Source organism: Capra hircus, chromosome 2 (assembly GCF_001704415.2).
Source record: "Capra hircus breed San Clemente chromosome 2, ASM170441v1, whole genome shotgun sequence".
Taxonomy (NCBI): Eukaryota; Metazoa; Chordata; class Mammalia; order Artiodactyla; family Bovidae; genus Capra; species Capra hircus.
The window spans coordinates 129037528-129101638 of NC_030809.1; the positions used below are offsets into that span (position 1 = coordinate 129037528).

General features: G+C 38.1%; 1 pseudogene; it reads left to right on the top strand.

The window, feature by feature from the left end:
* LOC102184561 lies at window positions 1268–59048 on the top strand (annotated as a pseudogene).

Below are 64111 nucleotides of genomic sequence, written 5' to 3' on the forward strand. Positions count from 1 at the left end.
AGATATCCGTATTTATTGTTATTGTTTCATATAAACTTATAGCTAAAACAAGTTGTCTAAATATACCCATTAATGAGGAAATAGGTGCTTTGATTTTTTTAGTCCAAGATATCTAGTATTCCAAAACTCTCATCAAATACTATTCTCTAAACATTTAGGTTTGTTAGGATACTACTGGATACAAATAACGGAATACCTGACCGACAGTGGCTTAAACTATAAAAGTATTTATTGTTTTTATTGCATTTATTGAATTCCTAGTAACTCAGATGGTAAAGAATATATCTGCAGTGCAGGTTTAATCCCTGGGTTGGGAGAAGGGAATAACAACCCACTTCAGTATTCTTGCCTGGAGAATTCCATGGACAGAGGAGCCTGGTGAGTTACAGTCCATGGGGTTGAAAAGAGTCTGATACAACGGAATGACTAACACTAACAAAAACTCTCTCAGTGTTGGTCCAGCAGCTTAGGGATTTTATCAAAGATCCTGGCTTTTTCTCCCCTTCTGTTCTGCCATATTTTCATATTGTCTTCCCATTTGTCTTCTGATGATAGATGTCTGCCATAGCTCAAGACATCATAATGTTCATCTTCAGAGTAGGAAGAAGAGGCTAATTGGACATTTGTCTCAAATTTGTTTCTTTTACTCAGAAATTAATATTTTTTCCTGAATCACTTCCTTCTAGGAGAATTTCTCTCTAATCACTCAGTCATTTCCATCTGGAGGCAGTCTGAAAAACTGTGCTTCTATCAAATTAGAATAAAATTATGAAGAGTAAAACAAATGAATTACAATTCATTTATTAGGTTTGACAGATTTCCTTATTTTCTGGAGGTCAGGATCTCTCAATCCACCGCTCAAACAAACTGGACTAAAGTTAGCAAAAATGTAAAGTTTGAGAGTGGCTGTTGGTAGGCAGCCATCCTTTCTGAGCTTTTAATGTACTTAAACAAGCACCACTTATAACCAAACATGTCTTGGCAAAGATATATTTCAGGAAATAACATCAGACAGTTTTATCTAAAAGTATGATCTACAAAAAGGCTGGAATATAGAAATTAAAGGGCTCAGTGTGTCTTCAGGCCCCACATCAATGTTTCTCCTGAGGTGAGGGTTACTAGGGTCTCTGGAGTGCTGGGCGGATGCTGAGAAAGCCCCTGACATTCCCAGTGTCCCTTTCCCTACAGTGATCATGTTCTCCCCAGAGTCAGGTCTGGCCTCCCTTCCAACTTTCTTCTAACACTTTCTTCTCAACAAGTTTCAAGCATGAGCAAGACTCATCCCAAGCCAGTCTGTGGGAGACTCAACCAACTGGCGGAGGTATTAAGTACATAGCATACTGCTTTAGAATTCTAGCAAGACACAGATCCTTCTAAGCCTCACTTACTCATCTGTAAAATGGAGATAATATTAGCTGCTTCACTGGGTTGTTCTGAGGATTATATAAGATAGTCACATATGATAAAGCCAAATCAACATTGCAGTACAACTATAAAAAGGTTAGATTTGTGTATGAAATTAATGATAAAAGACCACTGCTTAGATATCCCTGGTGAAATATTTGTGGTTCAACAGTAAAGAAAATCAGAGACTTCTCTAAAAGGACAAAATAATGTGACCTACACACATAGAATGGAGAAGGAAATGGCCACCCAATGCAGGATTCTTATCTGGAAAATCCCATGGGCAGAGGAGCCTGGCAGGCGACAGTCAGTCCATAGTGTCACAAAGAGTCAGACGTGACTGAAACAACTGAGCACACAACATGCACACAGAAAAATAAGAATCATCTCATCTCTAGATATTAAATGTTGGAAGATCCCAGCATGACATGTGCTGAGTTTTCAACTGAAAAGTTTCGGACCCAGGACACTTTTACTCATGCAATACAAACAATAGAAAGAACTCAAATACTCAAGTACCCAGAGTGCAGCCCACACAGTCTTCACCGGAAAAAAAAAAAAGAAAAAGTTATTCAAAACATACTCTATCCAAAGAAAGCAGCCAGTGGCATCCTCTTAAAATATAGGTCAGATCATCTCATTGTTTTGTTCAAAACTGTGTCCCTGTCCATTCACCTTTGGGTGTGATGACATTGGTCAAAAAGAAACTCTGTGAGAAATTTTGGCCCTAGTTACTTTTCTTATCACATGGCTGACTATCCTCAGCACTGGTCACTCAGCTCTACTTGCAGTAACTTTCTTGCTGGTCCTCAAATAAGCAGGCAGATCCCTTCCTCTGGGCCTTCACAGAGCCAGTCCTCTCTGCCTGGAATGCAAAACTCATTCTCTCATTTTCTTGCACAAATGTCCCTTCTCCCTGTGGCCTCCTCTGACTAAATATTTACTTGATTATCCTTCTCCTTATTCCATTTTCCCCATTCTTGCCAGCTACATCATGTTCTAGAATGTGGTTCTCTGTGTCTCCTGTATCTATTAATTTGGTTCCACCTTTTTTCTCTTTTTACTGAGGTCTGAGCCTTTTGCTCAACTTTTTCTAAAATTAGTCTATGTTATTTAAATGTTTCTGCATTAAAAAAAAAATGTTGACTTCCTCTTGGTCTATGATTACTTCTATTCCTTAATAACTTCTTTTTGCTTTATGGATGATACAATCTCTCAAACGTCTCTAAGAATATGTATTAGAATTTTTTAATTCTCTACTATTTCTTGCACTATTTCTATACCTGGGATCTGTTGTTTGTCCATCTTTGTCTTCCTTTCCCAAGGTTTTTAAGTATCCTCCAAAGATCTAATAACCTTTCATTAACAATTCATATTTATGAATAAAATTTGATTCAACTCAGTATAAATAAATTGCTATCCTTTTCAGTAGTCTCTATCAGACTATCTATGCAGGAAGTACTGACTAAGTGTCCCCTTGTAAGTTGCTAGTTCCCATTGAAACTAAACTTTCCTTTATGCTACATACCTGGGAGTCAGAAGGCTAGTTCAAAAACTCCACAAATGCCAAGTAAGGCGTATGCTACTTTGGAAGTAGACAACTTCCGTCAATACACTTCTGACGGGCGCTATCCTTCCTATGTGTGGGCATGTTCAGTCATGCCTGACTCTTTGCAGCTCCCAAGACTGTAGCCCACCAGGCTCCTCTATTCACGGGATTCTCCAGGCAAGAATACTGGAGTGGGTTGCCATTTCCTACTCTGGAGATCTTCCCAACCCAGGGATCAAACCCACATCTCTTGCATCTCTGCCACTGGCAAGCAGATTCTTTACCACTAGTGCCGCCTGGGAAGCCCTTTTCCTATAATATTGTGGAAAATGGTGTCCTTTCAGGTTCTTTGCCCTCATTATACAAGCACCACATGGGAAGCCCAGACTGTGATCAAACCCTTCCCCAAATCTATTACTCTATATAGAAGGTAAGTCTGGGATTTCCATCTGTGAACAAGTGTTCTAGAATTCTGTTCCCAAAACGCATAGGAGGATGAGGAGCCAAATTAGACCATGTACATTTGGCTCTTCCCAGTCCTGCTTTTTCATCGTCCCCCAGCTCCAAACTGAATTTCTCTGCAGCTCAGCTAGGAAGAGCTCCACAATATCTTCCCTCTGTTCTAATCTGTGAGTTTTTTCACCCATCTGCTTTATCTATTATATAATCCCTTCCACTTTCAGAATTCTAAAAGCTTGTTAAATCTCTGGTTTCCTGGAGGAATCCACTCTGGTTCACAGTATTAAAAGGAACTCATTATGTTAATATTCTTACCATTTAGTGGGATCTGTGGAGAAGGCAGTGGCACCCCACTCCAATACTCTTGCCTGGAAAATCCCATGGACAGAGGAGCCTGGAAGGCTGCCGTCCATGGGGTCGCTGAGGATCGGACACAACTGAGCGACTTCACTTTCACATTTCACTTTCATGCGTTGGAGAAGGAAATGGCAGCCCACTCCAGTGTTCTTGCCTGGAGAATCCAGGGACGAGGGAGCCTGGTGGGCTGCCATCTATGGGGTCGCACAGAGTCAGGCACGACTGAAGCGACTTAGCAGCAGCAGTGGATGGAATAGAGGTTCATATGTGTGCCCAGTTTACCCCCATAGACTGAAAAACGGGGTGAAAGGGTTAACTATACAGTGGCAAGAAGCAAATTTTTTAATAAATTAGAATAGTAGGAGTAGGAATGTGAATCAAGGATGTTGCTAAGAGGAATCTCCATGCCATTCCCTATTATCTAGTTTTTAACCCCCAATAAAAGGAATTTTACTATGTCTTTGTATCCTTACTTCTCATGAAATGTAACAAAATGATCGGCTGGAGTGGACACCTAACGTTTTAGTCTATATCTAGGAATTTCAGAGCGGGTACCTGTGGGAGTCAGCCAGAAGTCTGGACTCTGGTCTTAAGTCTTACAGCAAAGATGGCAATAAACTTCACTAGAGAATAGGATGGCTCAGGCTCCAAACAATTTTTTTGAATGACATTAATTCTATAGAAAACAACCTATAAAATGTCATGGATGAAATATCTTTTAAACTTATTTTCATATATGCTCACTCTTACATCTTTTTGCTTTTTTTTAATTTGGCCATTTGATTTATTCTTTATTCTTTTCATCTCTACCTTCTCTGTAAAATTCTGTAGGAAAATAATTCAAGATGATAGACAAAGCAACATCTTAACTTCATTACAGTTTTCCATCCCTTAACAATTATCATGACTAGAGAATGACAGATGCAATTGGCCCAGGAGCCTAATACTAAAACTGAGTTTTTGAGAACAAAAACTGATGATATCAAAGCCAGCAGGACAAAGGAGGGAGGCACAAATCCCCTACATTCTCTAATTTAAAACAATGGAAGGAAAATCCTTGTTTTTATTTTAAATTGATGACTCAAATTTGGGCAAGAGACAGTGGGATATAATAGGATTGTCCCATTTAATGCAAATATTAATCTACCATTGTTCTCTTATTTGCCTTAATGACTGCTGAGATGTACATATGTCTATGATGGCTGTCACTTATCATCTGAAGTTTCTTTAGATGGTGGAAAATCTCCCTTGGGAGGGTTTTATAATTAGCATAGCCAACCATCATCTGTTTTGTATGATTTTGGAGACAGAATTTTTAGGTCCCTTCCAGCTCTGAGCCTGTTTCTGGGTCTAAACAAAACGAAACATTTCCAAACAATTTTCCCAAATGCACACATCAGCACTTCCTGGTGCTGCCTTCTCTCAACTATTAGGGTGAATTTGCAAACAACTACTCACCATCCTTTATCTCAATACCACTCACCCCGAAACTTCTGACTGTTCAAGTATGCTCCAGTCCCACCTTGTCACTTCTGCTTCCTCTTAGCTCCGCTACTGCACTCACTATACACAAGTACACACACCTGCTTATTCTCTTTAGCTCATCAACTAATCCCTCGTTTCCCCTCCAAGTCAAGCTGCCCAGCTGCAGAATGCATCATTAAATCAGAGTTTGTATGTTCTTCTTCCTGATGCAATGTGAAGTAAATCACAGTTTCAAAAGGTGTTTTTTCTGGAAAATTCCTTTCTGCTTTTGAACAGCCAAGTTTTTACATAAATAAGATAATGGAAAGTTTTGGCCTTCGTAGGTAAACAGGTGTCACACCTGCATGCAATGATCCATCACTCAGAAATATTATTTATCAAGGTCAAAATTACCTAATTTTGGTTTGTTATAGTATTAATCCATCCCTGATATATATATTACAAAAATTCTAAATAAAATCAGTGTATTTAACAAAAATACTTTAGAGTCAAGTAGGTTTATGAGTTCTATCTTTCCACTGCCTTCTATTATAAAATCAGGAAAAAATGGAAATAATAATAGGTAATGTTTCTTGAGTTCTTATCATGTGCCATGATCTATTCTCAGCATTCCCAATGGAAAAAATTTCTTTACTCCTCACAACATCCTTATAGAGTTCATGTTATTCCTAGGCAGATTTTATGCATAATAAAATGAGATAAAGAGACTTTCCCATATCCCACACAAAATCACTGCTATCATAATGCAGTCAAGATTTAGTCCTATAGCCTAGTTCCATAATTCATGGTCTTAACCAATATCTTGTAATGCCTCAATATAATGAAATAGTCCTATATACTAAGAAGGCCTTGAAAAATTATTTATGAAAAATAAAACTGATGGAGCACCAATGATGACATCAAAACTTTTAATAATAATATAGCTACATGCTGGGAGATTTTAACAAAATGCGTTAAAAGAAATAGTTGCTTACAGCCAAGAAAAGAAACCCAAAGCCCTTTCTTTAGAAGAGTTGTACCATGCACATGCTACATTCAAATACTCTACTCCACAACAGAGGAAAGGAAGAGTGTGCCTGGAATAAACGGGAACTCTTCAAGTGTCTATTGGGTCACTTGCTGAAAGCAAAGGGGATATAGATGAGTATCAAAAGGAGGTGATTATAAACATTGGCTATGACATTGTGACAAGTTACAGAAATGAGAACTATAATAGTCATCAGCATCTCCTCTTCATTTTGCTATGAATGTGTGTGTGTGTACAGGATATATATACACACACACACACGTATATATGTATATCTTTTTATTTCCCTATTTTCTTATCATATAACATAAGATACACTTACTGATTTTGTAACATGGTATTTAAGCATGGTTAATTCTACATCATATTATTTAATTTATAGGACATCAAGAAGAAGAGTAAGCATCACTCAAGGACTTAACCTTCTATTCCAGGGTCAGTTCAGTTCAGTTCAGTCACTCACAGTTCAGTAAGAATACACTTACTTAGTCATCTAATATTATCCCTATATAATAATTCAGTTCAGTTCAGTCTCAACTCTTTGTGACCCCATGGACTGCAGCACACCAGGTTTCCCTGTCCATCACAAACTCCCAGAGCTTGCTCAAACTCATGTCCATTGAGTCAGTGATGCCATTCAACCATCTCATCCTCTGTTGTCCCATTCTCCTCTTGCCTTCAATCTTTTCCAGCATCAGGGTCTTTTCCAATGAGTCATTTCTTCACATCAGGTGGCCAAGTATTGGTGTTTCAGCTTCAGCATCAGTCCTTCCAATGAATATTCAGGACTAATTTCCTTTGGGGTTGATTGGTTTGATCTCCTTGCAGTCCACGGGACTCTCAGGAGTCTTCTCCAACACCACAGTTCAAAAGCATCAATTCTTTGGCGCTTAGCTTTCTTTATGGTCCAACTTACACATCCATACATGACTACTGGAAAAACCAAAGGTTTGACTAGATGGATCTTTGCTGGCAAATAATGTCTCTGCTTTTTAATATGCTGTCTAGGTTGGTCATAGCTTTTCCTCCAAGGAGAAAACACCTTTTAAATTCATAGCTGCAGTCACCATCTGCAATAATTTTGGAACCCAAGAAAATAAAATCTGTCACTGTTTCCATTTTTTCCCTATCTATTTGCCATGAAGTGATGAAACCAAATGCCATGATCTTTGTTTTCTGAATGTTGAGTTTTAAGCCAACTTTTTCATTCTCCTCTTTCACTTTCATCAAGAGGCTCTTTAGTTCCTCTTTGCTTTCTGCCATAAGGGTGGTGTCATCAGCCTATCTGAGGTTATTAATATTTCTCCTGGCAATCTTGATTCCAGCTTGTGCTTCATCCAGTCCAGCGTTTCTCATGATGTACTCTGCATATAAGTTAAATAAGCAGGGTGACAATATACAGCCTTGATGTACTCCTTTTCCTATTTGGAACCAGTCTGTTGTTCCATGTCCAGTTCTAACTGTTGCTTCTTGACCTGCTCATATATTTCTCGGGAGGCAGGTCAGGTTGTCTGGTATTCCCATCTCTTTCAGAATTTTCCACATTTTTTTTGTGATCCACACAATCAAAGGCTTTGGCATAGTCAATAAAGAAGAAATAGATGTTTTTCTGGAACTCTCTTGCTTTTTCGATGATCCAATGGATGTTGGCAATTTGATCTCTGGTTCCTCTGCCTTTTCTAAATCCAGCTTGACTGTCTGGAAGTTCATGGTTCATGTACTGTTGAAGCCTGGCTTGGAGAATTTTGAGCATTAGTTTACTAGTGTGTGAGATGAGTGCAATTGTGCGGTATTGTTTGGCATTGCCATTTTTTGGGGATTGGAATGAAAACTGAGCTTTTCCAGTCCTGTGGCCACTGCTGAGTTTTCCAAATTAGCTAGCATATCGAGTTCAGCACTCTCACAGCATCATCTTTAAAAATTTGAAATAGCTCAACTAGAATCCCATCACCTCCCCTAGCTTTGTTCGTAGTGATGCTTCCTACATTACTTAGAAAAATGTTACTTAAAAAGAGAAAATCTACCTGAGGAACTAAAGCACTCCTCCTAACTTACTGCCTTTCACAGTTTGGAAAACTGCAAAGGGAAAGGCAAAGGCAAAGCACTCGCTCAATCATGTCCGACTCTTTGCGACCCCATGGACTGCAGCCCACTAGGCTCCTCCATCCGTGGGATTCTCCAGGCAAGAACACTGGAGTGGGTTGCCATTTCCTTCTCCAGGAGATCTTCCCAACCCAGGGATCGAACCCAGGTCTCCCGCATTGCAGACAGACGCTTTACCATCTGAGCCAGCAGGGAAGCTCGTATAGGCCTTAAGCATATAGGTTTAATTATAGTCAAAATGAGATTCAAGAAACAAACAAAAAACCTCCTTTCATAACTTATTGGTTCTGATTTTCTGGAGAACTCTAATACAGGTATTATTTTTAATCACGTAAACAAACTAAGCCAGCTGCTACTCAAGATTTTAAAAGAAGGAAAAAGAACAGTGGCCTGATTTCTCATACTTTTTGTGAGTTGGTTCTGTTGTTGGTGTTTTGGTTGCCAGGAAACTGCTGATTGCATGCTTTCTGCAGTACTATTGGTAGGCAACACTTTGTCACACATCTGGAGCATGATCTCGGCAGACATCTGGAGCTTGTCCTTCTGTAGCATTTTTATTTCTCATCTTAACCTTCTTTACCACAAAGTGATATCTATCTATTCAAGCCTAGGAGAATGCCAGTGCTAAGTACAGTGTGAGAAGTGAAGTGAAGTGAAGTCACTCAGTCATGTCCGACTCTTTGTGACCCCATAGACTGGGGCCTACCAGGCTCCTCTGTCCATGGGATTTTCTAGGCAATAGTACTGGAGTGGATTGCCATTTCCTTCCCCAGGGGATCTTCCCAACCCAGGGCTCGAACCTGGGTCTCCCGCATTGTATACAGACGCTTTACCATCTGAGCCACCAGGGAAGTCCGAGAAGCATAATCTAACTGCCATCTCTTGGCTGTCTTGCCCACCTAGCAGCTGTTAGATATTAAGAGAAAATCCAAATATCTATCACTCCATCTGAACAGAATCATCTATTAACTCCTTACAACCATATTTATCCATATATTTACTAGTATAATTAGTTGCAAATGTAATTCAAATAACAATTGTGGTTGTCACCCCAAATCTAGTTTACCAAACATCAACGAGTAGCATGAATACAATCTTGTGACCAAGGTTTGACTCACTTTTAAAGGTACTCCTAATAATGTCAGCCCCTTTGCCTGTGATTCTATTAAAGGATGAGTCCATTAATCATCTTTATCTGATAAGCATAAAAGAAGGTATTCAAAGGGCTTCTAGGAAGTCTCAAAAACAAATTACAGAAAAGTAAGTTCATCCCCTTTCCTTTCTTACCACTGGATATAAATAAACATGTGGCCTTATTGCTACTGAAACAATTATTCAATGAATTATCTGGGCTACTTGGGCCAGAATTGGGTAGGGAATTGCAGAATGTTTAGCAGCATCCCTGTTCTCTACAACTAGATGATAGTGGACGCCTTCCAGCTGTGACAAAAGTTTTAGATATTTTCAAATGTCCCTTTGGGGGTAAAATCTCTCCCACATGAGAAATGCTGACTTAGAAGCTGGAGAAATGGATGGCCATGGGGGCTGGGAGAAGAGACCAAAATAAACTAGATTCACAATTACATCATTGAGTTTCAAGGTCAGCTAATTCTGAAACCCTCTTCACAACTGGACTGCTAGGCAAAATAACAAATTCTTTTATCTCTTAACCGTGTAAGTTGATCTATTGCCTGTATTGTGCAGCTTAATGTAGTGAATGCGAGACCTGGAGTGAATGGGATAGTGGTAGGAAGAGATAGAATGATGCAATCTTTTCATTTTAAACATTTTTTTTTAAATAAATCCAATGCAACTTTTAAATCTTTTTTATTTATCTTTGATTCTGCCAGGTCTTCATTGCTGCGTGGGCTTTCTCTAGTTGGGAAGAGCAAGGGCTGCTCTGCAGTTGTGGTGCGCGGGCCTCTCATTGCTGTGGCCTCTCTTGTTGCTGAGCACTCTCGGGAAATGCCCAGGCTTCAGGAGTTGCAACCCCTGGGCTCTAGCATACAGGCTCAATGGCTGTGGTGCACAGACTCAGTCGCTCTCTGGCATGTGGGATCTTTCCAGATCAGGGATGGAACCCATGTCTCCTGTATATTGGCAGGTGGCTTCTTTACCACTGAACCACCTGGGAAGCCCTAGAATGATACCATCTTAAAGCAAAGATTTGTGAAAGAAAGTAAGAACTATGGGATATGAGGCACACAATAGTTTTTAATTCAGAGAAGGAAGTGCCACCATAGTTTGTCGTAAAGATAAAAGGAAAGGGCCAAGACACAAGACAGAATTACTCTGTTAGAAGATATTTTATATGATGCTAGCTCTCATTTTTTATTCTCCTGCATACTTGTCTCAGCAGTAAGCCTAATATGCTTGCAGAGTGCCTTGGCTCTCCCACTCCCATAAATGATTACTTCATATATCCAATCTCCTCAAACCAACGTCTCCCCATCTTCAGTGTTAGCCAGTGACATTGCTCCCTACTTCCACTAAGAAAAATTTAAAAAGCAGAGAGTATACATCTTCTGTATAAGTAAAAATTACAGTAAGGTTATGTGTAAACATAAATTTATCTATACATACAATTAACATATGTATCAGTATATATGTACTCATTTATTTTTCCACAAAGCTGATGGTTAAACCTTTAGCATCACATCACTGATCTCTGGGAAAATCCCTTAACTATGAAAATTTATAGACACAATTTTGCATCTCAAAATTAGATGTGACCAAGAATTACCCCACAGTTTCACTGTAAGAATTAATGATATAACCTAAAAATGACTAATATTTTTTTATTATGTTTAAGAAGGTTTCTTCTATTATTTCTTTATTTACCAAGACGAGATGCTGCTGATGTTTAGCAAATGCTTTTTTTGGAGGGCAGCATTTTCTGATATGATAGACTTTTCTCCTTTATTTATTTTCTTTCCCTGGGTCTTTGTTGCCGCGTATGGGCTTTCATTAGCTGTGGTGAGCAGGGGCCACTCTCCACTGCCGTGCGCAGGCTTGTAGTAGCTACTTGCTGCAGAGCAAAGGTCCTAGGTGTACGGGCTTCAGCAGTTGTGGCTCACGGGCTAAGTTGCCCCACAGCATGTGGGCTCTTCCTGGACCAGGGGCCGAACCCCTGTTTCTTGCATTGGCAGGCAAATTCTTAATCACTGAACCACCGGGGAAGTCCGATTTTTCTCCTTAAATGTTTTAATGACAGAAGTTATTATGGTAAATTTCCCAGTATTGAATTACCTTTTCATTCCTGAGATAAGCCTGTTTAGGCAGTAGATAAAATGCCCTGATTTATTCACTGTGTTTTATACTTGGGTCTTCTTTAAGGACTAGAACATGTATAGCAAGTGAATGTTTGGCCAATCTGCATAATGGTGTGGTCATAAGATGTCAACTGTCAGGGAGCTGGAATCAAATTCTGACCTCATGGCTTACTATGACTTAGGCAAATTAAAATCACTGAGTCTTAATTTTTTCATCTTTCCTCAGAACTACTATTAAGTTGCTGCACTGAAACTCTTCAAGGATAAAATGTGAAAAGATATGTAAAAACCCTAGCCAGGACCTTTGCTCTCAGTAAACATTACCTGTTCTGCGAGCTAACAAGGCAACAGCTTAGCACATGTATATACTTTCACGCGGATCAGGGTGGCCTTTCTCCTGAATTACAGTGGAAAAGTCCAACTGTGTATCCATAAATAGCAAGGGCAATATAAATACCACACTAAGTAAAATATTTTTGGCTATTACTGCTTTAATAAGAACAGTCACTAGTGAGTGAATCTCCTGGCTGGGGTTACCTTTCCAGCAATCTGTCTTTTGTATAACAGGACTGTTTGATCCAAACATGTGTTCATGTTGAACCTTTCCCAGTACTCCTTATTTATAACTACACCATAGCCAGTGTAGTTCTTCTTACATATAATCTCTAAAACATATTTGCCATTGACTAGTTACTGCCATTTCCTTCTCTGAATTTCTTTCTAGGACACATGGAAAGGAGGAAAGCCACTGTTTGCACAGCCAAACATCTTCTCTGTCCAGAAATTTCCTTTGGCAGTCAAAGCAGTAGGTTTCTAAGTATGATGAGAATACACACTGCATTGTGAATTGTGAAAGCAGCTACCAGTGCTGTGCCTGGCTTAAACCAGGTTTTAAATAAATGTTAAATGAATGAATAATCAAAAGGATAAGAATCCAATTTTTTAAGTCTTTTTTTGGGAAATATCATAGTACCTTAGAGAACTGGGAAAATGTTTCAGTAGAAAATATAACTTATCCATCCACCCACTCATTCATTCAATAAATATTGACTGAGAGCTTGTTATTTTCCAGGCAATCACTGTGAATATTGTGCTCAGTACTCATGCTGGTCCACTTTGAAAGACTGCAGTCTGCTGAGGAGATGAATGTTGAATATAATTCTAAAATAACTGACTGATGGAAATGTGCTATTATACCAATATATAATAGAGAATAAAAATAGAAATAGTTCATGTTTTATCTAAAAGTTATAGGATTCAGTGCATTAAACCTCCTTTAATCTACATTTGTACTGTTATTATTCAAGAATAACAACTGAATATATCATGATCAAGTTCTGAATACTGAATAACTCAAGCTGTAGTTCAAGGTCTAATGTTAAATAAGCTAATTATAAACTCATATTCACTATTGGAGGCTGGGCCAGTCTTCTTGCTGTGCTAAACATTTCTGTCCTGCCTGTTAGCAAAACAACAGCAAAAAGTACTTCTACCTAAAAACAAATAGCTAAATCTTTGAGTGCACATCTAGTATAAAACATAAAATCCTGACTAGACAGAAGTAACACAAACGAGAGAACAAAATATGTTCAATAATCAAACTAAAAATTTACTGTGATAAAAGCAGACGAAAAATAACAGATGAACTCCACTAAAGATGAAGAAAGGTCCTGTTAGATAATTAAGAATGCTTTCAGACAAATCTGAATCTACAAGCTGAACATGGGTAACTTTTGCTTCTGGTGAGATAAAACAACAAGCAAACAATTAGCATGCAGTATGCTTATCCTCGACAATAACTGCCAAATCATTTGTTGGCTCATTCCCATAATTTTCTGGCAACAGTCATAGGACTCTCAAGATGTCAGCTCCTACCCACACAAGCTCCACTATGAATGCTTGAGGAGCTCTTGATAAGACCCCTACAAGCCTTGAGAGCCTGTCTCACCCTCCTTCCACTTGATGTAGTAGGCAGAGCCCCTCCCATCAACTTTCTACCCCTATAAAATGATCCTCTCAAGGAGCTTTAGGGAAAACAATATTCTAAAAGGCAGAATAAACTTTCCCTCGGGGAAGGGGATTGCCAAGGCCTGGCTGTCTCCTTATAAACAGAAATGGAAAAGTGCAGTGAACACCAAATGGAACTCCTGAGTTCCCTGTGCTATACAGCAACCAACTTAGAGGGATGGGATGGAAGGGGTAAGAAGGAGGCTCAAGAGGAAGAGGATATATGTACACATATGGCATGGCAACCCACTCCAATACACTTGCTTGGAGAATCCCATGGACAGGGGAGCCTGGAGGGCCCCAGTCCATAGAGTAGCAAAGTGTCAGACAAGACTGAAGTGAATTAGCACACACATGGCTGATTCCCATTGTTGTACAGCAGAAACTAACACAACATTGTAAAGCAGTTATATTCCAATAAAAAATGCAGCGTGAACACAAAACAGATACAAAGAAATATTCTAATATAGTTGACACACTTTCTCACTTGGATCCCTCTCACTAGAATGTAAAATCCTTGAGTATACTCCACCAACCTAAAAAACAAAAATAAAATTATCCTCACCCCCCAAGGACATCTACATTGTTAAACTGATCAGTCAGACTTTCTTTTCCAGACTTCTGAGTTATTGGCCAGATTTTATATTGAAATCATCTTTAAAAAAAATTCATTATCACTGTAACCTCTCAAATGTGTCAACATCTTTTAGTCAGCTCCTCCTTCAAGCATTCTCTTTCCTTTGCCTACAAGAGTACCCTTTTGGTTATACTCCCAACTCAGATCAACTCTCAGCCTCCTCAACCCATTATTAGAGTTCTTCATGCCTAGACTGTAAGACTTCTTGTTCTACACTCTCATCTAAATCTACAGATTCAATTATTGATCGAGTCAACTGGTGATTAGATACACAGGTCTTCCAAACTTATGTTAGTACCTACTTTTGCTAACCAAAAGAAATCAAAGAGGATTTTTACCTTTATTTTAAAAAAAGGTGAAAAGTGAAAACAGTGTTCAGCATGGATACTATAGCAAGCCGGTTACAAAGGCAGCCTACACTCTGAGCAATGAGACTGGTGCTGCCAACCTCCTTCCCAGGATTTATACTCAGCATCTCAACATTTAGACACCACAACTTTGAACGGAGCAAGGAAGCATCTGTGATTTATCTCAATTTGTTGTGTGCATCCATTAGCAAGACGTGCTCTAAGGTAATTGTGTCTTTGTTTTATGCCATTTCAGCTTATAAAAGCTTTCATAGGAATGTTCTGCTTTCAGACAGCAGGGGAAAAATGTATAATATAGAACCATAATGAAAAACCATACAGCTCCTCATATCCTAGATGCACCTCAAGCTCAACATGCTGCTGCTGCTAAGTCACTTCACTCATGTCCAATGCTGTGCGACCCCATAGACAGCAGCCCACTAGGCTCCCCTGTCCCTGGGACTCTCAAGGCAAGAACATTGGAGTGGGTTGCCATTTGCTTTTCCAACGCATGAAAGTGAAAAGTGAAAGTGAAGTCGCTCAGTCGTGTCCAACTCTTAGCGACCCCATGGACTTCAGCCTACCAGGCTCCTCCGTCCATGGGATTTTCCAGCCAAGAGTACTGGAGTGGGGTGCCATTGCCTTCTCCCAAACTCATCATCAGTTCAGTTCAGTTCAGTCGCTCAGTCATGCCCAATTCTTTGCGACCCCATGAATCGCAGCACGCCAGGCCTCCCTGTCCATCACCAACTCCCGGAGTTCACTCAGACTCACGTCCATTGAGTCAGTGATGCCATCCAGCCATCTCATCCTGGGTTGTCCCCTTCTTCTCCTGCCCCCAATCCCTCCTTGCGTCAGGGTCTTTTCCAATGAGTCAACTCTTCACATGAGGTGGCCAAAGTACTGGAGTTTCAGCTTTAGCATCATTCCTTCCAAAGAAATCCCAGGGCTGATCTTCAGAATGGACCGGTTGGATCTTCTTGCAGTCCAAGGGACTCTCAAGAGTCTTCTCCAACACCACAGCTCAGAAGCATCAATTCTTCGGTGCTCAGCTTTCTTCACAGTCCAACTCTCACATCCATACATGACTACTGGAAAAACCATGGCCTTGACTAGAGGGACCTTAGTCAGCAAAGTAATGTCTCTGCTTTTGAATATGCTATCTAAGTTGGTCATAACTTTTCTTCCAAGGAGTAAGCGTCTTTTAATTTCATGGCTGCAGTCACCATCTGCAGTGATTTTGGAGCCCCCAAAAATAAAGTCTGACACTGTTTCCACTGTTTCCCCATCTATTTCCCATGAAGTGATGACTTAACATAGCCAAAGCCAAATTCCCGATTTCTCTCTACCAAAACAAAACAATACAAATGAATGAATAACAAAATAAATTCCCCTCTACCAAAACAACTACCTGATTGTCTTCTGGTGTTTTCTATCTCAATTCAATTGATAATCCATATCCTAGTCATATAAATTTGAAACTTAATGTAGTTCTTTTCCTTACTTCCATATTCAATGAATTATTTAGATTCAGTCTTTAAATATATCTTAAGTGGATTCATACTTCTTTAACCTGCCTTTCACCACCTTGGTATAGGCCTCCATTTGCCCAAGACTTAATTTCTGAATTGCCTAATAATTGCTATCTTCACATTCATTCTTATTCCAATCCAATTCTTTCTTCAAACTACCATCAGAGTATGTTTTCAGTTAAAATTTCATCACTGTTCTCTTTTTTGCTTAGAAACTCCTCAATGGCTTTTCAGCCCATGGAGAACAGACTTACAGCCTTCATGTAGCACACAATACCTTACATGGTTTTGCCATCACCTACATCTGCAGCTTCATCTTACACCATCCGCTCTTGATTTTTGTTCCACCTTCACTAGCATTTTCTCACTTTCTAAAAATGTCATGCTCTCTCCCACTGCAGGGCCTTTGCTAGAACTCTTCTTTCTGCATAGGGTATTGTCTCAGCTTTGAAGAATAGGTATTCAGGTCAAATTTTACTTTCTGGAGTAAGAATTCTCATCCACCACAGAGCAGGTCAAGACCCTCATATTATGTGCTCTGGTAGCTGAATATGCAATTTCTACATACCACTTATCAGTGCTACATATTAAATAAAAATTGGTGCCATAGTCCAGAGAACATCTCTCTTTCCCCAATACGTCATGGCAACATCAGGCACCATGGGCACCTTTCTCACTACTGCACACCTAGAGCCAATCACTGGGCCTGTCATGTAATTAATGTTTAGTGAATTTTCATGGGACAAAAAACCAAATGAACTGATTCTGTAAAGAAAAAGATGGATTAATTTGATACAGTGAAATAATTAAATGCCTTTTTTTTTTCCAGTTTTATACCTTTGGTCTACATAAATACATCTTGATCAAGTAAAATTTGGCTCCAAAAATGCCAATTTTCTCACCCATGTACATATTAAGGTTTTTGAATGACTAGTTGGCAGCCAAAAAAGAATGATGTAGAACTTCTTGCTCTTTTTATTTATTATTAATTGAGACATATTGTTGATATACATATTTATAAATATATATATATTTTTACCATAAACATAAAAATGAAATATTTAAGGGAGCTGAACTCTCCCCATCTCTAACAGTGAAGCTGAGATAAAGGGTGATCTTTTTTAAATTCAGGAAAAGATATTTTTGACATCTTCTTGATACTAGTAAACCCCACAGTGATAGAACATTATACTTAGTGTGAATGGAGAGAAGTAGTGGGAATTCTCTGGGCAATGCTTTACTATGCTCTTAAGAAAGCATCTGATTTTAATTTTGAATGGTAAAACTTGAGTATAGTTGGCTAAGTTACCAGTCAGACAAAAAAAGAAAAGGCATCATTTTAAGTGGTTTATACAGTCTGCAATGATTACTGCCAACTTTGAGCTAAGAAAATTAGAGGCCACTGACCAAGAATATATATTCACAAACTGTATAGTTAATATCCAACCATAATCAAGTTTTTGGAAATCAACATATAAATCCAATGCATATATAACATTAAAGAGAAAATATGAATTAAACTATCACAAAGTATATCAAATTTTATTTTATATTTTTATTTTATTAGGTATTCATTTAATTTAAGATTATCTATTAGTGTTAAAATGTTCAGTTCAATGTGTCCTATAATTCAATAAAGACATATTACTAATTTTAATTACTAATTTTACTGCTAATATCATTGAATCAGACTTTTATAAGTCTCTAACTTTTTTCTAAAAAGCTCTAAATATGATGACCTAAGAATAAACACTAAAACCAGATTCTGAGCACTTTCAAATGGGAAAAATGGCAAATGCACATTGAGCTTACAAACTGAAGATATCTCCTCATTCATTCAACAAATAAATCTGTCAGATGCTATACTAACAGTTATGAATGTTTCTAACTTCAGAGAACTTAATCTAGTACCTTTTCCAGGAATTTTAATCTTAATTTTGGTCAATCCCCATCATATACAGCTTTATTCTTTAAACTCCAGCTTGTATGTGAAGTTGATGTGTAATAGTTCATATTGTGCCTGCATGCTTGGTCCTGTCTGATGCTGGGTCCCCATAGACTGCAACCCAACAGGCTCCTCAGTCCATGGAATTTTTCTGGTAAGAATACTGGAGTGGGTTGCCACGGCCTCTTCCAAGGGATCTTCCCAACCCAAGGATCGAACTGGTATTTCCTGCCTCTCCTTCATTGCAGGTGGATTCTTTACAGCTGAGCCACCAGGGAAGCCCCAATAGCTCCTATTATATACACCAAAAAGAGAAAATAAATTTTTGATTTATTGCTAGTTGATTGTGCTGTTTTTTCAAGTATTTTTTAAACTTTACTTCTTATATACATACACTATAATAAAAGTAAAAAGTGGATTCTGTGCTTCAAAGTGAAATTGTTTCTTTGATTCCTTTCAGTAGCATAGACTTCATATTTTAACTTACTTTAAGTCATTTATGAAAACAAGGTTTTTCATCTGTTCCTCATTACTATTTATACACCTTCTAGATCCACCCCAAAGGCTGGCAGGAATCTGCCTGGTTATGTTGTTGGAGAGAAGTATTCAAGTTGCTGGAGGGAAGCATGAATGAATGGGGTGTGTTCAGGAATCACCAGAAGTGTTTTTCTTGAACTGCATTGACTGTTCCTTAATGCCAGTTGACTCATTGACTCATACAAATTCACACACGCTTCCAGCATGATGAGGGAGAAAGGTGTCTATTCTCCATCCGTGTTATTTGAGTGAATTTGGAAAACCAGCCATCCTATCCAAGAACTGTTTTAATTGTTCATCACAAAATGATATCCTGCATTCAGATGAACTATGCCCTGATAGAATGTTCCAGGCACAACTATTACTATAGATAAATAATGTCAGTGGGCAAAATCAGCCATGCAGGCCTTGTCTTGACACTTTTCCCTGTGTCTTATAATCTTTAGTAACATGATTCCCTCCTAATCTGACCCTACTGGGACAGGAAACTCCTTAAGGACAGGGAATATGTGTTATTTGTATTTATATTACCAGTATTTAGCAAATAATTAGACTTTCAGTAGACAAAAGTGTTTGTAAAAGTAGGAGCAAAACAAGCAAAAAAAAAAATTAAAAGCAAAATGTGCCAATTCTCCATTTAACATTCTAATCAATTAATAAAGGAACTCACAACAGACAGAACAAAGACATCAGAATTGTATCACCTGAGAGCCTAAATTCTTGCTATCAACCCTGTCTACTTTGTTGATCTTAGAGTGGTTCAGTTTTAGCTAGAATCACTTAGGGAACCTTTTAAAAGATCCCTCCCAGATCGCAACTCAGATTAAATAAATCAAAATCTCTGAAAGTGAGAAGGAAGCATCTGTATTTCTTGAAGCTCCCATGATGACTTCAATGTGCAATTAAGCCTGAAAAACACTTTTGTGGAGAAACCTGAAGAATACAGTTATTTTATAGATATATATGTTTTAAAACAGCTAAGCTAGTTTCTAGATTGATAATAATGAAAATAATTTAAACAGAATTTCTTGGGGTAGAATGATTTTAATATTTCAGTTCCTCAATCCTAAAATACAGGTTATTTTCAGATCCACAAATGAAAGTAAATGTACTTGAAATTATGCATGATGTGATAGAAAATACATTCAACCTGGGGGAGGTTTCCTGGATTTTCAAGACCTTCATCCATAAATTAAACTGTGGCTCTCAGTTTCCTTACCTGTAAAAGGATCAGTTTACCATAAGTGATCTCCATGATTCTCCCCCACCCAAGATTCTAGAGCTGGTTTGAGGAGCATTCTGAATGATTATTTTAATGTTTCTAAAAGTAAAACTTTTCTTTTAAGGGAGTATCCTTTATAACTATGATGAAACAAGCCTTTTGTGGCAATGAATATTCTTTGTTTTATACTTGAGAGCTCTATTAAATAAAAAATAATAATAATAAATCTAGAGTCCTTTGATTTTGATGAAGGGTTTTCCTTGGCTCAGATTTTTTAAGCTTGAGTTCAGATACCAAAATCCCTGCCCATAGTCCACATGAATAATTCCAACACTGCTGGCTATCATCTTCTGCAAATCAGAGTCAATGCAGTAAGGTTGATTCTGAGCAAGAAAGTATTTTGCCAACTAAAGAGAACTCTGAGGATGAATTCTAACTGTCACCAATGTGCAGAGAAACGGGAAGTATATTATGATAAATACCTCAGAGTTAGGCATAAAATTAAGCCCATTGTTAAAAGTTTTATTCTGAAGCTTAATATCATATTTAATCTTTCCTTCATACTTTTATAACTGTTCATGGGGTTAACTGCCAGTATCTGTGTCCAAAGATAGTCCATGGCAGAGCCAAAGGCTTGTATTCTGCGCTCTTGACTCAAGTCCTGGATGTTTCTTGTTATGCCTCGCCATCATAACCAGGCACATTGTTAGTCATGCTCTTCTTTTTATTTTTATTTTAAATAGACTCAGCTTTTAATTTGGTTTACAGTGGCTACTTCTTCAATTTTTTTCAAGGCAAAAGGAGGGACTAAACAGATTCTCACTCTTGTACTTGGAGTCCAGTTGGGGGAATGGCATAAGACACAATGAGGGTGTCAGTCATTGTAAGGGTAGCAGCAGAAATGAAGTTCTGAGATCAGAGATAGAAACTGTAGTCTCAATTCTGCCATCAAATGACTGTATTGTCTTGGGAAAATCACAGTCTTTCTGGATCACAATTTCCTTAACAGTTAAATAAGAATGTATAGGTTGAGAATTTCTTGTACTTTCTTCTTCAATCCGTAAGTAAAAAGCGTTAGTCAATCAGCCGTGTCTGTCTCTTTGTGACCATATGGACTATAGCCCACCCGGCTCCTCAGTCCATGGGATTTTCCAGGCAAGAGTACTGGAGTGGGTTGCCATTTCCCTCTATAGGGGATACTCCCAACCAACAATCAAACTCATCTTTTGCCACGTCTCCTGCATTTGGGCTGATTCTTTACGACTGAGCCACCTAGACTCTAACAGAGATTACTGAGGTAAGCTTGATCTAAGCACAAGGATCTTTTACAAGCCTAGAATTTTCCAGGGATTTTGTGCCACTCCAATGGTTAGAACGCTATGCTTTCTCTGCTGAGGGAGAGGGTCCAGTCCATCATTGGGAAACCAAGATCCCACAAGCTGTGTGGTGTGGCCAAGTTAAAAAAAAATAATAACAATTTTCTGAGGCTAATTGCAGAAGAGGAAGTCAGATATCCAAAACCCAAGAATGATCTGCACACCATTGCTGGTCTGAAGATGGAGGAGACCGCTTGGCAAAGAGTGTGAGTGACCTCTAGGACTGAGACTATTTCTCTGTTGATGGCAAGGGAATGAAGACCTCAACACCTCCAATTGCAAGGGCCAAGAATGAGCTTGGAAGTAATATTTCCACTGAGCCTCCAGGCAAGAACTCAACCAGCCAACATCTGATGTCAGCAGTGTGACAATCTGAGCAAAGAACCCAGACACACCAAACCAGACTGTATCTGAAAAACCTGAACTAATAAATGCACATTGCTTTAAGCCATTAAGTTAGTGGCAATTTATTACATGAAACAGCCAACTAATACATTGCAGCTTGGCCCCAATTTTCTTCAGGTAAAGTTAATAATTACAGATGCATGCTATGTATAAAGCTATCATTCAAAAATAAACAAAACATATTTTTCGTGGGTGAGTTTTGTTATGGCATTTAGTCATACTTTCCTTAGCAGACATAAATCTCCCACATGATAAACCATTTTATTTCTAAGCCATTCCAAAAAGTCTAATACATTCTGGACTAAATAATTCATTATTATGAAATTTGTTCTTGGTCTTCATTTCCTCCAGATAGCGAAAATTAGTGTAATTTGTTCACATTATCTGCTATCCATACCAAAGCAGAGTATCCCTTACACAATGATTTATACATACTCAGTTCAGTTCAGTTCAGTTCAGTTCAGTCGCTCAATCGTGTCTGACTCTTTGTGACCCCATGAATCGCAGCACGCCAGGCCTCCCTGTCCATCACCATCTCCCGGAGTTCACTCAGACTCACGTCCATCGAGTCCGTAATGCCATCCAGCCATCTCATCCTCCGTCATTCCCTTCTCCTCCTGCCCCCAATCCCTCCCAGCATCAGAGTCTTTTCCAATGAGTCAACTCTTCGCATGAGGTGGCCAAAGTACTGGAGTTTCAGCTTTAGCATCATTCCTTCCGAAGAAATCCCAGGGGCTGATCTCCTTCAGAATGGACTGGTTGGATCTCCTTGCAGTCCAAGGGACTCTCAAGAGTCTTCTCCAACACCACAGTTCAAAAGCATCAATTCTTCGGCGCTCAGCCCTCTTCACAGTCCAACTCTTGTCAAAAAATAAATTCCTTGAAGTTGTTAGAGACGCAAAGTGAAGGACTCTACTAGGATTCAGAATGGTGTTAAGGACACAGGGAATCTTGGCAACAACTTGTTTCTCTCATGAGCTACAGATTTTTCTCTGAATGCATTTCTCACAACCCATTTTCTCTGATTTCTCATCATTTTAGTTTCATCTATGTATGTGCTCTGCCCACGTGCATAACATTTTTTCAAGTTTAGCCCCTTTTCTTAGTTGGTAAATCATTTCTATAGTCTGATTTAGAGTTTTAAGAGGGAACCTGATTGGATTAGTACACTTACACTCTGTCAGTAGTCCACGGCTAAGGCTAGTAGCCAGCCTAAGGATGGCTGCTTCTGGATCCCTGAGGCAAGAGAGGGTTGGGATCACAAATTGTAACATGGTTGCTTAAATAGACAGCAGAGGTATCAATGTGTAAGAACAGATTTTGCCCAAATATTGCCAACTCTAGTAGAAGCCTCACTTTCCTTCTTCTGACTTCCAGGCGGTGACAGTGATAAAGAACCCACCTGCCAATGCAAGAGGCATAAAAGATACAGTTTTGATCCCTGGGACAGGAAGATGCCCTGGAAGAGGAAATGGCAACCCACTCCAGTATTCTTGCCTGGGAAATCCCATGGACACAGAAGCCTGGCGGGCTATAGTCCATAGGGTTGCAAAGGATTGGACATGACTGAAGCAACTTACCGTGTGTGTATAAAATAAAATGGATGAAAATTTACCTTATCTCCTCTTACTGGGATAAAAGGAAACCATACTTATCTGGTAGGTGGAAGGTGTAGGTACAAAAGAACAATCTTTTGAGAAATTACTTTACGACTAGTTTTCCCATAGAATATGTTACTTAAAAAAAAAAAATCTTGAATGTTACTGTAGCTATACTATGATTATATATCTATGGAAGAAGATGAGAAAGAATACTAAGACAAAGTCAGTTTTGAAACCAGCAAATAATCAGAACTGAGCAGGGAATAAAGTTACTAAATTGTGCCCACAATCCTTCAAAAGATATTTGCCAACAGACAAGAATTTTTATTTTTACACAGTTGATATTAAAGTCACCAATTTGGCCTGACAGATCCTCTAATCAGACCATTCTAAGTTTCAAGAATATAGTAAATACCCTATAAACTCAAAGGAAGATATCACCGCTTTCTAAAGCAGCTTATAACAACCTGTGAAACTGATCTTACCTTTGGATAATGTATAATACTTGGATGCATGCAAATAGATGCGAAATGCATTGCTGAACGGATCATAGTTTGAATAAAAGGATGACAATTAAGAGAATAACAGTGCCAATTGACATAATATCAAGACCTGAATGGGCTTCTCTGGCTCATGGTAAAGAATCTACTTGCCAAGGCAGGAGACATGGGTTCAATCCCTGATCCAGAAAGATCCCGCATGCCATGGAGCCACTAAGCCTAGGCGCCAGAAATATTGGATCCATGTTCTAGAGCCCAGGATCTGCCACTACTGAGCCCACGTGCCGCAACTACTGATGCCTGCGTGTCCCCGAGCCCCTGTTCCCCAACAAGAGAAGACACCACAATGAGAAGCCCAGGTACTACACTAGAGAGCAGCCTCCTTGCTGCAGCTAGAGAGAAGGCCCAGCACAGCCACAGATTAATTAACAGTATTAAAAAAAAAAAGGCCTGGAGAGAAAGCATTCCTAAAGTGTTTTAGAAGTTGATTCGTACTAGATTGAACCATCAATATAAGGGAAGTATGGATAGAAAGATGGAAAATAAATGGTTACAATTTCTTGAATATCAGACAATGCGTTTAATAACAATGACTGACAATTATGCAGGCTTTATTGTAACTATTTATTAAGGGCTTACTTTCTCTATGTGTGTGTGTATATATATATATAACCTTATTGCAAAATTCAAGCTTAAACTAAAGAAAGTAATGTAAAGCACTAGGCCATTTAAAAGTATGATCTAAATCAAATCCCTTATGATTATACAGTAGATATGATGAATAGAATCAGAGGTTTATAACATTGCCCAAGGGGCGATGACCAAAACCATCCTAAAGCAAATGCAAGACAAAATGGTTGCCTGAGGAGGCCTAACAAACACCTGAGAAGAGAAGAGAAGTGGAAGACAATGGAGAAAGAGTTGAATGCAGAATAGCAAAGAGAGGTAAGAAAGCCTTCTTAAGTGAGCAGTACACAGAAATAGAGGAGAAAAAAAAACCAGAATGCGAAAGAATATTTCTCTTCAAGACAATTGTAGATACCAAGGGAAAATTTCATGCAAAGATGGGCTCAATAAAGGACAGAAATAGCAAGGACCTAACAGAAGCAGAAAAGATTATGAAGAAGTGGCAAGAATACATGGAACTGTATAAAAAAATGTCTTAATGACCTGGACAACCATGATCACTCCAAGATGCTGTGATCCCTCATCTAGAGCCTAGACTTTCTGAACTGTGAAATCAGGGAAGTCTTAGGAAATATCACTACAAACAAAGCTAGTGGAGGTGATGGAATTCCAGCTGACCTATTTCAAATCCTGAAAGATGATGCTATGAAAATGCTGCACTCAATATGCCAGATTTGGAAAACTGAGAAGTGGCCACAGGACTGGAGAAGGTCAATTTTCATTCCCATCCCAAAGAAGGGCAATAGCAAAGAGTACTCAAACTACTGCACAATTGTATTCATTTCACACACTAGCAAATTAATGCTCAAAATCCTTCAAGACAGGCTTCAGCAGTACATGAATGGGGAACTTCTAGATGCACAAGCTGGATTTAGAAAAGTCAGAGGAACCAGAGATCAAATTACCAACTTTCATTGGATCATATCAAAAGCAAGGGCATTCCAGGGGAATATCTACTTCTGCTTCATTGACTATGCTAAAGCCTTTGACTGTGTGGATCACAACAAACCATAGAAAATTCTTAAGCATATGGGAATGCCAGACCACCTTACCTGTCTTCTGAGAAACCTGCACGCAAGTTAAGATGCAACAGTTAGAATTGGATATAGAACGATGGACTGGTTCAAAATTGGGAAAGGAGTACATCAAGGCTGCATACTGTCAGCCTGCTTACTTAACTTACATGCAGAGTACATCATGTGAAATGCCAGGCTGGATCAATCACAAGCCAGAATTAAGATTGCTAGGAGAAATATCAACAACCTCAGATATGCAGATGATACCACTCTAATGGCAGAAAGTGAAGAGGAATTAAAAAGTTTCTTGATGAGGGTGAAAGAGGATAGTGAAAAAGTTGATTTAAAACTCAACATTCAAAAACCTAACATCATGGCATCCAGTCCCATGACTTCATGCAAACAGAAGGGGGAAAACTGAGAACAGTGGCAGATTTTATCTTCTTGAGCTCCAAAATCACGGGGATGGTGACTGCAACCATGAAATTAAAAGACACTTGCTCCTTGGAAGAAATGCTATGATAAAACTAGACAATATATTCAAAAGCAGATATAAGTCTTGTCAACAAAGGTCCATCTAGTCAAGGCTATGGTTTTTCCTGTGGTCATGTATGGATGTGAGAGTTATACTGTAAAGAAGACTGAGCACCGAAGAATTGATGCTTTTGAACTGTGGTGTTGGAGAAGACTCTTGAGAGTCACTTGGACTGCAAGGAGATCCAACCAGTCCATCCTGAAGGAGATCAGTCCTGAATATTCATTTGAAGGACTGATGCTGAAGCTGAAGCTCCAGTGCTTTGACCATCTGACCTGAAGAGTCAACTCATTGGAAAAAACCCTGATGTTAAGAAAGATTGAGGGCAGGAGGAAAAGGGGGAGAACAGAGGATGAGATGGATGGATGGCATCACAGATTCACCAGACATGACTTTGAGCAAACTCTGGAATACAGTGAAGGACAAAGAAGCCTGGTGTGCTGGAGTCCATGGAGTTGTGAAGAGTCAAACACAACTTAATGTGAACAACTATGTGTGTATATATAATATGCAATTCTCATAAAAATTCTTTGAGATAGATGCTATTATTTTTTTTCAATTTTAAGAAAATTGACTAAAAAAAGAAAGAATTGGCTATAGTTTAAAATGAAACCCATTATAGTAACATGTATTGTGGAAACATGCGGGGATTTGTGTGCTAAGTTGCTTCAGTTGTGTCTAGCTCTTTGTGACCCTATGCACTGTACCCTGCCAGGCTCCATTTGTCCATGAGAGTCTCCTGTTCTCCAGACAAGAATACCAGAATGGCTTGCATGCCCTCCTGCAGAGGATCTTCAAGACTCAGGGGTCAAACCCATGTCTCTTATGTCTCCTGCATTAGAGGTTCTTTATCACTAGCACCACCTGGGAAACCCAATATATGAGGATATTTCTCTGTTATTACCACTTTAAGAGTTAATAGGAGAGAAAATGGCAACATGCAATGTATTGGAACAAATGCAAAATTAGTGAAATAAAAACAATATTCATTTCTTGAAAATTCATTTGAAAAGCTAATGAGCAACAATGCTCTGTGGGTAAATTTGCTTGTGAGTCTTTAAAACCCTGAAATATTTTGAATATCCAGGGCAATGTTCAATACGTAATTTTTTCAAAGAGCATATAGTTTATAATTCTGAGCTGTCATTTGTCCAAGTTCCCCCAATTTATCACTCAGACTTGAATATTCTTTTCAGATTTAACTGGGGCTTCTTTAATCTGCTTCTTTTTCTTTTAAACTGAGATCTATAGAAATGTCTTGTCAGTTCTTTTCTGGCCAATGATTTGTGATAGAACTAATCATAAAAACAAAATTAAAAAGCTGATTATTGTGAGAAAAAAACATTTAATGTAATGGTTGCTTGGGCTTCTTGATAGCACTAAAATGGAAAAAGGAACATCAATTTGATTAGCAATTAGTGACTTTTTTTTTTAATTTGTGCTTAGTTACAATATACATTGAACTTGCTTTCTTTCATCAGTTAAGTTCACAAAGCTGAAGAAGCATGCTTCCTGACCACTCCATTTGGCCCGTTGGACACTAGGCATTTAACTACTATTCACAACCCAGATAATCTCTGGGTCATGGTGATTATGTGATGGTGTGATCACTCAACTAAAGCCAGACATCCTGGAATGAAGCATCACCATGAACAAAGCTAGTGGAGGTGATGGAATTGCAGTTGAGCTATTTCAAATACTAAAAGATGATGCTGTGAAGTGCTGCAGTCAATATGCCAGCAAATTTGGAAAACTCAAAAGTGGCCTCAGGACTGGTAAAGGTCAGTTTTCATTCCAATCCCAAAGAAAGGCAATGCCAAACAATGTTCAAACTACCACACAATTGCACTCATCTCACACGCTAGTAAAGTAATGCTCAAAATTCTCCAAGCCAGACTTCAGCAATACATGAACCGTGAAATTTCACATGTTCAAGCTGATTTTAGAAAAGGCAGAGGAACCAGAGATCAAATTGCCAACATCCGCTGGATCATTGAAAAAGCAAGAGAGTTTCAGAAAAAAATGTCTATTTCTGTTTTATTGACTATGCCAAAGGTTTGACTGTGGGGATCACAATAAACTGCGGAAAATTCTTCAAGAGATGGGAATACCAGACCACCTGACCTGCCTCTTGAGAAACTTACATGCAGGTCAGGAAGCAACGGTTAGAACTGGACATGGAACAACAGATGGTTCCAAATAGGAAAAGGAGTATGTCAAGGCTGTACACTTTCACCCTGCTTATTTAACTTATATGCAGAGTACATCATGAGAAATGCTCGGCTGGAGGAAGCACAAGCTGGAATTAAGATTACTGGGAGAAATATCAATAACCTCAGATATGCAGATGACGCCACCCTTATGGCAGAAAGTGAAGAACTAAAAAGCCTCTTGATGAAAGTGAAAGAGGAGAGTGAAAAAGTTGGCTTAAAGCTCAACATTCAGAAAACTAAGATCATGGCATCCAGCCCCATCACTTCATGGCAAATAATAGGGAAACAGTGGAGACAGTGGCTGACTTTATTTTGGGGCCTCCAAAATCACTGCAGATGGTGATTGTAGCCATGAAATTAAAAGATGTCTCACTCCTGGGAAGAAAAGTTATGACCAACCTAGATAGCATGTTAAAAAGCAGAGACATTACTTTGCCAACAAAGGTCTGTCTGGTCAAGGCTATGGTTTTTCCAATAGTCATGTATGCATATGAGAGTTGGACTATAAAAGCTGAGAGCTGAAGCATTGATGCTTTTGAACTGTGGTGTTGGAGAAGATTCTTGAGAGTCCCTTCGACTGCAAGGAGATCCAACCAGTCCATCCTAAAGGAGATCAGTCCTGTGTGTCCATTGGAAGGACTGATGCTGAATCTGAAACTCCAATACTTTGGCCACCTGATGAGAAGAGCTGACTCATCTGAAAAGATCCTGATGCTGGGAGGGATTGAGGGCAGGAGGAGAAGGGGACGACAGAGGATGAGATGGTTGGATGGCATCACCCACTCAATGGGCATGAATTTGGGTAAACCCCGGGAGTTGTGAGGGACAGGGAAACCTGGCGTGCTGTGGTTCATGGGGTTGCAAACAGTCGGACACAACTGAGGGACTGAACTGAACTGAACTGAACTAGAATGTATTTATTCCAATGATAGGTTTATACTCTTTATTGAAAGAGAAAAGTTTTCATTATCTACTTCTATACTGAACTGAACTGAAATTTGGAAAGATCTCAAAGATATAAGACCACCAAAGCTTGCATAAATATTTAGAGGTACTGACCTATTTAAATGACAGTGGTTTATGATAGTAAACTAATTTTTTATTTTAAAAAATCTATGGGAATGAGTGAATTTTATATAATTTTTATTTCTCAAATGAAGCTCTTTGAACATAAGAACTTCTCTAACTTGTTTGAATATGATGGTTTTCCTTTGATTCAGGAAACCCCTCATGTGGTCTTCTTATGTTTGCATTGTCTTTAAGTTCACTAGAGAGGTCTAATTGAACCAGGGAATTCAGCAAACTTAGAGGAAACCACCAAGGTTTACATGGCTTTATTAGACATTCCTCTAAAGTTGTTTTGTTTCCAATGACCTTGCTGTATAAGCTCACTTTCAAAAGGCATATTTGTTTTCTTTCATCTTTCTCTTTCTTCTTAAAGGTTTCATAATTTTCTAAAATGTATACCTAGAGAATAAATTACAATCCAACACTTTAAAATGTAATTTGAATACTATAATGCTTTAGACTTTCAATTTTCTGCAAAGATTGGAAGTAACTAGCTCCTTATACAGTTAAATATCTAATTGTACTTACACAGTGTTCAGTAAGCAAATGACCTCTGAACTATCTGTGTGAACATCAGTAACTTGATTTGGAATATTTACTAGCATTCAATGACATTTCCAGTTGTTGTTGTTTTTTTTTTTTTTTTTCTGGAAGTTTTCTTCTGAGGGCACATCTCAGGTCATGTTATTTTCTTTAATCCATGAAAGATTGACATTTCAATTACTAGTGAGAACACTTAAAATTTGTCTGATTCTTCATATTCTTTTCAGCTGACAGGGGGAAACTTGTCACTTATCTCCTGTTTATATGACAGCCAAGGCTCCATAAGTCTGATTCCAAGAGTGATCTTGGTGAGCAAACCCCCTATCAATCTCCATTGACATGTAGCATAAGTATGAAACAAATCTGTTGCTTTTTGAGTTCTTTGTCTACTCTGGATTCAAGTCTTTTATTGAATATGTGATTTGCAAATATTTTCTCTCAGCCTGTGGCTTGTCTCTTTACATCCCTAACAGTATCTTTCACAGGGAAAAGTTCTTAGTTTTAAGAACTTAAATCTTTAGTGCTTTTTTTTTTTTCTTTCATGAATAGTATTTTTGGTGTTGTATCTGAAAATTCATCACCAAATAAAAGGGTCATGCAGATTTTCTCCTACATTTTCTTCCAGAAGTTTTATAGCATTGTGTTTTACATTCTGGGCTTCCCTGGTAGCTCAGTTGGTAAACAATCTGCCTGCAGTTCAGGGGACCTGGGTTCTATCCCTGGATCAGGAAGATCCCCTGGAGAGGAATAGGCAAACCACACCAGTGTCCTTGCCTGGAAAATCCCATGGACAGAGGAGCCTGGGGGGAGGCGGCAATCCATGGGGTTGCAAAGAGTCAGGCATGACTGAGTGACTAACATTATATATATTTTACATTATATTTTTGGTTCATTTTGAGTTGATGTTGTGTAACATGTAAGCTCTGCATGTAGGCTCATATTTTTGCATAAAAACATCTAATTATTTCAACACTATTTGTTGAAAAGACCATCATATCTCCACTGAAATGCCTTTGAATTTTTGTCAAAAATCAGTTGATTATCTGTGTGGGTCTACTTTTGGGCTTTCTATTCTGTACCATTAGTCAATGTGTCTTTTTTTTGTTAATACCATGCCGTTTTGATTCTGGTTGTTTTATAATAAATCTGGTTTTCAGAGTATTCCAATGTTATTCTTCTATTTTAGAACTGTGTAAGCTCTTCTAATCCTTTCGCCTTTCAACATAAATTTTAGAATATTTTTTTACGCCTACAAAAAAGCTTGTGGGGATTTTGATTGGGATTATGCTTAATCTTTAGACCAGACTGGGAAGAAATGACATCTTAACTTTGTTGAGTTTTCCAATTCATAGACATGGAAATATCTTTCTTTTCCATTTACTCGATATTATTGGTTTCTTTCATCAATAACCTGAAGTATCCCACATATATTTTGTAGACATATAATTGCTTCATTTTTCTTTTTGGTGCTATTGTAAATACATTTTTTCTTTAATTTCAAATTCTAGTTGTTAATTGCTGGTCTATAGAAAAGCAACTGCGCCTTGCCTCTGTTGCTTTTAACCATTGAAGTTTTGGGGTTATTTGTCACCAATTAATCATCATGATGAATATTAAAGTTGCACCTAAAGCATGCTAGTTCCCTAATAAAAACCTAAAATGTGTCTTACTGGCCTTAGGAATCCAATAGCTGGTGGTGGGAAGAAGTACTGTAAATTGAAAAGATGGAGATTTGTGCTTCACAGCATGGTGAAACATTTGCTTAGACCTATAATAACATGAAAGGTAGATCATGTTCCCGATGACTTGCAGCTCTAGGGGACTATATTGGAAAGCAAAATGTTGGTTGTGTGTTTTTGTTACCACTGGACGGTTTGGCAATAAATTTCAAGAAACAAATGAACTCAGAAAAGAACTAGCCAGTTTCCAAAACAGAGAGAAAAGGCAATAGAATGAGTCCAGAAACTACTTTTCCTTCCCAAACTATGAAAGATAAGGTTGAGAAATACTTTGTGAGATCAAAACCCATTAAAACCTTTCAATTGATTAAATTACCTCTGGGCCAGTAGCAAATTAGGAGTATCAAGTTCCTAAGTCCTTTTAGTTAGGAAAAAAGTTTTATTAGATTCCAGGGTCTTACAGCACTTGACACCAAAAAGAGAGAGTAAGAGAAAAACATGGAAGAGAAAACAAAATAATGTAGCATTCTGGGAACTGTCTTAAAAATGCCATTGGTCTGGTTACTGGCCCAAGAAGCTGACTAAAGATGATAATCTTACTGAGTTTCTAAGGAGTCTGTTCCTTTTCTAGACTTTAAATGCTCTTTGGGCACCCAACCATATATAGACAGGAAATTATTTATGAAAACAGAAATGCATATTCCCCAGTGTCCACTTCAGATGTGGCCAAGAAATATATTAGAAAAGGAATACTCTCCCAGAGGGTGTAGCTAGTGACTTGAAAAACTGGACAAAGAAGCTCTTCCCAAGGAACAGAATCAGGGCATAAACAGGGAACATTCCATCCCCCAGGGAAGGGAGCCTCATAATATCTTCCTATCGGAATTTTAGAATTGCTGTGAGCCAGAGTCTGTAGAAAGTCCCTCATTCCTCATCTTTCTGAATGGGAGTTGTTGTTTTTTTCTATCATTGCATATTGTGTGTGTATCTGGTTAGGAAGGTGGTGCATTTTAGCTCCTTTTAGCTCACTATTCTCCAGATCAAGGGAAGCCACGTTATGACCTGATGAATATACTAATACACATTATTCAGAGATCTGGATTTTAAGCTTCATACCATGACTGGAATAGACTTTGGATTTTCTTTTTTGAGGTGATCATGTGTAAGTTCTACAAGTGAGAAGGAAAGTGAACATAATACTTGCTGATCAAAAAAAAAAAAAGTAAACTGATAAATACTACTATTATTCCCAGAGATTTCGGGTTCTTCTCTCCTTCCACAAAGAGTCACTTTAAATTATGCATTGCTGTGGCACTTGTTTTGGCCAATGGAATGTAAATGAACGTGATGTGTCATTCCTGAGAGGAAGCACTTAAGAAATTCAATTACACACGTTCTTTGATCCTACTATGACTAAACCTGAAATCTTACTTTCCGATGACAGTGCCTTGATCAAGGTAGTCTTCTGAGAAACTTCAATAAGCCTGTTTTCCATTGCCAACCTGGATAACACATGCAATATGAAAAAGAAATAGATGCTATTCTGTTAAACCACTAAAGTGTGGTGACTCTGTTTTGCAACCTAAGGTAATCTATCCTGATTATTGTACCAAGTAAATTGCTTAATAACATTTGACACTTTTATGGATTAAAACTCAACAACTTTGTAGATCAGCTAAACCATCCAGATTCTTCATGACTTTCACAGGAAAAAAAAAAAATCATGATTTTTAGTTAAGTTTCTGTATCCCTCTAAAATGCAGTAGCCATAAGTACATAAGAAGAACAAGATGTACAGATGTACAGATCTGAAACAAGGCACCCTTGTGAAATTTGTATTGTGAATCCTCTGCTTTCCTTCTTTATGGCTATTCAGTCTCCGGAGTTCTTAGCTCCACCCACCGACTCCAACCTCTAAATATGCAATTGTACACAACTTAGAGCACAATAATGTAAAAGTGGTGCCATTTGGAGTTAGTGCAAATTATCTCTATTATTTTGTTTGGAAAGCTTGGAGAAAATGATATGGAACATGAAAAATAACGAACAGGTTTATACACATCTCCAGCAGAAGCAGTATTCAGCTGTACTAGGTCCACCTTATTTTCTTACCCTCTTTTCTCCTCCTTTTTTTTTTCTCCTCCTTTTTTTTTTCTCCTTTTCCTTTTACTATGCCAGAAATAGATAATTTTAAAATAAAAAGCAATAGCTGATGTGACATCAGGAAAATATGTGTTGATGTGTTCACTTGAGGTTATTTTTCACAGAAACATACATTTTAAGACATCTCCATTTTATATAAGAATCAGAATAAATTATATTTTAGAATTTGAAAACTAAAAGGCAGAAAAGCTCTTTTGTCTGGAGTTTTGTGGTAACGGGGAACTTAAGGTGGAAACAAATGCAAATAAATAGGAATGTAGGATCTCAAATTTTATAATCATGAAGTATGCTACTCGTTATACTGAGCATTTTCACTAAATGTCAAAGAAAATAAATATTAGCATTTTATTCTGAAATGAAGGCAGATATTTTAAGATATGCATCCCAGTTCTCCTATTTCCCAAGATCTATTACTACCCACGAAAACATTTCTTGCAAGTTTTTTAATATGTAGATATGGTCTAAAGTTCCCCCTGTCCTTTGGGAATAAGAAATTCAATGCATAATGTGCAAATTTACAGTAACAAGAAATTAGCAGACACCTGTTTGTGAACAGTATTTTTTTCAACAACATGTCAGCATTAAATGGAGTACATATTGATTTCAAGAAAATAATTTTAAAAGTATGAATTTAAAGAGCCTATAAGTGTCAACTCAAAATATACAAAACAAAGTAAGACTTTTAGTGTAGAAGGCATTTTGAGTCTCTCAGGACTTTGTTCCCAGGACCAGACTATTGACTGAGGGCTTTTTTTCCATGTCTGTGATGAGACTCAGCTGGGCTGTTAACAATCCCCTCCAGGGAGCTGGCAAGTCCAAAGGAGATTGCGGCAACTGGCTCCCCTACCCCCACCCTCACCCTGCTGCCCTCAGTGAAACTGACTGTCTGGGAAGACAGAAGCGTACAGACAGGGAATTCGACATCAAGTTTAAAGCAGTGCCAAAACCCACTTTATTTAATGTAGGCAGTGGCTTTCCACCCACAGCTTCCATCTCTTTAAATGTTCCAGTCCTGTCGGCTCATGAACAATCTTTTCCTGTGGACCACTGCCAGTTTCTTGATTATTGTATTTTCCTCTCTAACTTTGAATTGAATTATCTGTCACTGGTTGAAACTCTTTCTGAACTGTCCCTCAATAAAAGTGAACACATTTTTTTTCATCTTTCTTCTGTGTATGGTAAATGTAAGAATATGAGGCTAGCTAGCACTAAAGTGAAGTTAGGGTTAGAAAAGTATAAATCTATATAATTTTATTGACACTGGGAAGAGATGGGTTGATGAAAGAAAAGCAATGCATATTTTATGCTATATATAATTTCTTTCATTGTAGACCTTAAACTCTGATGCTATACTCTTTTTTCCAACTTTTTGGAAAGTTGCATTTAATTTATTCTCATATTCACTAGTACAGCCCCACAAGCCCCAAGAAGCTGGTTTTCTCTAATCTATTTTTTCCTTAGTCTTTTTCATTATAGTTCATTGAACTTGACTAGAAGTTAGTGTATATGACTTTATACATAAAAATACAATATGGCTGTGAGAATAGAATAGAATGAAAAAGTTTAACCAAACTCATTAACATCTTGACAATAAAGGACGTGGAGTGGTAATGAGAGACTTCAAACGCTGGATATATTATCAAATCAAGAGAATACACACAAATGTTCTTGAATTCTCAACCTTTATGAAAAAGCACTATAAAACTAATTGCCAGTTCTAGTATACTTAGACCAAGTGGTTTTCTATAAAGAGAAAATTACAAATTTTTAAACTATATCTCATTGGGAAAGTATTGTTTGAGGTGCATTTCTCAGGAAGCGTTGGTAAATTGTTGTTTTCGGGGGGTATGGGTATAAAAATTGATCCATATATAAATATATCCAGCTCATTTGAAAGGTAGTCTCACTATGTCCTAATTTTTATGTGGAAAAATTTAAGAAATAATTCTGTAAGAGCAAAGGCTATGCTTTTTGGGGATAAGCAACATTTCCCCCTCCAAAAAAACACTCTCTGGCTGTCACAACCTAATGACACACACCATTTCTAGTTCCCTTGTAAATGCTTCCACTTCATTTGAGGACAGGTGCCATATGAGGTCAAGAGTACAGTGGTCAGAACACGTATTACACATTGGCAGTGGTAGTCATGACTTCTGGATAAAAGAATGAAAAGTTAATATATTTCCATTCATAGTGTCAGTTAAAAATTCAGTCTTTCGTGATGATGACCAATGGGTGGGGAGGACCTTGTATGGTTTTCTTTGTCTTGCTATGGTTTTAGAATGTTTCAAAAATATGCGCACTGTTCCAAAATAAACCACTTAGTTTTAAATAAGTTAATTGGAGGATTTTACAACCTTTAGTGGTGCTATTGACTTTGATATTAAAAAAACTCAAAGGAAAAACTACAACTTTCTATGGGTAATTGAGGCATTAAAGTGGTAGTAGTGGTAATAATAATCATAATAATGTTATATTTGGCAAACAGAAGCATCATGAAAAATCTAAACAAATTGCAAGTGCCACAGTAGCATATCTCTGTCCAGTTGGGAGGTAACAGCAAGATTTATTTTTCATTAAAAGTTAAGCCTTCTTTCCATGTTTACTAAAGCCCCTTTGCCAAAATCCACCATACTATTAAGCAAGAGTGTTAAGTGTAGCACTCTTGTTAGTTAATAAATTAAAGGATTTCTGAAGTGATATTGATTAATTGCCATTTTTGTCTCTTCTTTCTCTTAGCTCATACATTTTAATTTGAGGTAATTTATTTAATCTTTACAGGTATAGAGAATATTTAGTTTATTTTTGTGACTTAAAGAAAATTATTATTCCATCCACTCATTCTTGTAACATCAAAACCTAGGATGATAATGTCCTGGTAGGCAAAGCCACATTCTTTTATATTGATGAAAAGCTATGACAAAACTAGACCACAGATAGTAGAGACATCACATTGTCAACAAAGGTCCGTATAGCCAAAACTATGTTTTTTTCAGTAGTCATGTACAGATGTGAGAGTTGGACCATAAAGTAGGCTGAGCACTGAAGAATTGATGCTTTTGAATTGTGGTACAGGAGAAGACTCTTGAGAGTCCTGTGGACAGCAAGGAGATCAAACCAGTCAGTCCTAAAGGAAATCAATCCTGATTATTCATTGGAAGGATTGATGACAAAGCTGAAGCTCCAGTACTTTGGCCACCTGATGCCAAGAATCAATTCATTGAAAAAGACCCTGATGCGGGGAAAGATTGATGGCAAAAAAAGAGAAAGGGGCAGCAGAGGAGGAGATGGTTAGATAGCATCACCAACTCAATGGACATGAATTTGATCAAACTCTGGGAGATAGGGAAGGATAGGGAAGGCTGGCAGTCCATGGGATCACAGAGAGTCAGACACAACTTGTCTACTGAACAACAACACGGAGATTGTATTAGTTTTGTATTGCTGCTATGACAAATGACCACAAACTTAATGACTTAAAAAAACATGCCTTTATTAGGTTGCAGTTCTGGAGATTAGGAGTTGAAAATGGATCTCACAGGCTAAAATCGAGAACAGCTTCCATTCATCTCAGGAGTCTCTAGAGGAAAAAGTTTCCTTGCCCTTTCCAGTTTCTAGAGGTTGCCTGCGTTACTTGATTTGTGGTTTCCTTTCATCTTCAAAGCCAGTAGTAGCTGGTAGAGTTTCTTCATATGTTATCACAGTGAAACTAAATCTTTCACTTCCCTTTTTCACATTTCAGAACCCATGTGACTACCTTGGGCCCACACAGATAATCCAGGATAATCACCCTATTTTAATAATCAGAGTCAACTGATTAGCAGCCTGAATTCCATCTGCATGTTTAATTCCTTTGTCATGGAAACCAACATATCAACAAGTTCTGGAAACTAGTATATGACATCTCTGGTAGTCTATTTTGCTGCCTACTACAGAGCTATTCTATACACATTTGTGAAAAAGAATATCTTAAGGAGGTGATTTTCAATGTGAAACATGTGGTCATTAATAAAGTTTCATGAACTTTCCCAGTAATAAAAACCATCTGCTTCTTTTCTGAAGGCCACATTTTTATTATATCTAACATATTCTTTCTTTGGATAAAAAAGTTATTTTTTTAAATTTATTTTCATCAAATGAGTTACTTGTTAGAAATATATTCAAGCCTAAAATTAACTGAAAGCTATGTGGAAAACATTATGAAATTTCCATACTTTTAAAATGGCATGTATCTCAGCAATAGTTCAATAGAATGAGTGATTTTTTTTTTTTTTTTTTGGTCATACTGCATTGTCATATCTTAATTCTCCAACTAGGCCTCTTGCAATGGAAGCTGGGAATTCTAACTACTGGAACACCAGCGAATTCCTGAGTCTTTAATAATGACTGATTCATAAGGAACTCTCAAATCTACAGTAGTCTCCTTGAAAAATTTGCCTAATATACTAAAATACATTATCACAAACAGCTTTCCAGCCCAGGGATTCTGAGAACTTATGGTGAATGGTGCTTCAAACCATGGCTTTTGTTAACCTGGTAAAATCTGATAAGAAAAATTCTTTTCAAAATACAAACAAGATTAGATTACATAATCATAAGACTGAATTTCCGAATGTCAGTAGAAATGAATTTATATAGGTGTGTTTCAGCTTTCTAACATAATAAGCTCAGTAACTTGGCATTAATTCTATAATTTTGCTTATTATTATTGCATGACTTAAATCTGTTGTGAACCACTGTATTTAAATATATATGTATCTTATCTCCTTACATTCATAATTGGTATGAGTTGCAGTACAAACCAGGGACGGAGGAGCTTGGTGGGCTGCTGTCCATGGGGTCGCACAGAGTAGGACACGACTAAAGTGACTTAGTAGCAGCAGCAGCAGCAGCAACAAACATAGTCAAAAATAACACTGATTTAAAATTTAATTCATGTTTAAAAGACATAACTAATGTTAATATGTTATGCAAAATAGCCTTAGCAAAACTGAATATTAAGGAGTTTTTCTAAATCTCTTGTATTTATTAATATAATGCTGAAAACATATAAAACTGAAATCAGTGAACTGAACTGCAAAGCCACAGATACTAATTTTTTGTCCAATGGAGATATTTATTTTGAATTTCAAAAATTGTGCCTAAGCTCAAAATTAAATTTTAAGTCACTTATGTTTACTTGTTTTTTCTCTGTAACTGTACAATACTCTTTTGTATATCTAAGGAAAAAAAAACAACCTGCCAAAGTTGCTGTTCACATTTTATCCATGTCCTAATATTTCTAGAAGTTATGAAAAATAATCATGACCTCTTCTCAATTTCTGTAATCCTCTTCCCTTCTGTTTTTGTTCTAATTTCTCTCAAGAACTGGAAAGTTCAGTTTTCTCATATAAAGAACCTTATGCACCTATAATGCTTTTGTAGCGCTCTTTCCACATATCGTGGGCTTCCCTGATGGCTTGCTGCTGCTGCTAAGTCGCTTCAGTCGTGTCCGACTCTGTGCGACCCCATAGACAGCAGCCCACCAGGCTCTGCCGCCCCTGGGATTCTCCAGGCAAGAACACTGGAGTGGGTTGCCATTTCCTTCTCCAATGCATGAAAGTGAAACGTGAAAGTGAAGTCGCTCAGTCGTGTCCGACTCTTCGCGACCCCATGGACGGCAGCCCACCAGGCTCCTCCGTCCATGGGATTTGCCAGGCAAGAATACTGGAGTGGGGTGCCATAGGTGGTAAAGAATCCACCTACAATGCAGGAGACCCAGGGTCAATCTCTGGGTTAGGAAGATCCCCTGGAGAAGGAAATGGCAACCCAACCCAGTATTCTTGCCTGGAGAATCCCATGGACAGAGGAGGCTGGCGGGCTGCAGCCCATGGGGTCACAAATAATCGGAGATGGCTAGGTGACTAACAATTTCACTTTCACCTCTGTATATCTTATACAACTAATATCATTCAAAGAGATGTGGCTTGATGGATATATTGCTTCTCTTGAACTCATATTACCAACCAGCTGTCACACACAAAATCAAATCTATGTCTTCACGTGTACTCATTTGCTTCTAATACGTATTATATAGGGTATGCATACCCTCACACTTTTAATAATGTGAAGACTTAATTATAAAACCAAAACAAAATGTAAGAAATAAATAGTCTAACTTCAAATTAAATAAAACTAAACCTGCACTGGTATTTATCACAAGCACCACAAGGATCTATTCTAAAGATTAAGGAATAAATCTGAAAGAGGGAGAGATTGTGATTTTGTCCAGAATATTTAATTATCCACCACTGCAGTTTTACTTTTTCACTCTTCGTTGATTTTCCATCCCTTCAAGAGTAATGTGTGTATCACAAAAATGAGATATTTTACTAAGATTAGTCAAAAGGCTCCCTCACCTCTGTTTATTTGCTAGAGAGTATACAAAATTAAAAACTAGAACATTAGGATGAGAAATAGAGGCCAAAAGAAACTAAGAAGAATCTAGGATGAGATTCAAAAGAACTGTTTTCAGAGTGTGAGAGGCTTATTTAAATTACTGATTTAAATTGTCATGTGCATTTAGACATCAATGTGATAGAAGTAATCTCCTTATTCTATAAGTTGCTCAAAATCACGTATATTAAAAATTTGATCCATGACTTCCTAGAAATATTCATTGTATATTTCTCAGTTTCTAAACTGCCTTCATATTTTTGACATAATAATAATAATAATGTGCCCTTTCAATTGGTTAGTTTTTCAACAACATTGTCGTGTTTTCTTGAAAACATATCTCCTGGAGGCCTCTAAGTTGTTTTGCATACAGACACACATACGCACACACACACACACACACACACACGTCTCAACTATTCTGCATAGTAGCCCCACAAATCACTCTGCTCTTTGTATCTTCGGACACTAAGTCTCCTTATGGCCTTTCTTGGACAGTTATGTTCTCACCTCTACCAGTACCCTCAATTCTGTCACAGCCCTAAGCATGAGACTTCCCTGGTAGCTCAGACAGTAAAGCATCTGCGTACAATGAGGAGACCCGGATTCAATCCCTGGGTTGGGAAGATCTCCTGGAAAAGGAAATGGCAACCCGCTCCAATATTTTTGCCTGGAAAATCCCATAGATGGAGGATCCTGGTAGGCTGCAGTCCATGGGGTCGCAAAGAGTCGGACATGACTGAGTGATTTCACTAAGCATGAGAATGGGGCTTCCCCAGTGGCTCAACGGTAAAGAAACAACCTGCCAATTCAGGAGATGCAAGAGACACAGATTCTTTCCCTGGGTTGGAAAGATCCTCTGGAAAAGGAAATGGCAACTCACTCCAGTATTCTTGGCTGAGAAATACCAGAGGGCTACAGTCCATGGGGTCATAGAGTCAGACCCAGCTGAGCATGCACACACAATGATTTGTATATTCAGTTCAGTCGCTCAGTCACGTCCAGCTCTTTGTGATTCCATGGACTGCTGCATGCCAGGCTTCCCTTTCCATCACCAACTTCCGGAGCTTGCTCAAACTCATGTCCATCTAGTCGGTGATGCCGTCCAACCATCTCAGCCTCTGTCATCCCCTTCTCCTCCTGCCTTCAGTGTTTCCCAGCATCAAGGTCTTTTCCATTGAGTCAGTTCTTCTCATCAGGTGGCCAAAGTATTGGAATTTCAGCTTCAGCATCAGTCCTTCCAATGAACACCCAGGACTGATCTCCTTTAGGATGGACTGGTTGGATCTCCTTGCAGTCCAAGGGACTCTCAAGAGTCTTCTCCAACACCCCAGTTTAAAAGCATCAATTCTTCAGTGCTCAGCTTCCTTTTTTTCTTTATTTTTATATTACTTCATTTGTATATTATATTGCTTTATTTGTATATTACTGAAAGTCAAAATAATATCAAAGATGACTGGAATCGATGACTACTCTGCATGTAGGCATTCTGTAGATGACCTGAAATTTTTGGAGAAAAATAAATAAAAATATAATAAATTTCATATATTTAGTCCAGAGCATTTGCTTTTATTTATTTTCATTTTAGCATAATGTTATTATACAGTAATCTTTAAAAAATACATAAATGAAACTATTAAAAAAGCAAATAGAAAACATCAAAATGACTAAATTATACTTACATATTTTCCAAAAAGTTATTTTTCTAAATTATTTTAAATTATCTATTAGAAATTAGAGGCAAATACACTTATAGTCAGGAAATATGAAAAATTTGAATCAAAATTGTTTACATCAAGCTAAATTTGTCATAAAACTTTGTAAATTAAATACTATTATACTACTTAATGTCCATCTAGTTGCCAATTCAAAGAACTAATACATTTCTATTATGGTTTGGCTAGGTCCTAGAAATGGGCTTCTTAGGTGGCTCTAGTGGTAAAGAACCTGCTAGTTGACACAGGAGACATTGGGATGTCAGTTTGATCCCTGGGTAGGGAAGATTCCCTGGAGAAAGCAATGGCATCCCACTCCAGTATTCTTGCCTTGAAAATCCCATGGACAGAGGAGCCTGGAGGTCTGCAGTCCATAGGGTGGCAAGAGTGGACACAACTGAAGCGATGATTTAGCATGTAAAATGATATGTTTTAAAAGTAAAAATGATATGTTTAATATTGCAAAAAAGTGATATGTTAGTTGTTTAAAATTGCACAGTATCCTTCATTGTCATGAGCAATACCCGTGGATAGCATGCTAATTTGCAAGTGTCTCCACAACCACAGAATGGAGCAAAAAGAAAAGCAAAATAAAATAGATATTAGCACTACTGGGAAAGTAAACCTCATTAGGCAAGAATCTATGGTAATAATCCTCTTTTAATGGAAGCATATGATGTATTAATTTGTCATTTCTCTTGTGTAAGCATTTCTATCACTCAAATCCTCTGGGCCCTTGTAAGCATTGTCAGTTCCCAACTTTAGCCTCACACAAACTAAAATTTTCACAGGATTAGGATTGGATTGACTTTAGTTTCTGAACATTGCACAAGGGAGCAAAAGAGTTTCCTAGGGGTCAGAATGGCTTTAGTTCACAGACTGTGGGCGCTCAGAGTAAGCATTGTTTGGGTTGCTCTGCCATGATGCCAAGTGCTGAATCCTGAGTGACAGAAGTCCATGCATTCTTTACTGTAGTGAAGAATTAACTTTATCCAAAAAGAGGTCTGGTCTTCATCCTTAGCTACTGGGAAATGATTCCAAGCTACAAGAATGTGTTGCTGATAAGCACATCTTTGTTATCAGAGGCTTTGGTCGCCAGACAGCCCAACAATGTAATTCACGAAGGGGGCTTTAGACCACACCATATTAGTTTGGACTTCAAAAAGAAAACTGGACATTAAAATATTGGCTAAACCTCTGGAATGAAGGGTACACTGGAGTTTAAAGGATCACCCATATGGGTAGTATGTGAGCTTCAGTTAAAATTCTGTATACCAAGGACTAGAGTGAACTGTTCTGATTTAAACACTCTGAGCAGCATCACACTGCAGCACCATCAGGCCATCACACTGTCCATGAGGACACCAGGAATTTCTTGTTCAACACCCTCTCAGATTTGACCTGTGTGTCTCTTTTTCAGTTAGTTCTAATTTATACACTTTCACGTAAAAAAAAAAAAATAGTATGATTATAAGTATAGTGCTTGCTCACATTCTGTGAGCTATCTAGCAAATTCTCAAACTTCAGTGGGGTTCTGGGAATACCTCAACTTGTAGTCAAGTTGGTCCAAATTGAAGGTGGCCCTGGGGTCTCCAGATTTCTGGCTGGTGCCTAAAGTGAGGACAGTGCTTGGGGTATTATTCCTGGAGACTGTGCAGGTTGCCTAAACTCCATTAAAGTCTTGTTTTTAAAGTCATTAAGTTATTATATTAATTAGAATTTTAAGATGAATTCTTTCAATAAAAACTGTTAGGGAAGGATCTAACTTCTTCTTAGGCTTTCATGTTACAAACATATACATTTGTTTTTTGTGTGTTTGCTTAAGTGAGCCCTCCAAAGCAGAGTGCCCATGGGAGGGGTCTCTCTCCCTAGTAAATGCATGATCCTGTTCCCAGGGCACCTGTGTACTTAACTTTGTTCAATGTGTGAATAACTGTATGCAGGTCACGGGGCAACAGTTAGAAATGGACAGGGAACAACAGACTGGTTCCAAATAGGAAAAGGAGTATGTCAAGACTGTATATTGTCACCCTGCTTATTTAACTTATATGCAGAGTACATCATGAGAAACGCTGGGCTGGAAGAAGCACAAGCTGGAATCAAGATTGCCGGGAGAAATATCAATAACCTCGGATATGCAGATGACACCACCATTATGGAAAAAAGTGAAGAAGGACTAATGAGCCTCTTAATGAAAGTGAAAGAGGAGAGTGAAAAAGTTGGCTTAAAGCTCAACATTCAGGAAACTAAGATTATGGCAGCCAGTCCCATCACTTCATGGGAAATAGAGGGGGAAACAGGGGAAACCAAGGTTGACATTATTTTGCTGCTGCTGCTGCTGCGTCGCTTCAGTCATGTCCGACTCTGTGCGACCCTGTAGACGGCAGCCCACCAGGCTCCCCCGCCCCTGGGACTCTCCAGGCAAGAACACTGGAGTGGGTTGCCATTTCCTTCTCCAGTGCGTGAAAGTGAAACGTGAAAGTGAAGTCTCTCAGTTGGGTCCGACTCTGTGCGACCCCATGGACTGTAGCCTGCCAGGCTCCTCCGTCCATGGGATTTTCCAGGCAAGAGTACTTTATTTTGGGGGGCTCCAAAATCACTGCAGATGGTGATTGTAGCCTTGAAATTAAAAGACACTCACTCCTTGGAAGGAAGTTATGACCAACCTAGACAATATATTAAAAAGCAGAGACATTACTTTGCCAACAAAGGCCCATCTAGTTGAGGCTATGATTTTTCCAGTGGTCGTGTATGGATGTGAGAGTTGCACTATAAAGAAAGCTGAGCACTGAAGAATTGATGCTTTTGAACTGGGGTGTTGGAGAAGACTCTTGAGAGTCCCTTGGACTGCAAGGAGATCCAACCAGTCCACCCTAAATGAGATCAGTCCTGGGTGTTCATTGGAAGGACTGATGCTGACAATGAAACTCCAATACTTTGGCCACCTGATGAGAAAAACTGACTCATTGGAAAGACCCTGATGCTGGGAAGGATTGAGGGCAGGAGGAGAAGGGGATGACAGAGGATGAGATGGCTTGATGGCATCACCAACCCAATGGACATGAGTTTAGGTACACTCCAGGAGTTGGTGATGGACAGGGAGGCCTGGCGTGCTGTGATTCATGGGGTCACAAAGAGTTGGACATGACTGAGCATCTGAGCTGAACTGAATGTTATCCACATTCTCTCTTGTAAGAAATCCATTGTCTGTTGATCACTCCCACTAGCCCCTGCCATTTTCTACACCTGTGTGTAGTTATCTTCTCTTTTTCTTTTTTAACAGCTTTAAATAGGAATAATAGACATACAATAAAATGCTTATGATTAAAGTTTAAAACTGATAAGAATTGGTATATGTATATATTTATGAAACTATTATCAAAATCAAAATAATAAGCAATTACCCCCAAAATTTTTTTTAGGTCTCCTTATAACCCCTCTCTCTGCTCTTCCCCACCCCCTCCATCCTAGAAAATCATTTATTTACTCTATGTCACTGTAGATGAATTTGCATTCTACAGAATTTAATACAAGTGAAATTATGTATTATATAATTTTTTAATCTGGCTTCTTTTACCCAGTATGATTATTTTGATATACATCAAGACTGCTAAGTGGCTCAAAAATTCACTGCTTTTTATTACTGAGTAGTATTCCATTGTATGCCAAATTCGATAATTTGTTATCCATTGATCTGTTGTTGGAAATATGGATTGTTTCTAGTTTGTGGTTATTAAAACTAACATTCATGAACAAGTATAACCATATTCTTTTATTTACATTGAGTAAATACCTAAGAATGAAATAACCATCATATTTTTAATTTAAAAACCTGAAATATTTTTTCTCAAAGCAGTTGTATTATTTTACATTTGTGCCAACCATGTATGAGAGTTTTAGTTGCTATACATTATCAGCACTTTAACATCTCATCTACACTTTAATTTTTGATTTTCTAATACATGTGCAGACTTATCTCATTGCTCTAATTTCTGATTCCCCAGTGATAAATGATGTTGAGCATCTTTTCATGTGTTTGTTGCAATCCATAGATATCCTTTGATAAAGTGTTCAAATCTTTTGCTTTTTTAACTTGGTTGTTGTTTATCTTATTATTGACCTTTGAGAGTTCTATATATGTTATAGATACAAGATTCTTACTAGATGCATGGTTTACAAATATTTTCTCTCCATGTGTGATTTTTCAACTTCTCATCAGTGTTGTTCAAAAACCCAAAGTTCTTAATTCTAATGATATTCCATTTATCAGTTATTTCTCTGATACAAAAGAAACCTGTACCCAACACAGGTCCAAAAAATTTTATTTCATTTTCTTCGAGTGAACTTATGATCTTTGATGATACATTTAGCTCTATGCACCATTTGAGTTTATTTCTGTATATGAAGAACACTATATATTTTATATAGTGAGAAAGAGAAAGAAATTGGTGAAGGAGATTAAGAGGTACAAACCTCCAATTGCAGAATAAATGAGTTACAGCTGTGCAATGCATAGTGTGGAGAACGCAGCCAATAATTATGTTATATCTTTGTATGGTGATGGATGGCAAATAGACTAATGTGACCATTTTGAAATGTATAAAAATATCGAATCTCTATGCTTTATAACAAGAACTAACACAGTGTAGGTCAATTATACTTCAAAAGCAAAAAAAACTTAGAAAAAAATGGGATCAGATTTGTAGTTAGCACAGATGGCTTGTGGTGGAGCACAACAGGAGGAAGGCAGTCAAAATGTACAAGCTTCCAGTTATAAGATAAATAAGTACAAGGATGTACTGTACAAGATGATAAATATAATCAACACTGTTATAAGTTATATATGAAAGTCAGCAAGAGTAAATCCTAAATGTTCTTATAAGAAAAGAAATAAATGTTCTATTTCTTTACTTTTGTATCGATATGAGATGATAGATGTAACTGAACCTATTTTGATAATCATTTTGTGATGTATGCAGTCAAATCTATATGTTGTATGCGTTAAATACATATAGTCCTGTGGATCACTTTTATCTCAATAAACCTTGAAGGAAGGAACAAGAAAAGATTCTGAGTCTACTGAAGGACCTTACAGATAGTTCAGTTCAGTTCAGTCGCTCAGTTGTGTCTCACTCTGCGACCCCATGAATCGCAGCACGCCAGGCCTCCCTGTCCATCACCAACTCCCAGAGTTCACTCAGACTCACACCCATCGAGTCCATGATGCCATCCAGCCATCTCACCCTCGGTCATCCCCTTCTCCTCCTGCCCCCAATCCCTCCCAGCATCAGAGTCTTTTCCAATGAGTCAACTCGTCTCATGAGGTGGCCAAAGTACTGGAGTTTCAGCTTTAGCATCATTCATTCCAAAGAAATCCCAGGGTTGATCTCCTTCAAAATGGGCTGGTTGGATCTCCTTGCAGTCCAAGGGACTCTCAAGAGTCTTCTCCAACACCACACTTCAAAAGCATCAATTCTTTGGCGCTCAGCCTTCTTCACAGTCCAACTCTCACATCCATACATGACCACAGGAAAAACCATAGCCTTGACTAGACGGACCTTAGTCGGCAAAGTAATGTCTCTGCTTTTGAATATGCTATCTAGGTTGGTCATAACTTTTCTTCCAAGGAGTAAGCGTCTTTTAATTTCATGGCTGCAGTCACCATCTGCAGTGATTTTGGAGCCCCCAGAAATAAAGTCTGACACTGTTTCCACTGTTTCCCCATCTATTTCCCATGAAGTGATGGGACCAGATGCCATTATCTTCGTTTTCTGGATTTTGAGCTTTAAGCCAACTTTTTCACTCTCCTCTTTCCTTTCAGCAAGAGGCTTTTTAGCTTCTCTTCACTTTCTGCCATAAGGGTGGTGACATCTGCATATCTGAGGTTACTGATATTTCTCCCGGCAATCTTGATTCCAGCTTGTGTTTCTTCCAGTCCAGCGTTTCTCATGATATACTCTGCATAGAAGTTAAATAAGCAGGGTGACAATATACAGCCTTGACGTAATCCTTTTCCTATTTGGAACCAGTCTGTTGTTCCATGTCCAGTTCTACCTGTTGCTTCCTGACCTGCATACAGATTTCTCAAGAGGCACGTTAGGTGGTCTGGTATTCCCATCTCTTTCAGAATTGTCCACAGTTTATTGTGATCCACACAGTCAAAGGCTTTGGCATAGTCAATAAAGCAGAAAGAGATGTTTTTCTGGAACTCTCTTGCTTTTTCCATGATCCAGCGGATGTTGGCAATTTGATCTCTGGTTCCTCTGCCTTTTCTAAAATCAGCTTGAACATCAGGGAGTTCACAGTTCACATATTGCTGAAGCCTGCCTTGGAGAATTTTGAGCATTACTTTACAAGCATGTGAGATGAGTGCAATTGTGCGGTAGTTTGAGCATTCTTTGGCATTGCCTTTCTTTGGAATTGAAATGAAAACTGACCTTTTCCAGTCCTGTGGCCACTGCTGAGTTTTCCAAATTTGCTGGCATATTGAGTGCAGCACTTTCACAGCATCATCTTTCAGGATTTGAAACAGCTCCACTGGAATTTTATCACCTCCACTGGCTTTGTTCGTAGTGATGCTTTCTAAGGCCCACTTGACTTCACTTTCCAAGATGTCTGGCTCTAGATTAATGATCCCATCATCATGATTATCTGGGTCATGAAGATATTTTTTGTACAGTTCTTCCGTGTATTCTTGCCACCTCTTCTTAATATCTTCTGCTTCTGTTTAGGTCCATATCATTTCTGTCCTTTATCGAGCCCTTCTTTGCATGAAATGTTCCCTTGGTATCTCTAATTTTCTTAAAGAGATCTCTAGTCTTTCCCTTTCTGTTCTTTTCCTCTATTTCTTTGCATTGATCGCTAAAGAAGGCTTTCTTATCTCTTCTTGCTATTCTTTGGAACTCTGCATTCAGATGCTTATATCTTTCCTTTTCTCCTTTTCTTTTCACCTCTCTTCTTTTCACAGCTATTTGTCAGGCCTCCCAAGGCAGCCATTTTGCTTTTTTGCATTTCTTTTCCATGGGGATGGTCTTGATCCCTGTCTCCTATACAATGTCCCGAACCTCATTCCATAGTTCATCAGGCAATCTATCTGTCAGATCTAGGCCCTTAAATCTATTTCTCACTTCCACTGTATAATCATAAGGGATTTGATTTAGGTCATATCTGAACGGTCTAGTGATTTTCCCTATTTTCTTCAATTTGAGTCTGAATCTGGTAATAAGGAGTTCATGATCTGAGCCACAGTCGGCTCCTGGTACTGTTTTTGTTGACTGTATAGAGCTTCTCTATCTTTGGCTGCAAAGAAATATAATCAATCTGATTTTGGTGTTGACCATCTGGTGATGTCCATGTGTAGAGTCTTCTCTTGTGTTGTTGGAAGAGGGTGTTTGCTACGACCAGTCCATTTTTTTGGTAAAACTCTATTAGTCTTTGCCCTGCTTCATTCCGCATTCCAAGGCCAAATTTGCCTGTTACTCCAGGTGTTTCTTGAATTCCTACTTTTGCATTCCAGTCCCCTATGATGAAAATGACATTTTTTGGGTGTTAGTTCTAAAAGGTCTTGTAGGTCTTCATGGAACCATTGATCTTCAGTTTCTTCAGCGTTACTGGTTGGGGCATAGACTTGGATAACTGTGATATTGAATGGTTTGCCTTGGAGACGAACAGAGATCATTCTATCGTTTTTGAGATTGCATCCAAGTACTGCATTTCAGACTCTTTTGTTGACCATGATGGCTACTCCATTTCTTCTGAGGGATTCCTGCCCACAGTAGTAGATGTAATGGTCATCTGAGTTAAATTCACCCATTCCAGTCCATTTTAGTTCGCTGAATCCTAGAATGTCGACGTTCACCCTTGCCATCTCTTGTTTGACCACTTCTAATTTGCCTTGATTCATGGACCTGACATTCCAGGTTCCTATGCAATATTGCTCTTTACAGCATCAGATCTTGCTCCTATCACCAGTCACATCCACAACTGGCTATTGTTTTTGCTTTGGCTCCATCCCTTCATTCTTTCTGGAGTTATTTCTCCACTGATCTCCAGTAGCATATTGGGCAGCTAATGACCTGGGGAGTTCCTCTTTCGGTATCCTATCATTTTGCCTTTTCATACTGTTCATGGGGTTCTCAAGGCAAGAATACTGAAGTGGTTTGCCATTCCCTTCTCCAGTGGACCACATTCTGTCAGACCTCTCCACCATGACCCACCCATCTTGAGTTGCCCTGCAGGCATGGCTTGGTTTCATTGAGGCTTGGTTTCATGACCACAAGACTGTGGTCCTAGTGTGATTAGATTGACTAGTTTTCTGTGAGTATGGTTTCAGTGTGTCTGCCCTCTGATGCCCTCTTGCAGCACCTACCATCTTACTTGGCTTTCTCTTACCTTGGGCGTGGGGTATCTCTTCACGGCTGCTCCAGCAAAGCACAGCCCCTGCTCCTTACCTTGGACAAGGGGTATCTCCTTACTGCCGCCGTTCATTCTTACTTAATCCCAGTACTTGAATAATATGGATCAAAGTTTGTTTTCTTTATAAATGGATATTCAATTATTCCTGCACAGCATAAGAATTGTATTTTTTCTCTGTGAAATTGACTTTATACCTTTGATGAACATCAGTTAACTATTTACATGTATGTCTATTTCTGTAATTGTGATTCTATTTCATCAATCTGCTTATCCTCACACCATCACCATACTATATTGCCTTCTATAGCTTATAATAAGTTCTAAAGTCATATCCTTGGTCATTTAAGTTTAATATTTTTTCAAGTTGTTTTGTCTGTTCTAGATCATTTGTACTTATGTACAAAACTTCAAATGACATTGCCAGTTTCCATGACAGAAAATCTGCTGTAATTTGACTGAAACTGCTTTAAATCTATAGCTCAGTTTTGGGAGAACTGGCATCTTAACATTATTATGTGATCCAATTTGTAAACAAGGCATATATCTTCATTTATTTAGATTTTCTTAGAAATCTTTTATCAGTTTTGTTATGTTGAGTGTACATAGGCCTTATGCACGTTTTTAGATTTGCTCTTAAGTATTTTATATTTTCCTGGAGAAGGAAATGGCAATCCACTCCAGTATTCTTACCTAGAGAATCCCATGGACAGAGAAGGCTGGCAAGTTATAGTCCATGGGCTTACAAAGAGTTGGACATGACTTAGCAACTAAACCACCACCACCACCAGTTTATAATTTATTGCCATTATATATTATATTTGTTTACATTGCAATTTTCAATTAATCTTGCTAGCATACAGAATAAAATTAATTTTAGTATACTTATCTGATATTCTGCACTGTGCTAAACTCAGTAGTTCCAGTTTTTATTTTCCAAACTATATGCTTTTTATTTAGTTTTCTTACCTTACTGCACTATCTAGAACCTTCCACACAATGCTGAATAGAAGCGATGAGATGGAACTGTGTTTCTCTCTTGCTTATCTTAGGGGCAATGTAATCAGTCTTTCTTCACCAAGTGTAAGTTTAGCTGTAGATTTACCATAGAGGCTGTTCATCAGGTTGAGAAAATTCTCTTCTATTTCAACCAAACTGAAAGTTTTTAGTCAGGACTAGATTTGGATATTGCCATATGCTTTTTCTACATCTGTTGTAATGCTTATGTGTTTTTTCTTTTTTTCTCCTGTGTTAATATTGTTAGCTCTACTGATCGATTTTCAAACTCTAAAACTTTTCACTCCTTGGTTAAAACCCAGGTGGTCAGTATATTATACAGTTAAAAGTATTGTCAGATTCAATTTGCTATCATTTTGTTAAAATTTTTTGCATTTATTCACAAGGTATATGTTTTCTATTTTTTATTTGTGTATTATCTTGATCTGGTTTTAGGGTCATAGTAACACTAGCTTCATAGAATAAGTTGGGAAATATTTCATCCTGTGTATTTTTCTCAGTGAAATAGAGTAGCATAATTATTATTTCCTCTTTACTATTAGAATTCACCTCTTTTCTAGAAACAAACTTTAACTGCAAAAATTTATGTAATGATTTTAACTGCAACTAAATATTTTTAAATAAACCTATGACATTTGAGTTATCTGTTTTTATCTTGAATAAACATTGCAATTTGTGCTTTTCATGTTATTTGCTTAATATAAATTTTCAAATTTGCTGACATAAATTTTTCATAATATCACCTTCTTATCTTTTTAATAATTGTAACACCTGTAGTACTATCACCTTTCTCACTCTTAATATGAGCAGTTGGTTTTTTTTCAGTATCTTTTTTTTTCTTTTCTTAATTATCCTGACTAGAGTTTATTATTAATTTTATTGATCACATCACAAGCAACATTTTGTTTCATATTTTTAAAAATTTTGTATGGTATTCTTATTTCCTAATACACTTATTAGGAAAGCTTATTTATTATCTCCTATATTTTGAGTTTCAAATAGGCAACTAGTTGAGTTTGTTTATTTGTCCCTATAGTGTGGTTATGATATTCAATTGAAATACAATTAGGTCCTTTTGATTCAGTGTTCTTTCAGTTTTTGAGTTACTTATTTCCTTTCCCACTTATATTAATTTATATTTTAATAGCTATACAAATGGCCTATATATCAAACTAAAATTAGAGCTTTCAAATGTCAAAATTATATAAAAGCATACACTCAAGAAAGTGTTATTCTCTCTCCGTTATAACTTCTACTTCATTCTTCACTCAAGTTTTCCCATCACCTTGTCTTTTCACACTACTGTGAAAGTTCGATTCATAAATCAGAATATGATGGTTTTGATTCAAATGAACGAGGAAAATACAACAGTTGTTTGCTAATTATTAATTTGACTCCTGCTCTTTTCACTGTTCTCTTAGCTTAACTCAAAATACTTTTATTTGTTATCTAAAAGCTGTGAACATAAAGACAAGGACTATTGTTTGGCACCACTTGAAACACACTCATTATAAAGGATTACTTATTAACTGAAGAATGAGAAGAGATTCAATAATAATAATCAAATTATGGATATAAAATCGGGTTTGCCTTTTTTTAATTTTGTGTGCATGCTCACTCACTCAGTCATGTCTAACTCTTTTGTGACCCCATGGGTTGTAGCGGACCAGGCTCCTTTGTCCGTGGAATTCCCCAGGCAATAATACTGGAGTGGATTGCTGTTTCCTCCTCAGGAAATCTTCCCAACACAGGGACAGAACCCGTGTCTTCTGCGTCTCTTGCATTGGCAGGTGAATTCTTTACCCCTGAGCCACCTGGGAAGCCCATTTATTATTTCAACTACCCATTTTCTTAACAACTCTTTCTCCTTTCTTCTATTTCACTCCTAAGTGAACCAGAACTCTGACGCATACATAACAAACTTGCTCAATACTTTTTCCATCTCAAAATCTTACTTCAATCAATTCCTTTTCCAAGTTAGGCCATATTTTAATTTCAAATTCATTTGTCTCACTTCTAAGATCTCACTTTAACATACCAAGACTTATTCATTTCATATTTCTAAGAATCACCATTGCAGTAAATTGACAGTTCTGTGGTGAATTAAAAATCTAACCTATTATTGAGTCATTTTAATTGTTGCAGTTAAAGCAGAAAATTGGGACGGTCCCCTGGGGGTTTGGCAACTCACTAGAGTATTCTTGTCTGGAGAATCCCATGGACAGAGGAACCTGATGAGATATAGTCCATGGGGTCCCAAAGAGTCAGACATGCCTGAAGTGACTTACCACACAAACAGAATTAATAACCAATATCTGGCTTTAAATCATATTTGACAAGCTGTCATTTTCTTAGGTTAATACTTAATCAAGTTCTCTCTCCCACATTTTACTCCTTCATTAAGTTAGGGAATGGTTGTTATAGATATCTTATGTAAGCAGAACAAGCAAAGCATTACACTTAAATGTGGTAAACTCAGCAAAGAGATGGATTTCAAATCCTTGGCAGAGCTCTGAAAGATGGTAATAATACCTCGGCAAGGAAAAATCAGTACTCATGATGTTTACGGCAGTTTCAAGCTCAGATTGATTCCACCCTTTTTCTTCACCTACGTTTCCAGTTTTGTTTCAGAGTGGTTATTATTGCAGATTTGAGATGAATGGGCAGAGAATCCTTTTACTGGGCTGTGAATGTGTGAGGGTCCACCTGGCCCTCTCTACAGCACAACTTCTAGGTCCAAGCAGATTGAATTTGATAATTATCTCAGTATGCTTGAAAGGCAAGAGCAGAAAAACTTGATCAAAGTTAGGAGAAATGACAGGGAAGTTAATCATTTGGTGGTTTGGGTGGTTAAAGAAGTCTGGAAAGATTAGAAGTATTAGGCAACTTGGAAATTTTTGAATAGGTAGTGTTACAACAACTGAAAACATTTAATACTTCTCTGATAATTTGTGGAACTTGATTGCCTCAGGGTTGATGTTGTTTGAAGATGGAACAATTTAATAGCTATTTTGAGGAATATGTCCATAATAAATTATGGTTAGTTTAGAAGTATTTGATTAAAAATCCATCACATAGAGATGACTACTGAGAGGTCTCCCATTCCATTCGTTCCATGGAGTCACTATCATTTTCATGGTGAACTGGGCTGGGTGAACCAGGTCCTGGCCTGGAGAGCATTTTAAATGCTCTCACTAAAATAGAGTAAAAATTTACTAAACAAACATTCTGTGCACATTCACACAGATTACATCTTATCTGTGAAAAAACAATAGTCTTGTGTGTTGTTTGTTGTTGTTGTTGTTCAGTTCCTAAGTTGGGTCCAACTATATGCACGCCAGGCTTCCCTGTCCTTCAGTATCTCCCTGAGTTTGCTCAAACCCATATCCATTGAGTTTGTGAGATTATCCAATTATCTCATCCCCTGTCACCTCCTTCTTCTGCATCAATCTTTTCCAGTGTCAGGGTCTTTTCCAATGAGTTGGCTCTTCGCATAAGGTGGCCAAAGCATTGGAGCTTTAGCATCAGTTCTTCCAATGAATATTCAGGACTGATTTCCTTTAGGAGTGACTGGTTGGATCTCCTTGCTGTCCAAGGAACTCTCAAGAGTCTTCTCCAACATCACAGTCCAATAGCATCAATTCTTCAGCACTCAGCCTTCTTTATGGTGCAACTCTCACATCCATACATGATTACTGGAAAAAACGTAGCTTTGGCTAGACAGATGTTTGTCAGCAAAGTGATGTCTCTGCTTTTTAATATGCTGTCTAGGTTTGTCATAGCTTTCCTTCCAAGGAGCAAGCATCTTTTAATTTCGTGGCTGCGGTCACTGTCCAGTGATTTTGGAGCCCAAGAAAATAAAATCAGTCACTGATTCCATTTTTTCCCCATCTATTCACCGTGAAGTGATAGGACTGGATGCCATGCATTTTGAATATTGAGCTTTAAGCCAGCTTTTTCACTCTCCTCTTTCACTTTCATCAAGAGGCTCTTTAGTTCCTCTTCACTTTCTGCCATTAGGATGGTGTCATCTGCATATCTGAGGTTGTTGATATTTCTCCCAGCAGTCTTGATTCCAGCTTGGGCTTCATCCAGCAAGGCATTTTGCTGCATATATGTACTCTGTATATAAGTTAAATAAGCAGGGTGACAATATACAGCCTCGATGTACTCTTTTCCCAATTTTGAACCATACTTGGGAAGTGTGTCATTTACTAGATATTTATTTAGAAAATTTTATGGCCTGGGGAGCATATTGGGTTAAATAAAATGAGAGTGATTTAAAGGTAACACTGAAGCATTTTCTGCTGGATCCTAAATGTGTTTTTATTATCCAATTAAAGTTTTTAAGAACATTTATCTCCATGGGCTATCTAAGCTAGTTTCCTTTTAAATACAGAATAAAGTCTAATTTCCCCCACCTCCTTCCTTTCCACACTTTTTTTAATTCATTCTTTCTCTCTTTTACTTGCAACAAATAACAAATGCACACCATAAGCTAAGCACCATGCTAAGCTCTAAGGATCTGGATGTGAAAGAAACCAATGAGATGACCGTCTCTGCACGGCACTGAGACCCCAACAAAGGGTACAGAGGAATAAGCAATTTAAGCAACATGTGACAACTGCCTTGAGAAAATGACAGTACTAAGGAAGTACTTGTCAGGAACAACTGGCTTTTTTTGTCCTTCACAGAAAGTTTCCCAGGGCAAGAGCAACTGACCCTGAAGACTACATGAGAGTTAGGCTAATAGTGTGGATTGTGAGAAGAGTGTGTCAAGCAGAATATAGGTGACAATCTGGAGGTACAAAAGAAAGTGATGAGTTGGAGGAAGTCAAAGTAGTTTAGGATGGTCAGAGTGAAGATTTGGAGTGTTAGACTTGAGAGAGCAGAGTGAGATGAGGAAAGCTAATCTGATTCTTCTTAAAATGTAGGCTTTTCTTCTAAAGGGTGGTGAAGTCCATTGGAAAACCATAAATTGGTGAGTGACAGGATAACATTTGGACTTTAAAATAATTTCTCAAGAGATAGTATACAGAATAAATGTAACAAGAAGAAAGCCTAGAATGCAAGAAACTAGAAAGGTTTTCCTGATCCAGGCAAGAGGTGGGCTATAGTGCTGATTTCCAGAGTAAAAAGGTGCGGCACTCAAGAAAGAGGTCAGAGTGAAGTAAATGTTTATGGTTTATTTAGTCATTCATTTATTTTTACAAATATTCATTGCGTATCTACTATGTCTAATGCTTGGTACTTGAGTATTAGGTGCTGGAGTTATAGGAAAGAACAAAAGAAACAAAAGTCTTGTCTTCATGGGATTTATAATTCAGTTGAAAAGACAGCAGCAGAAAAGTCAGTGAAATAAATAGTCTCCCAGAGGATCATAAGTGGTGAGAAGAAAAATAAAGCAGGAAAGAGATAGCAGGGGGCTGGTAAGGATCTGAGATTTTAAATGAGATCGTCAAAGAAGTACTCATTGATATTGGAGCAAAGATCTGCAGAAATCAAGGAAGAAAACCATGTAGATGTTGGGAAGGAGTGATCCAGAACGAGGAGGAGAAGAAAAGGAAGAAAAACAAAAGATATAAATAAAATAAAAGGAATATTTTTTTTCAGTGTTATTTATTTTTACTTTACAGTATTATAGTGGTTTTGCCGTACATTGACATGAATCCACCATGGGTGTACATGTATTCCCCATCCTGAACCTCTCTCCCCATCCCATCCCTCTGGGTCATCCCAGTGCACCAGTCCCAAGCATCCTGTATCCTACATCAAACCTGGACCGGCGATTCATTTCATATATGATAATATACATGTTTCAATGCCATTCTCCCAAATCATCCCACCCTCACCCTTTCCCACAGAGTCCAAAAGACTGTTCTATACATCTGTGTCTCTTTTACTGTCTCGCATACAGGGTTATTGTTATCATCTTTCTAAATTCCATATATATGCATTAGTATACTGTATTGGTGTTTTTCTTTCTGGTTTACTTCACTCTGTATAATAGGCTCCAGTTTCATCCACCTCATTAGAATTGATTCAAATGTATTCTTTTTAATGGCTGAGTAATATTCCATTGTGTATATGTACCACAGCTTTCTTCATTTCTGCATTCCTCTGCTGATGGACATCTAGGTTGCTTCCATGTCCTGGCTATTATAAACAATGCTGTGATGAACATTGGGGTACACATGTGTCTTTCAATTCTGGTTTCCTCTGTGTGTATGCCCAGCAGTGGGATTGCTGGGTCATAAGGCAGTTCTATTTTCAGTTTTTAAGGAATCTCCACACTGTTCTCCATAGTGCCTGTATTAGTTTGCATTCCCACCAACAGTGTAAGGGGGTTCCCTTTTCTCCACATCCTCTCCAGCATCTATTGCTTGTAGATTTTTGGATAGCAGCCATTCTGACTGGCATGAAATGGTACCTCATTGTGGTTTTGATTTGCATTTCTCTGACAATGTGTACAAAAGATATTTTAAAGTAAATGACCAACTCAATGGACATGAGTTTGAGTAAACTCCGGGAGTAGGTGATGTACAGGGAGGCCTGGTGTCCTGCAGTCCATGGGGTCACAAAGAGCCTGACACGACTGAGTGACTGAACTAATAACTGAACTAAACTCATACAAAGACTATTCTAAAAATAGACGTTTAGCTAGAACTCTTTCTCCACTGTCTGGGGGGGTCCTTGACTAGAGCCCTCCCCCTCCCCTGTTAAACTCAGGGTTTTTAAGAGATCAGGCCTTGCTCTTTTGTGACATCCTAGGCCAACTTTCCCGTTTGGAAGCGTCCCGATGCAGAAGAACAATAAAGAATCCTCCTGGAATTCAGGAGCCACAGGAGACTCGAGTTCTATCCCAGGGTCAGGAAGATCCCCTGGAAGAGGGCATGGTAACCCACTCCAGTATTCTTGCTGGAGAATTCCATGGACAGAGGAGCCTGGCGGGCTACAGTCCAAAGAGTCACAAAGAGTCAGACGCGAATGAAGCAACTTAGCACGCAGGATGCAGAAGGATGAAAAGTGTTCTCTGAGCATTTTTGCACCTTGCCTCTTCCCCACCCCAAGGCAAGGTCTCTGTCTTCGCACATTGATAGACTGTTCTGGAGCCTCTTTGATGGTTCCAGTCTTGGCAAAGGACCGCTCCTGGCTGGAGTCCACTAAGATCTTTCTCTGACACCTTTCTAACTGTGCCACTCCTCTGCTTTGAATGTGACAGCTGCTCCTGAAGACGGAGCTAATGCCCAAAGCACAGAACTGATTTTCAGAATGACTGCAGCCTCCAAGTGCCATGGAGTGGCTCCATACTGAAGAAGAGACCTTTACGTGTGAAGGCAAGGCTGAATAACCCAGCGCAGCATCGGCTGGGGTGCCCTGGCCAGGGAGGATATGAATTTCATACTGCAGACCCCCGAGGACAGAATTAAATCTCTCCAGCTTCAGAAGATTGTGGACAGGAAGAGAAAGAAAAAGCAGCCATCTTTGGAAAAATAAAGTGGAGATAGGATTCGCATGGATGTGGACCCTGGTGAGGAGCAGAAGGAGGAAAAGACAGGAGGTGACCCTCAGGCGTCAGGATGGACTCCCGCCGACGTCAGGAAGCATCAACGCCATCGGCATCCGCGAGGTCACCAGAGCAGGAGGGGAGCAAGCTGTTCTTGGCCTTGGCGTGTCTGCCGGCCAAGCCAGCCATTGTCACCGCACACGTGAGGCAGCTGAGCCACCAGCGGAAGTACCACCATCTGCCGGATGCCCCAGCCCAGCCAGAGGCTCGCACCCACCCGGGGCTTAAAATGACTCCTGAGCTGAAAATACGTCCTGGCCTTGGGATTCAAAAGAAACACCAATGCCTTTAGGGACCAACTGAGGGCCGTCACGCCCAGAGACCCCCGGTCTAAATATGCTGTGACCCAGAGAGTACCTGGAGACAGAATCTCCAGAAAGCCTAAGACAAAGAGATTTTGGACACTTCCATTAAAGAATTCTCTAAACCACAAAGAAAGCTCACTGAGGGTCAGCAAGCTGTAATGTTACACCCCTGAAAATAAACTGATTCCAAACCCCCAAAAGATAAGGAAACCACTCAAAAGAAAAAAAAAAAAAAAAAAAAACCTTCAAAGTAATCTTGGATAAACCTGCCGCTTCATACTGTTGTAAAATGACACTTCATAAAGAAGTCTTGGGGATGCCTGGGTGGCACAGTGGTGAGGAATCTGCCTGCCAATGCAGGAGACGCGGGTTTGACCCCTGGGTGGGGAAGATCCCCTGGAGTAGGAAATGGCAACCCATTCCCGTATTCTTCCTGGGAAGTCCCATGGACAGAAGAGCCTAGTAGGCTACAGTCCATGGATTACTAAGAGTTGGACACGACTCAGAGCATGCATGAGCATTTTCTCAAATGTGTTATAAAATTGCCTAATTCTTTTAATAGAATATAGAATGTAAACTCTCTCTTACTGGTAAGAGCTGCTATAATAGTTCAGATGGTAAAGAATCTGCCTGCAATGCAGGAGACCCAGATTGAATCCCTGGGTTGGGAAGATCCCCTGGAGAAGGGAATGGCAACCCACTCCACTCTTCTTGCCTGGAGAATCCCATGGACAGAAGAGTCTGGTGGGTTGCAGAGTTGGACACAATTGAGCAGCTGACACTTACTGGTAAACATGATTGACAATAGGATGGAATAAGGCTTGTTCAGGAGCTAATGGCTTTTATAGATATGTTTGCTCCAATCTGGAAATAAAGGATAACTAATCTGCCTTTTAGATTTATCTATCTTCTTTCTTACTTTTCTTTCCTTAAAAAAAAGCTACTGGGATGCACAACCTGAATGCAAGTCCATTTCTTATCAAGGAGAGGGAAGGCATATTACAAAAGCCCTTTGCTTGTCAGAATCTTTCATTGCCCAATTTCACATTTATAAGAATTTTCTGGATGGTTAAGGAAGTTAGAAACAACACCATGTTCAATCTTTCCTTGATAGTGTAGAGGAGGGGAAGGGTAGCCAAACTGTTAAGGACCAGGCCAAGGTTAGGATTTAGATATAACTTGGATGAGCCTCTTTGTGTGACATTGGTGGAAATTAGAAGCAATGTCATTTTGAAAATCATTTACTCTGGAAAACTCGTGACAGCTATAGATAGAATCATGTGGCCTTCACAAGTTTCTGTACCATCTTTTTCATAGTATTTATCACTCTGAGTTGAAATTGCTTCTTGTCAGCATTTCAGACTAGACTGTAGGTTTATTAAAGATATAGATCAGGTCTCTTTTATCACTAAGTAATATGCCAGGCAAACCACTTAGCACATGATAGGTATACATTTAATATGCATTTAATACATATAAGTATACATAAAAGTATACATTTAATTCATAAATGAGGGCATAGACCAATTTAACGGCCATATTTCCCTGCTAAGATTGACTAAAACCAACCAACTATTTTTTTCACATCAACTACTAATACACAACTACTCAGCTCTGTATATTCATTGGAAGGACTGATGCTAAAGCTGAAACTCCAGTACTTTGGTCACCTGATGCCAACAACCGACTCATTGGAAAAGACCTTGATGCTGGGCAAGACGGGGGCAAGAGGAGAAGGGGATGACAGAGAATGAGATGGCTGGATGGCATCACCAACTCAATGGAAATGAGTCTGAACAAATTCCGGGAGATGGTGAGGGACAGGGAAGCCTGTGAAATACAATGACAACTACTACCAGTACACAGCCGTGTCTCTTCACCATATTCTTGGGCAACTGATTTTTAATAGATACTTTAATTTTTAATAGCATGTAATAAATGTTAATAGCATGTTATAAACGCTATTACAATTATCTCTTACATAGCTTTGTTATGTTGATATCAGCCCACTATGTAATTAGCTCCAAATATGTAGACTTGTCCAATGGGAAGGTAGTAACGTTGAGATTTTTGTCCTATCGTTTTAAAGCATATTTACTATTCTCTGCACAAACAAAGGTAACATTATTGTCAGTACTTTTCTAAATCAGAGTGAAGCTTTTGATTAGAATACCAAAAGAATACATGCTTGCAAGACCTTGAACTTTCTATAGGACAGTATGAATCTGACTCAATTGCTAAGACTGCCAAAACAATGTGATGGCCAGATGAAGACTATGCTTGTCATAACTCAACAAAGCAGTCATAAAAAGGCTAACCACCCTATCTCTGGATCATGGATATTAACAGTTCCAATATTTATTATTTTTAAAACTGCTACATATTTTCATGTGAATATCTTTGATATCTTCCTGTAAGAAACACGTCAGTTGGATTGAGAAGGTAAGTTTCTTTTTTCCTTTTTCTAGGTTTATTTCACTAAACTATACACAATAGAAAAAATAGATGCCACCTAGTAGTAGTGAGAGTTTGTAAGCTTATTGCCTCATTCTGAAGCATCTCATTCAAAATTTATACATTAATGAATCAGGCTGCCTCAATTAAAAACAAAATGAAGTCCAATGTAATAAAATAAATAACAGCAAAAAGAATGAAAAGGTATAATCCCCTATTTTAAAGTAAAAAAAATTCTAACATGATCTTTAGGTGAAAAGAGTTCAGTATCAGTTCCAGAGAGAGCTTAAATAGCTCATAGGAACCAATTCATATGCAATTAAAACAAAGTGTCTGGTTTTCCTTACCTGTGTCTTACAGTAATATGCTCTAAGAAAAAGAATGAGATACTCTGTGTAGTCCAGAGAAGAGATGCATCTATTTCAGTGGGAGCTATTTGGAAAACAGATACTGCTGTAGAAATACAAAACATATTACAGGAGGGGAAAGCAAATCTGAGCAAATAACTGACATTTTTAATTGGAGAAAAATACATAGTATATGATTTTTTAAAATAAATCAGTCAAATTATGTTTAAACTTATCACTTTATAAATGAATTTATTCTCTTAGAATAAAGGATTTTTTGGTCAAAGTATTTGTTGAATATTAAGTAAATTGCATGTTTATAAGGCTAAGAATTGTATTACTTTTCTGTTTATACCATAACAAATTTAGTGTTTTGCTTTGTATACAATAAGTATTTGAATAGTGTAATTAGTTAATTTATCATAAGCTGTTGGAATCATCAAGGAAATACTACTATCCACCGAGAGGCACTTACCAGAATTGTCGGAAAGTAATTTGGAAGAAAAATTGCAGAAAGTGGACAATGTTCTTAAAAATTCAAATTTATTAAGTGAGAGCAAGTAGCACATCTATCTAAGGGTTAAAGCAAAATCAAACAAAAATTGGAATTTGTTAACTGCTTTAACTGTTAATAATCCATAGTGTCCTCCAACTAACTGTTTTTTATGTTTTTCAATTGCTTCTTGGCACTAAATCAACATGTATATCAAAATAACAATATTTGCATAAAACTTTTCTTTGCAGAAATTGAAAATTAATAAAGCTTTTTTAAAAAAAATGATAGAGAAATCAATAAAGAAATCAATAAAGAGAAGACCCAGCTGAGAAATGTTGCACAGTCTGTGAAATACTGTTGTAAAGACAATCCTATGATCCTTTTGGAAATATTTGTCTAAGTATGTCATCTCGGGACAGCTCCCTGCCACATATGTAAGTTTTGTTGGAAACTGTTCATTTCTGCACTGTCAGGATGGGATCATTTTGTAAGTTTACAACGTGGACAGGCCCTGAGGGGAGGGAAAGCCCAATTTTTCACTTTCTGGTTTTACTTGGCTAATCCCAGCTTAATGCTGACTGCAATAAAACTTGGGTTGTCCCAACAGATTCTGAAACAAACAAGTCATATTAAAAAATACAATTTAATAGAAGAATGAGATTCTACCCAAAGATTCTGCTTTCAAAGGTACATTCACACCATCTCAATTCAAGACAATAGACTTTAAGAACTCTTCCACTGACTTTTAAATTCCATAAAACACTGAGAGATTTTTCTTTTTTATTCTGTTTTTACTAATCCAACAGAAAAAATACGCCTTTGACTACAACTTCAATTGATATATTATTTTAAAAAACACTTTTTAAATCTAATCTCTGGAATTGTCTTTAAAATCATTTTCTGAGACATGAAAGAAAATTGGAATCATTACCAATCATTATCATCATTTTGTTTTTTGATGCAATGTTACACAGCTTGACTTGTTTAATCCTACTTTTTCACCAGAAATCACAGCAAATTGTTTGTGGTGGTTAAAAAAAATTAAGTCTACTCTTAGTGAATTCATCAATGAAAACAGTGAAAATAATTTTTCAAACAATATGCAATTAAGAGAAAAAAATGAACTAAATATAGCTACTCCAAAGTTTTCATTGAAGAGAAAAACACTCATTTAAATATAATGGTTCTAAAGATTGACAGCATTCAGGGCTACTAAATTGAACCTATTGTTAATATATGGGGATCAAAAGAATGGATCCTGGAATCAAATTTCCTGGGTCTGAATCTTGGCTCTGGGTTCACTAACCTTGTGATCTTCCGGAAGTCACTTTACTCATTTGCAAAACAAGTATAGCATTCATCATGCTCATGGGGTTGTAGTGAAGATTAAATAAATTATATACATATGTATATGTTATATTTTTATATATTGTATTAAATATGTATAAAAATGAATACATGTAAATAAAACAAAATAATAATGCTGCTGCTGCTACTGCTGTTAAGTCGCTTCAGTCATGTCCGACCCTGTGAGACCCCATAGATGACAGCCCACCAGGCTCCTCTGTCCCTGGGATTCTCCAGGCAAGAATACTGGGGTGGGTTGCCAGTTCCTTCTCCAATGCATGTATGCATGCTAAGTCGCTTCAGTTGTGTCTGACTCTGTGTGACCCTATGAACAGCAGCCCACCAGG